The sequence below is a fragment of the Pinus tabuliformis genome, chromosome X (genome assembly GCF_031772625.1).
Source record: "Pinus tabuliformis cultivar Carrire ecotype Pingquan chromosome X, CPIR1, whole genome shotgun sequence".
In the NCBI taxonomy this organism is placed as follows: Eukaryota; Viridiplantae; Streptophyta; class Pinopsida; order Pinales; family Pinaceae; genus Pinus; species Pinus tabuliformis.
The window spans coordinates 1,402,553,826-1,402,625,914 of record NC_142308.1 but is presented as its reverse complement, the minus strand read 5'-3'; the positions used below and the strand labels follow the sequence as shown (position 1 = coordinate 1,402,625,914).

Here is a 72,089-nt window from a genome sequence, read left to right as displayed (position 1 = left end):
CTTAGTTAGTGCGTTGAAAGATTGGGCCGAGTACTACTGTTGGATCCTTATGTATATTGTGATCTATAGCAGCTGACACTCATTGATACCATAGTTCCCTCGTCTCTCTGAATATCACCCATTATCTTCTTTGCAAAATCAGATCTAGCAGTTGGGGTTCTGTCACCGCCGCAACAATCAGATCAACCAGTTCAGGGTCTACCGTCACAGTACCATTCAGACCTAGCAGCTGGCGTTCTGTCGTCGTCGCAGTCCAACTTAGATTCAGCAATTGACGGTTTCGCAGAAAGATCTGACCATTTGTGCAGGGAGGCTTGTGGCTCCTATACCTTGGGGTGATTCTCGCAGGACATTGGGCCTCTCGGGACGCTTATAAGAAACTTAGACCATAAGAATCAGGACGACGAGCTGAGCAAGATGGTACCATTCGCTTGTCAGCTTCAATTTTCGGGTGGTCCCAAATTTTTTCAAAGTGACGACAAGTGAACCAGATTTGTGTATGGTAGAAACCAGAGCTCAAGCCATGGCCAATGAGAAGATCAAGAACATTGAAAAAATTTGGCTTCTTTGATGGACCAGATAAAGACATTCACAGACACAGTCACAAAGGGCAAGTCAACGTTCCAATTTGAGGCATGTGGTTTTAATGAATACCTTTAAGGAGAATCTAGCTATCATTCTTCACTTCCATGGAAATCACCAACATCCCCTCGACCACCCAAGTTGGACATGTACAAATTTGATGGCTCTAATCCGGCAATATGGGTAGCACAAATGGACCAATATTTCACTCTGAATAACATCGTAGTTGATGACACTAAACTACGTGTGGGAGGCCTTTACTTGGACCAAGAAAAATGGTAATGGTGGCAGTGGCATCAGAAATGCTATCTAAGGAAAGTTACTTGGCAGGTGTTCGCAAAATCCATTTGTGACCGCTTTGACCGTGAATCTAATTTTTTGGGTCGTCTTACTAAGCTCAAATAGACATGCACAATAAATTACTATATTACAGCCTTTGAGACATTGGCCTTCCTCACAGCAGGTCTAGGAGATGAATTCTACTTGGAATGTTTTATAAGTAGTCTCAAAGAAGCCATCTAATCCCACGTCCAGATGCACCACCCATCCACATGGATGGAAGCTTGCACAAAGGCTATCGAAGTGGAACGTGATTTAGCGGCCCAATCGCCTCGTCCACATTTCATAGCCAAGGGACGCCCCACCCAGGCTCAAGGCACTACCCAAACACTTAAGGTTCAAAAGGTGTCCCCCGCAGAAATGGCTGAAAGAAGAAAGCAAGGATTGTGTTACTACTATGATGACAAATACTCCCCAGGGCATAAATGCAAGGAACCCAAATTCTTTCAAATTGATGCTACTGATCACAGTTCATCTGAGGAAGCCCCACCCTTTGAGGGATCAGAGGAGGAAGATGAGGACAACCAGCAGGATAATGAGCTCCCAGCTACGCCAGAAGAACCAATTATCTCGCTCCATGCTTTGGCAGGCATTTCTTCTCCCCAAACTCTCAAAATCAAAGGTTTTATTAAACATCACACTATAGTAGTATTGATCGATAATGGCAACACGCATAACTTTATCCATCCGCGAGTCACCGAAGCTGTTCATTGTTTTGTCAGAGTAGTCTCTAATTTCCAGGTCCAGATTGTTGATGGGGGGACAATGAAATGTGAAGGCCGCTGTGAAAATATCAAACTTCAGATGGGAGATTACCACCTAAAGACCCACATGTTTGCCATTAACATGGGTGGTTGTGACATTGTCTTGGGTGCTGAATGGCTCTGCACACTAGGCCCAATCACAATGGATTTCTAGGAGTTATATATGAGCTTTAAGCAGAATGAACACATGCATACCCTTCGTGGACTCCAAGCAGGTACTCCTTCTATCATTAGCTCGCATCGAATGGAAAAGTTGTTAAAAAAGGGCCATCATGGAGTTGTCGCCCAATTTAATGCCATCCAAGCCATCGAGCCCACTACTCTCCATATTCATCCTAAGATGCAACAGGTCTTAAACAACCACCCGCACGTCTCTGACAAACCTAACGAGCTTCCACCCACTAGAGGGGAACATGATCATAGCATCACTTTGGTCCCAGGGGCACAACCACCGAATTTGCGCCCATATAGATACCCTTTCGCCCAAAAGAATGAAATTGAAAAAATCATCAAGGAACTCCTAGAAGCCGGTGCCATTCGTCCTAGCATCAGTCCTTATTCATCACCTGTTGTCATGGTACTCAAGAAAGATGGGGAATGGCGCATGTGTCCAGACTTCAGGGCCCTCAACAAGCTCACAATCAAAGATAAATTCCCTATCACGGTTATTGATGATTTGCTGGATGAACTAAACGGTGCTCAATTCTTTACCAAGCTATATCTTCGCTTGGGCTATCACCAAATATGCATGAAAGAAGTAGACATTCCCAAGACTGCTTTCCGAACTCATGAAGGCCATTATGAATTCCTGGTCATGCCATTTGGTCTCTGTAATGCCCCATCCACTTTTCAGAATCTCATGAATCACCTGCTCAAGCCATATCTCATAAAATTTGTCCTCGTTTTCTTTGATGACATTCTCATCTACATCCTCACCTCAGAAAAACATCTTCGGCATGTAGACCTGCTCTTGCAACTGCTCCGGAAGCATAAATTATTTGTCAATTGTCCAAGTTCTCTTTTGGTAAGGAATAAGTCGAGTATTTGGGCCACATTGTGGGGCGTGAAGGTGTCAGGGTGGATCCCAAAAAGATCCAGGCAATGCAAGATTAGCCCCAACCAAAGACCTTGAAGAGTTTGAGAGGATTCTTGGGTCTCACCGGCTACTATCGCAAATTTGTCCGCAATTATGGTCGCATTGCTAGACCCCTCACTCACCTTCTCAAGAAAAATTCATTCCTCTGGACTGATGAAGCACAACAGGCATTTATGGCTCTCAAATAGGCCATGTGTTCCACTCCCGTATTGGCACTACCCGACTTCACCAAATTTTTTGGGATTGAATGTGATGCTTCAGGGACAGGTATTGGGGTTGTCTTAATGCAGGAAGGTCGACCCTTGGATTTCACCAGCCAAAAACTAAGTGGGAAACATCTGGGACAATCTAACTATGAGAAGGAGATGATGGCCATCTTACATGTAGTGGATACCTGACGACCATAATTATTGGGGCGGCATTTCCAAATCCGCACAGACCATCAAAGCCTCAAATATTTTTTGGAGCAACGACTATCCTCGCCACAACAAAATAAATGGCTAGCCAAAATGTTGGGATATGATTATGAGATAATTTACAAGAAAGGGCGCATAAATGTCGTAGTGAATGCTTTGTCACGCCAATTTGAGGAGGACAACACTCTGCTAGCAATCTGTCTTCCCATTCCAGATTGGATTGAAGAAGCCCGTAAGGAATGGTTTTCACATCCTTCGCTCTCCCAACTCATTAATAAATTGTGAGCAGATCCTAATTCCACAGTGGGCTACTCTTGGAAGGATGATATTCTTCGCTAAAAGGCTAGAGTAGTGATATCACTGACATCCACCCTCAAAATGCGCATTTTGGCAGAGTTTCACTCATCTCCCACTAAAGGCCATGCAGGTTTTTAGAAGACTTATGCTCGCACTCGTCGTTCCTTCTGTTGGACAGGCATGAAAACTGACATTCTTACTTTTGTAGCTGAATGTGATGTGTGTCAACGCCACAAAGGAGAAACAGTCAAGTGCCTAGGCACTCTACAACCATTGCCCATCCCTACCTCAATCTGGACGGATGTTTCTATGGATTTCATTACTGGTATTTCAAAGTCAGGCAACAAGTCAGTCATCATGGTGGTTGTGGACAGACTTTCTAAGTATGCTCATTTTTGCGCCTTACCCCACCCATTTACCTCCACTTTGGTGGCTCAATCTTTCATGGACTAGATCTTCAAACTGCATGGCATGCCCACTTCCATTGTGTCTAATCATGACCCGATATTCACCAGTAACTTTTGGCAGGAAGTTTTCAAGCTACAAGGCACCCAACTCCAACTAAGTACTTCCTATCATCCCCAAACTGATGGTCAAACTAAAGCAGTCAACAAATGTCTGGAGCCCTACCTCAGCTGCTTCACTTCAGAAAAGCAACATCAATGGGTACAATGGTTACCTCTAGCTGAATGGTGGTATAATACTAACTATCATGCCGCCACCAAGATGACTCCATATCAAGCAGTTTATGGTCAACTCCCCCCTTCACCTACTTCTTATATCCCTGGATGCTCTAAGGTGTTGTTGAAAATAGCAACAAGAAATGATAAAAATAGAATCTAGAATATTCCAATTTTAATTTGTCCTTGAATTAAAATTGTGAATTAAATGCAAATTAGTCTCGCGCGCTGCTTGAAAAATAATTAATTAATTCATCTTGAGTTAATTAGTTGGAGAAATTCAAGCTAGAAGTCTTTTTGAAGTCATGCAACAGTTATCCCTTAAATTAAGGAGATTATCCCTTAATTAAGGAGATAACGATGGGTTATATTTGAGTTGTAATTAGTTAGCTCAGTTTATTGAGTTAAGTCCAATTAAATTAGTTCCAAACTGTTTGAGGAACTAATTGTGAGTTCAGTCAGTTAATGCATGCATGCATCCAACTAGTGTACTCCAGATAACTGAAGCTTATCTCATCATTGACTCATGCATGTCTATTCTGAGAAAGACCCAGTTGATATTAAAGACATGGACAGTGTACTATCAGTTGCATGTTTTCTCCTATAAAGGAAATTCATGCATGCAGAAGGAATAAGGTTCCTTGAGGATCGCAGAGTTTTACAGGGTGTGGGATCAGTGTGAGTGATCAATCTTCCACTTGGTAACAGGAGGATCACCCAGGAGAAACTGCGCAAGGAAATAGAGGCTTGGAGGGCAGAGGAGAAGGCTTGTGAGAAGCTTTGTTTGCCTGTGAGCATCCAGGAGGATTGTACTGAGAGCTGGCTAGCTATGAGAGCTAAGGCTTTGTGTAATTCTGAGATATTTCCACCTTGTATGATAATACAGATATTGGGGTTTTTAGCTGAGACTTTCCCCTGAGTATTCTTCTATGTTTCATGTGTATTGATTCTTCTTATGGTTATATGTGTTCAGGTCTGATTCAGCTCAATCTTTAAGCTTCCACAAGTTTGATAGTAGAAGTAGATTAAAGTATTCTCCTTTGGTATATTGCATTATCGAGTTAATCTACAGTCAAATTTTCTACATAGATCTTAGAGGTAGATTTGTAGAGAATTTGCAGGAAATTCTACAAGCGCAAGCAGTGGATCAACTGCTACAGAACCGTGCAACCATGCTAGCCCGTCTTGAAGATAATCTCCATCAAGCTCAGAATCACATGAAGCAATAGGCAGACCAACATCGTTCGGAGCGCACATTTCAAGAAGGGGATTAGGTATTCTTGAGGCTGCAACCATACAAGCAAACATCACTCAAAGAAAAGGGTCATTATAAATTATCTTCAAAATTCTATGGACCTTATCCAATACTCCAGCGCATTGGAGAAGTAGCCTACAAGCTAGCCTTGCCACCCACTGCAAAAATCCATCCCGTCTTCCATGTATCATGCCTCAAGAAAGTGGTGGGGAACAATTACAGAATTAAAACCAGTCTACCTGAATTAGATGAAAACGGTTCAATCTGGCTCCAACCTAAACAGGTCCTCGACATGCGAGAACGACATCTGCGCGGCCGCACAATCAAGGAAGTCCTCGTCAAGTGGAATGACACCTCTCCAAAAGATGCGACCTGGGAACCAGCCACTATTCTTTAGCAGTTTCCACAGCTTTAGCCTTGAGGACAAGGCTGTTTTTATGGGGGAGGGCATGTTAGGGTTCAACCCTAATCCCCTTATCTATGTAATAGGGTCGAGTCATAGTTATAGTTAGTTAAAGAGTCAATAAAGCCCATATTAATAATTGTAAGTGGTTGACCCGCATTTAAAGAAAGGGACCACAGTTAGTTGCAAACGGGCCATGGTATTAGATATATGGTATTAAGAGAACCATGGTACTGACCCATGGTATTGCATGTACGAATCCTATATAACGGATAGAGACTCCCCATTGAGAGGCGTCATGTCTTATTTTGTAATCGATCCCTGCTCTATTGGAGGTTGCCCCCTCGAAGAGGCAAGTGAACATTGCTTTCATTTCTGAATAATAAAATACATGCTGTTATTTCTCATTTTGTTCTGTGTTCTGGGTTGTGTTTCTTTGTATATTTGGTATTCTGGCATCTTCTCATAGGTCAAGAGCATAACAACTTGCTGATGGTAAAAAAAATTATGATAAAGAACTAAATGAGCAGTTCCTTATTTGGGTTGATGAAGAAAAATTGAAATTTGTATAGAGTCTACTAAAAAAATCCCAACAAAGTCTCTAAATCCATCATGCCTATCTCAACCAAGTCTCTCAAACCCTTATAACAAACCTTGGCTTCACTCCTAGTACTTATTCAAGGATATTCAAACGATTTAAAAGTGGATGAGGCAATGTTTATGTTTATGAGGGAAATATTGATGAACTCTAATGAAATTACAATTAATTTCCTAAGGCTTCGCAAGGAATACATATGTCGACTTGACTACAATTCCCAATTATTATATCTTCATACATTGTACTTATTTAGTGGACTTTTTCTTATTTAATTATTTTGGGTATTTTACTAGTACCAAATTAATAGAAACACATAAGGATGAGATAGGAAAGGAAAAGGCGATAGGTCGATGGACTCAACATTGTATCCAGGAAGAATTCATTGAAGTTATTAAAAATGCATAAATTGTTTCTCCTTCTATTTACAGGTTAAAATGTTACACAAAGCTCCTGACAAGATATCAATGGAATCCAGGAGGATTTTATATTTAACAAAGGAAACCAGTATTAGTCAGTGGTTTCTTCTACTTGACTACTCTGTCATCTGGGCTTATGGTTTTGAAGGCGAGCCATACAATTTTCCCAAATTCATCCCTTCCCATATATTCTCTTTCGAACTTGCTAGACAATGAATACATCTTAATGAGTCTCTTTTGTTTCAAGAATAAAATGGATTTGATTGTGACACATTTTGTTATAGGTTTTTTAATGATCAAACATAAAAATGCCCTAGAAATTATAGAAAGGGAATTATTATATTTTGGCCTTGAAAATATATATATCTTGGCGGTTTGATCCTTTCCAGATTATATCAAATACAAGAAAGTCAACTACCCTAGGTGTATATGTACATGACTCAAAACTTGAGCTTGAGAAACTAGTTAATACTCATTGTTCTCCTCAAAGTGATGTAAATCTAGTTGAAATGCAAGTTTATTAAGTGGCCATGGCTTAGCCAGCTTGTGTTAAAGCAAGACCAATAAACTAAAGTATATCTTCATTAGTTTAGGAGGAAGCACATATAATTGATAACCCTCATGGTAATCCTTTGAAGAGAAAGGCAGATGAAATTAGTCTTGATGAAACACAATTGCTAGTTAAATTTGTAAGAGATAACAATGATGATGATAAGGAAACAATTATTTTCTAGAGGACCAATGATGAATTGTTGAAACAGATGGAGGATACATTAGAAGAAACCAAAGAAAAGGACTCTTGATAATAGGGTATATCAGTTGATAATAGTGTAACTACTGAAAAAACTTATAAAGGACAAAGGTAAAGAATTAATGTTAGCTTTTGGAGTAACTGAAGTCACAAATGATGTTGTAACGAAGTAAATGACTTCATATATAGGGCCAAGGATTTGATCAAAGATTGAATTTGATAATAATATGTTCAATTTGACTGTCTTTCAACCATGAACATATGCAAATGCATACTTACTTGGTCTTGTGGCTACTTCCATTAACATCAACCTATCCAAAGTAAATGATATTGATATAGTTGATTGGCACAAACAAACAGGTGAGGTAGTGGCCAAGAGATTACTGGAATCTATGACCAATAATAAAAAGTATTGAACTATTATCACCAAGGCCCAAGCACAACTCAACCATGCTAAGGTTGTTGTTAAAACTAGAGTTAATCAGATAAAGGATCTTGAAGACAAAATAATTAAAAAATAAGGCATGCTGAAACATGGTTCAGTAACTAATAAACTGCTGGAAGACAAAGGCAAATAAATTAAGAGTTTAAGGTTGAGTATGAAGAATCCAAATTATAATCTGACCAACCTGTTGGAGTCCTTTAAACAAAAAGAACAACAAAACAAAAAGTTGTAAGAAATGGAGAAGTCATTGACTATAAATGATGCTCAATGCAAATAATTAAAATACCGACTTTACAAGTTGGCCAAAGAATCAAAAGAGAAGGAAAAAAGATACTTCGAAAAATTAAAAAAACACTCTTGGTACAACCTTGAAGGAAGCCTCATTAGGAAATGTGGATCTTGACAAAGTTAATCTATTTTAATTCAAAATTGATGAACTAGAAAAGAAATTAAAAGAAAAGCAACTGGAAAGAGAAGAATTGGAAAAGGTTTGGAACAAAGAGATCGAGCCAAAGAATAAAGTTATTGAAGGATTATATGTTATCTCAATAAATAATGAGGAATAAATTCAATCACTACAAAAAAAGTTGTTTAGATGCTACTTTGGGGAAGGAGACCCTAATGGAATCTAAAGACAAGATTTGGGACATGATCAATGAGAAAATCCTCCAATGAAGGCCAAATGGCAATATCTTAGGGAATGTGAAAAAACAATAATTTTAATTTTGAATATAGATATCAAGAAAATGAGTCCTCCAGTCAAAGAAATATTAAAGGATATCGATTCAATCATTTATCGTTTTAACTTTCAAACAAATTTGGAGTTGCAATCACTGGATTTTTCTGACAGGGACGACTGTATCATAGTAGAAATTTTGAATAATACGACACTTATTCACAGAAATTATCCTCATTATACACTATTGCGGAATACATGCACAATACATAATCTCCTCTACATTGATCATCAATTTAGCAGCATTAAAAACAATGAAACATCAATCGCATGCACACATTAACACAGTATGTAACCTGGGGAAAGCATACAGCTGAAAACCCCACACTATATGTATATTATAATGATAGAGAACATGTAACAATACATAGTATAATACTCCTCACAAGTACTCAGTACTATCTCCACCTGTTACACACAAACTAGCTCAGATCTGATGCCTCGAATCTTCTCCACTGTTTGCCTGCCTCCACTGCGCAATCCTGCAAGATAATCAATCACTCTGTGAAATCGAATTCCCTTGGTTATACTACGCAAGCCTCATGGAAAATCTCCATCCATGCATGTGCAAATCTCATGCACAACTATAGTCACAACTGTTAGCAATCTCAACCTCTAACACCTATCTCCACTGAACTGTACATGCACTGAGTTAACTGATGTATTCTTCAGTTGCTTTATGAGTTAATAATTAGTGAATTAATTAATATTTAATTCACACAACTCATCACGAGTGTATTCTTTAGTTAGACTAAAATACAACTAGTTCAACCAAGTCAAACTGAACACAACTCCATCAACTCCACAATCAACTCACCGAAACTCAACCACATGAGTTTTAACTGAAGTCCTACATGCAATAGCTCAACTGACCCACAAGAAAAGTGTATTTCCTTCTGACAGCTGCATGTGCACATCTGTAGCTCAAACTGGAGTGCTCCAAGAGGATAAGATAATGTTTATAGTCCAAATATTAATATGAGACAATAATATTTGACTGTTCTATTTTTAGCCTGGCAGTCTAAAAATAGAAATCGCCCATATGTCTAAAAATAGAAGTCCATCTATTTTTACCGACATGACCAATCATCCACAAATAGCATCCTGCAACTCATAGACCATGATCCATATGTCTAAAAATAGACATAGTCTAAAAATAGACTTTGCGCCAAAAATAGCCTGCGGGCCCACTTAGTGGAGGTGACTCCTTTCCACTAAGCTCCATCATCTTGTTGCATTTTCAATAGCCCTCACGACAGTCAAAGAAATTAAAAAGTTGATTCAAGAAATGAATGATCATATCTCTAGAACTAGGGAAATCATTGATAAATTTAAGGTTGAATGGAACTATATATAAATATTTGGTATTTCATCCATTCCTTTACAAGAAACATTAAAAAATGTTAGACACGACTTTATAGCTTTCTTGTATAATGAGGAAGGATCTATCTCTAGCCAGACAATCGTGGATTCTTTTTTTAGAGAATTCAGTGTCCTAACACTCCCGGATAAAATGATACAACAATCGTTAACTACCAGATACCAAATCATATCAGGACTCATTGTCAATTGGTCAAAGCTAAAAAATGTGCCATGGATATCAAACCTTGATTGGGATAGTTTCATGAAGTTTAAAAGTGGATTTGAGTGACCTACTATCCTTGAAGAATCCAAATTACAATATGACCAACCTTTAGGTTAGGTCCCTATAATACTAGTATAACCCCTTATTGTTATTGTTAGTGTAGCCCCCTTATTGTTATTGTTGTGTCCATGTAGTCCCAATATGTCATTATTGTGCCCCATGGAATCCCACTATTGTTATTGTTGTTCCCTTACATTATTATTGTTATTTAGTCTCTCATTATATCGTGACCCCTTAGACTCCTATATATAGAAAGGAGGTATTTTCATTTGTACCATCCAAGAATTGTTCATTCATGTAATGTAAAGGAGGTTTCCCCCTCAAAGAGGATAAATTTTAAGTCATTGATCTATCTATTTGTGAATTGGTTGCATAACACTTGGTATTAGAGCTTTGGATTCTAGGGTTTCGCTGCTTCAAACAGGTCATTGTGGCATTTTCGCTATAACTTTTTTTCTACGAAGCTTTAGAAGCTAAAATTGCAACCAAATGGAGCCGAATCTTGGTGAACTTTGTGTACGAATTTTAGATATTGTCTCACTATATTTTCGGAGATGTGATCCCCTGAAGTTAGGGTTTTTGCAGGCTCCAGAATTCCATCTCAAACAGATGACCTAGGGAAAATCGTCATAACTTTCTCTCTGAGCATCGGATTTGAATTTTGTAAAAAGTGAAGGAAAGAGGATGGACTGTAGTGTTTTGGGTATCATTTTCAAGGCCAAAGGTCAAACAGTGACACGTGGAACTTCGTACAAGTTCGCTCTACTGAACCAGTCTATAATCAGGTCATCGTAGGAGATTGGGCATAACTCTTTCTTGAATTATCCAATATTTGTATGAATTGTTGGGTTGGGTTGTAGTGGCTACAATCACCCTCCAAAATTTTGTCCATGCTTCGTTTTTGAGCCTCCCTTATAAACCACAACATCTCATCTCGCACTAATCAAGGTACTTGTGTTTCAACTGAGCTTTATTCTTTCAATCTTGGCTTGTGTTTGCTGACTTAACTCTTTTTCTAACCTACAAGCCAATCTCTTGACTTGGTATTTTGACATTCTCGGGCTTGCCTGAGAGAACTACGCAATTCTTGAGGGTAATTGTCCTTGCTCTTGGGAATTGCACAGAACATGAGAGGCAGCCCAGAGCCACTCAACCCAAGAATTGTGTCGAACCAACTGTGCTCAGAAATTGCGCAATGCATGAGCAAGAGAGTTGCTTGGTTCTTCCCAAAACCGTGCAATCTATCTAGGTAATGCATGGCAGTTTTTCCTGAGAAAAAAAAACAATAATAATAATAATAATAAATAAATAATTAATTAATTAATTAATTAAAAATAAAATAAAATAAAAATAAAAAATAAAATAAAATAATAATAATAATAATAATAATAAATAAATAAAATAAAAATAAATAAATAAATAAAAAATGTTTTAGCAACCCGAAGGAGGCACTTGAGTTATTTTAGAAACTGTCGCCAAGTGTCACTTTTTCCTTAGAGAACTACGCAATTCTTGAGGGTAATTGTCCTTGCTCTTGGGAATTGTGTAAAACATGAGAGGCAGCCCAGAGCCACTCAACCCAAAAATTGCGCCGAACCAACTGTGCTCAGAAATTGCGCAATGCATGAGCGAGAGAGTTGCTTGGTTCTTCCCAAAACCGTAATATTTTTCCCGGGAAAATAATAATAATAATAATAAATAAATAAATGTTTTTAGCAACCCGAAGGAGGCCAAAAAATAATAATAATAATAATAATAATAATAATAATGTTTTTAGCAACCCAAAGGAGGCCAAAAAAAAAAAGAAAAAGTTTTTAGCAACCCGAAGGAGGCACTTGAGTTATTTTAGAAACTGTAGCTAAGTGTCACTTTTTCCTTGATTTGTGGCATGCACGTCATAAACCATAATTTGTTCAAAACTATTTAATCGACATTGCTAGAGCTAATTTGCACATTTGATCTTGGAGCTCTAGCATTCCCGAGGAGATTAAGGAACCTTTGGTGCGATCGTCGTCGCTTTTTGCGGTAAGTTTTTATTTTCTAGTCTTTTGTCAGTTTTTCTGTCGCTTTTTGTTGTTTAGTTTGTGAGAGTGTTGTTTCACTTGTTTCTTTGAACAAATGTTGGCGTTTTAACTTGTTTTAGCTTGTAGAAGTGTTGTTTCAAGTTTTAGATTTCCTTTCCCAAGTGTTGCATGTGTTACCCTGTTTTTGCACCAACGGTCATCATTGCAGCGACTCTCTTCACATGCTTTGTTTTCCTTCTATTTGATTGATTCATGCACTTGTTTCAATTGCATGCATCATCTCTTAGTCATATATGCACTCAACATCACACCATCCTTCAGGTATGCTTGGTTTCACACTCCCCTTAGGTAGATATGGGCTTCCTTTCCCTGATCTCACACTTCACTGCATGCACTGTGCATTATGGGAGCTCAAGGCGTCTGCCTTGGATTCTAGAATTACGTAGATGTTGTCCCAGCTTGGCTCCAACTGCACACTACGCAGTTCTAGGAGCCAACCTCCCAGCTTGGCCATTGAGATTGCGCAATGCGTAGTCTCTCCCAACCTTGGCCCAAGACTGAACTACACATTGCGCAGTTCCAGTCAGCAAGCTTCCTGACTATTGGGACTGGACAATGCGTAGTTCCCACAGGAAACAAATGACCTCTGTCAACCAGAATTGCACAATCTGTCCCATCATGAGTCAGATTTGTTGCTTGGTCTTGTCTTGAAGTTGCTTTGGTTTTTAAGTTGGCATTTTCTTTCCATGAGTGTCCTTTATGTCCCACAGGTACAACAGTTGTTGAGCATCTCTCTAGCAACTACATTAACATGGTATCCAAGAGAGTTGCATCAAAGGAAACCACCGAGAGCAGTACTGGGGAAGAAATTGAGCATATATCAATTAATCTACCAGTTTATGCAGACACTCAATTGTTCATTAAGAAGAGTACAAAATTAACATGGAAGCAAATCAAAGATACTTTTGCATAGGACTTCAAGGAATACTTAGAGGACTGATAGGTTAACCTTAGCATCCAGCGGTCAGGCTTATACAAGGTTGCATATAGGTACCCTGTCTTCCCATGTGCAAACATTATCAGCTAGATTGTCTCACACACATATGAATAGACGATGACACTTAGAAGTGCCAGCGGGATAGAGCTTTCCACCTTCAGGGCGAAGAACTTTCAGCAGATGTATCATTTACTCCAGCCGATGAAGTGCATTGACTCATTTTTCTATGCCACCCACAACTTTGTAAACATTAGAGATATTGTCAAGCGTTGGGTAAAGAAGTCATCAAAGTTTAGATAGACACCCAATCATGTTTACAAGACAAAGTCTCTCAGGATGGCTTATCAATTTTTGATCATCTTTGCCTGCAAAATATATGGTCAAGAGAACACATAAACCTTTCCTAAAGGTTGGGTAGTCATGATGGACCAGTTGGTGAATGATGGGAAGCCATTCAACTGGTCAGACTTGTGGGCTCATCAGTTGAATATCCATGTGATTGATGCTCAGAATCCACCCAATAATGAGCAAGCAAGATTTTACATGTCCACATACTTACTTGATGCAATTTGCGCCCAATGGCAGTTCCCTGGAATGAGTTGGACATGGACACCAAAGGAGATTGTCATCAACATTTATTGCAAGTTTCTTTTTTACTACAACTATCGAGGAGTGATGGAAAAGATAACTGAAGGCAATAGTAAACATTGAATATTGGTATGCCTCACTAGGTGGCACCTTCATCAGAGTGTATGGCGGAGAGAAGCCTATGCATGTTCTACCAAGGTATGCCACTGACAAGTTGATCATGCAAGAGGTCTTATATCACCTCTCCATAGGGTTTTCAGCAGGACTGCATAGGAAGAATAAAGTGCCATGGCCCACCCTTCCTTTGCGGATCGGATTGTACAAGATTAAGAGATTAAAGGATGTAGATATCAAGGCTAAAAAGATAGTGGGATTCGAGTTCAGCACCAAATATTTTAATCCGTATGATCCCCACATTATTTGCAAGGACCACTATGTGAGAGTGTACTTTCCATGGATCCACGGGACATTTCATTGGTCGAATGAGGACCCTTGGAGGTACTGTTATAATGCCTCTAGACTCAATGAATCGGTTAGTATAACAACAACTTGGAAATTTTCTTTGAAGACAACATCAACACAAGAAGCAATAACAACAAAAAAAATAGGCAACAATCCAGTGTAGGACAAGGGAAAGAAGAAGATTATTGGGAACCCAGAGGTAGAGCAATATTGCAAGATGAGGGAAGATCGTATCATGGAGAAAGCAACTTTGGCAGTGAAAGCAAAGAGGGAGCAACAGATAAAGAGAGAAGAGCGAAGGAAGAGAGAAACACAGAGGCTACAGGAAGAAGAACTGAAGTTGTAGGAGACGGAGAAGAAGTTGAAGGAAGAACAAGAGTTGAGGAGGAGAGAAAGAGAAGAGAAGCAGAAGCAGGAAGAGGAACAAAGGCAAGGCACGATGACAGAGCAAACAACGCCCATATAGGTTGATGATTCGAAACAATAAGAAGTTGAAGAAGAGGGTGAACAGATGCAGGATCGGGATCTTTCTAAGCAAATTGAGCAACTGATTAAAGTGATAGACATGGAGTTGGAGTAGGAGCCACAAAATGAATACATTGACCTTATGCCAAGAGCACCAGAGGTCATCCCTCAGTCTCTGCCACCTCCAGTGTCAGAACTAGTTTCAAGCGAGCAAGGAGAAGTTGTTCTCCATGATGATGATCCAATCATGGATGTGTACAATCTATCATTTGATGAGTTGTAGAAGATGAATGTACAAACGCGGAGGAAGCACTTTCCGTATGATCACACATCACCTGCATTCATCAAGGAAAGGGTGATAGTGGCAGACATGAGGCAACATCCAACCACCCTTTCCAAAGCTAGCTTGGCCTATGCAAGAGAAACAAACTCAAATGTTAAGTACCTAACAGTTGAGAATGAACAACTGACAAAGAACTTGCAGGATTCCAGGCAAGAGGTAGGATAACTCAAAGCATCAACGTAGAATACAGTTTCCGCAATGGGGAAGATGAAGAAAACGATATTTGTTGAAGTATCAACACTTGAGAGTACCATGCTGAAGCTCTATGACATATTTGTCACCATGCATAAAGTAGTTGTCCGTGTGCATGGCCTATGATAGTGGAGCAAAGAGTTCATTCAAACTCTCGGGGAACATACATGCTGCCATCGTCCATGTACAATAGTGGACAATGTTGTATAAAGGAGCCCCACTTCATTTAGCCAAGAAGATGAAGCCATATACAGAGCTGGAGAAAGCAAAGGTCTGGATGTTGATCCAGAACTATGAGCAACTTGCCCCATTCATCAGCAGCATACAAGCCTCATATGCATGGTTGTACAACGATTTAGATGTCATGGTGAGAATGCACAAGATCCCATCAATCAGTTCCCTCACCGAGGCTAGATCCAAGAACCACGTTCAGCTAGAGATCGATGAGTACATGGAGTAGCTAAGGCAAGAGGCCACCAGTGAAGACTTGGAGCTGAGTGCACATAACATGCAGAAGTACATTGGTGGTCCTATCATGGTAAACACCATGCTACACATGCTTCAAAATGAGTTGGATACAGGTTCCAAGACCATATACCCAGATGTAATGGATGCAAGAGTCCGCTGTCAAAAAGACACCATCAAGCAGTTTGGGGACATCATCACATAGTACTAAGCTTAACATCAATATGTGACCGAGAAGCACCAAGTGGAGGTTTCTGAGTTGGTATTTCCCAAAAATTTAGAATCATAGTGTTCTGTCTTGTTGGGCTGTCTCTAGCCTATTTTGTCTTACATGGGTATATGTGGAAATGTAATATTATTTGAAAATATGTTGTAAGTGAAATTCCAAGGGTCATTAGTGGAATGTGAAATGTCATCATGTTATGTAATGAGGTACTTGTAAATAAGTTGAAGACTCATGAGGAGAGTCAAAGAGTCACAAAGGGGAATGTCAAGGGTCACCCCACCCTTTGTTATAAATAGAACCTCATAACTCATAGAACAGGCTTTTGGGAGCCAAGCTTTTGGCTAGGCTTAGGCTTAGAAAAGGCTTGGGAGTATTGTGAAGAGCCTTGGCTTCTCCATAGCATAGAGCGAGTATACTTCTTTGGAGGAGCAGGTGTTCTTGACTGTAATGTTCCACTATTGGGGCTAGTGGTCGTCAATGGTGTATGTATGGATGGAACTTTCACTTATAATAATAATATCAGAGCCATCACACTTTCATGCATATGTTGTTATTGTAGTTGGACTATTCTAGTTGCTTTAGCAATGTATGTTGTTTAACTTACGCATTTTCTTATGAACTACTTTGTATGCAATTGTATGAATCTTGTTGAATGTGTGTTGTTGGATTAACTTGTCACTTTAATTTGTGGAATATTCTGCATTTTAGCTTGTGATGTCATTCCACTCGTGTGTCCGTTTCAAGCTGCGTACTATTACAAGCTTCTAAGGGGCGCACTTCCTTTTCCCCTCCGTGTGTTAGAACCTTCATGCATCGCACTTGACTCTCGGTAGAGTCACACACTTGCTCTCACCCAAAGTCATCTTACTTACCTCTGTGCGCTACCACAATCAAGGCATTACACTACCACCCATTGCTGGGACTCCTACTCCAAATAGTTTGAGGTTTAGTTGGGACTTCATATCGAGGAGATCCCCTGAATGTTGATGGGTCCAACGCCATCAACAAGTTGGAAAGAAGGAAAGGGCTAATACAGGATGACATTTCAGATTTTGGAGATTCGCAATTACAAAGATGCAACAATTGCAATATCTAGCTCTTAAAAAGTAAGAAAAAGGTGTGTATTTTTTAAATTTTGCATAACTTTTGTTTTAAAAACCAATTTGAAGTGATTCAAAACACATAGTGAAACATAGATATCATTGTTTGATTTCAAAATACCTCGAAATAAAAAATAAAAAAATGGACACACCTAGTAAGCAACTAGAAAGCTCTTATATGACACATGAAGAAGAGGAAGAAATGCAACATGATATATCAAAATTGCGAGATCAAGTGCAACAAATTTCACTCTCACAAAGAGTAACCAAAAAAGTGCTGGAAGCTAATATGCATGGTCTTAAATCCGACATGGAAGAAATTATAAATGTCAAAATGGAAGGTTTGAAGGATGGTTTTAAAACATATTTGAAAAGGGACTTGGAAGGTTTGAAGGAAGGTTTGACAAAATTGCTACAAGAAATGCTCCCTGGTGGAGACAAGGTACTCCACGAAAATCATGATGAGGATAAAATGAATCAAAATTATAATTTTAGAGACTCACATAGTGGGTTGAAGATTAACCACATTCCAAAGATTAATATGAGGAAGTGTGATGGCAAGCATTCACTAACATGGATACTACAGATGGAGAAATTCTTTGATCTACATGATGTGTCGAACACACAAAAGGTACACATTACATCTTTATATTTAGAACAAAATCAGTTTGTATAATATCAATGGCTTTGTTCTCATAAACCGCTTGTCATTTGGTCAATTTTTATGGAGGAAATGATAGCACATTATGAGGATACAAAACGCAACACCTTCTTTTGCCAATTGATAAATCTCAAACAAAAGGGTTCAATGGCGGAGCACATTAAGGACTTCCAAAAATTGAATATAAGGGTAAATGATATTCTAGAGGAGCATAGGATTGATGTCTTCATAGGGACTTTAAAGGATAACATTGAACATGAGGTTCACATTTGGGAACATGATTCATTGGAGAAGGCATTCAGGGTGGCAAGAAAAGTTGAAAGCAAAATGATGGCAACAAGGATGTCTACCACTTACAACTATAAAGATGTAAGTGTTGCTCCTAGCCTTCCACGACCTACAAGGTTGACACCACAAAAACTAGATGAAAAAAGAGCAAAACGACTTTGTTACAGTTGTGATAGCAAATACACTAAAGGTCATAAGTGTGTTGAGAATAAATTATTTTACATAGATTGTGAAGAGGAGGAAGAAAAGGAACAAGAAAAGTCAAAAGAAGATGACATACACCAGGAACCAACCCCAGAGAAAAGAGAAATGAATCCGACCATATCTTGAAATGCATTGGTAGGAATTACCACTCCTCAAGCTCTCAAGATAGAAGGACAAATCAAGAAGAAAAAGGTAATAGTGTTGATTAATCCTGGTAGTACCCATAATTTTATTCATTGTAAGATAATTAAGGAATTGAATTGCTTCCTATATCCAACACCAGAGTGTCAAGTAATGGTTGCAAATGGAGGAACTATAAATTATTCTGGAAAGTGCCATAATATCAAGCTAACCATGGGGGAATATGTATTGAATAGTCCAATGTTTTCCATTCCAATGGGTGGTGTTGATGTTGTACTAGAAGTCCAATGGTTACAATCTTTGGGTATAATAGCTTTTAATTTTCAAGAAATTTTCTTGAATTTTTTTGGGAAGGAAAGGAAGTTGCATTAAGAGGTATCGCAAGGAAACTAGGAAAGATAATCAGATCTAATGGAATGACAAAGCTTCTAAATAAAGAACAACAATGCGTAATTGCACAATTATGCTCACTAGAGGTTCAAACATTGAAATCATCTATTTCTCCAGATCTCCAAAAAGTCTTGGAAAATCATTCAAAGGTATTTGAGACTCCAAAAGGCCTCCCACCTATTCGTGATCATGATCATGATATTCATTTGATTCTAGGAAGTGTTCCTCCAAACATCAAGCCTTACATATATCCCTATGCCCAAAATAGTGAAATTGAACGTATGGTTGCAGAAATGTTAGAGGCCGGTATAATTCAGCCTTGTCAAAGTTCTTTCTCTGCTCCAATAGTATTGGTACACAAGTAGGATGGATCATGGCGCATGTGTCCGGATTATAGGGAGCTCAACAAGCTCACTATTAAAGATAAATTTCCCATCCCTGTCATTTATGAATTGTTGGATGAATTACATGGAGCAATTTACTTCACCAAGTTGGATCTTCATTCGGGATATCATCAAATTAGAATGAAGACTGAAGACATTCTGAAAACAACATCTAGAACTCATGAGGGTCATTATGAATTTTTGGTCATGCCTCTTGGCCTTACTAATGCACCTTCAACATTTCAAGGTTTGATGAATTCCATTTTCAAACCCTTCCTTAGAAAATTTGTCTTAGTATTTTTTGATGATATATTAATCTACAGTAAGCCTTGGAAGGATCATATTCAACATGTTGACAGGGTGCTCAAACTATTGAAGGAGAAACAATTATATGCATAAACCTCCAAATGTTTCTTTGGAGTACAGGAGGTGGAATATCTGGATCAGATTGTATCGCATGAGGGTGTTAAGGTAGACCTTAACGAAATTAAAGCCATTAAAGAATGGAAAATCGCCACAACCATAAAGAATCTTTGAGGATTCTCGGGTTGACAGGGTATAATCCAAGTTTGTTAAGGATTATGGGAGAATAACATCATCTCTAACAACATTACTAAAAAAAGATGCATTTTCTTGGACTCCAAAAGAAAATAAGGCCTTTGAACATCTTAAAGAGGCAACGTGACAAGCACTAGTCTTAGTTACACCAGACTTCACAAAAACTTTTATTGTGCAATGTGATGCCTTAGGAAATGGAATTGGTGTTGTTTTAATGCAAGAAGGAAGACCCATTTCTTTTGAAAGTCGTCCAATCAAAGGAAAGTATTTATACAAACCTATTTATGAGAAGGAAATGCTGGAAATACTACATTCACTAAAGTAATGGAGATATTACCTAATGGGAAGACACTTCAAGGTAAAAACATATTATGATAGTCCTAAATACTTTTTGGAACAAAGATTATCTTCAGAAAAGCAACAAAAATGGGTTACAAAGATATTGGATTATGACTTTGAAATCATCTATAAAAAAAGGGAAGCAAAATGTTGTTGCAGATGCACTCTCAAGAAAGGATGAGGATGTGGAAGCATTGCTTTGTGTCATTTCTATTATCCAAGCATATTGCATAATTAAAGCAAGGGATGAATGGAAGAATAATGAAGAAGTGTGGACACTCATTCAAAAGTTGCAGTAAGATCCCAATACATCTGATACATTTAGTTGGAAAAATGATTCATTATGGTACAAAGATCGCTTATATCTTTGTAATAATTCCCAACTCAAACAAAAAAATCTTTTGGAATTGCACACCTCTCCCTTAAGAGGGCACTTAGTACTTTTAAAAACTTACCATAGGGTCAAGAAGGAATTTTTTTTGGGATTGTCTTAAATCTGATATTCAAAAGTTTGTGGAAGAATGTTTGGTTTTCCAATAAAATAAAGTTGAGACAATTAAGACCCTAGGTCTGTTACAACCTTTAGCCATTCCAATTCAACGTTGGGAGGAGGTCTCAATGGATTTTATCACAAGTTTACCTAAGTCTGAAGGAAAGAGTGTCATCATGGTAGTAGTTGAGAGATTTACCAAGTATGCACACTTTTGTGCATTATCTCATCCATTTAAAGCCAATATAGTTGTTATTTCATTTATGGAAACAATTAAATAGGTACATGGAAACCCAAAGATTATTGTAAGCGACAAAGATCCCATTTTCACTAGAATTTTTTGGACGGAATTATTTTCTTGTCTGGGTACTCAATTAGCTCATAGCTCATCTTATCATCCTCAATATGATGGGAAAACTGAGATAGTGAACAAATGTTTTGAAGGATATCTTCGTTGCTTTGTATCTGATAAACAAACACAATGGGTCAAGTGGTTACCTCTAGCTGAATGGTGGTATAACACTTCTTTCCATACTGCAACAAAAATGACCCCATTTATGGAACTTTATGGATATTATCCATCGTGCATCACGTCGTCTTTAAAAGAAAATTCTAAGGTTCAAGCAGTGGAAGATCACAACGAGCATCAATAACAAGTTCTCCAACTCTTAAAGGATAATCTCATTTTGGCGAAAAATCGAATGAAACAACAGGTTGATCAACATCGCAGCGAAAGAAGTTTTGATGTAGGCGATTGATTGTTTTTACGGCTACAACCATACAAACAAATTTCCCTTAATAAAGATAATAAGGATAATAAATTATCACCAAAGTACTATGGTCCTTACATGGTGTTGCTAAAGATTGGTACTATGGCATACAAATTGGAGCTTCCTGCATCTTCTCGAGTGCACCCAGTTTTCCATGTTTCATGCTTAAAGAAGGTAATAGGTGACAAGCTCCCAATTCAAACAATATTACCAGAACTTGAAGAGGAAGGAAAAATCATATTGGAACCTGAAGCAATCATGGAAACAAGAACTCGACAGCTACGGAATCTGTCAATTTCAGAGCATCTCATAAAGTGGAAGAAATTACCCGCTGAATATTCCACATGGGAGGATGATAATTTTATACAAAAGCATCCAAAACTACTCAAGCGTTGAGGACAACACTTTTTTGAAGGAAAGGAGCATGTTAGGTCCCTATAATACTAGTATAGCCCCTTATTGTTATTGTTGTGCCCATGTAGTCGCCATATTATTATTATTGTGCCCCATTGAAGCCCACTATTTTTATTATTGTGCCTTACATTATTATTGTTATGTAGGCTCTGATTATATTGTGACCCCATAGATTCCTATATATAGAAAGGAGATATTTTCATTTGTATAATCCAAGAATTGTTCATTCATGTAATATAAAGGAGGTTTCCCCCTCGAAGAGGATAATTTTTAAGTAGTTGATCTATCTATTTGTGAGTTGGTTGCATAACACCTCTGCTTTGTAGACTATCACACCAATTCCACCTTTATAGTCTACTATTGAATAGATTGAGGATTCATATACATAAGCTCCAAGCATCTTGTTGAAAAATGTAACAAGAAATTCTCAATTTGATTTTGCCTTGATTAAATTGAGAAAATTCAAAATTCCACATTAACAAACAACTTGGATGATGTTAACTTGTGTGACATGGCTTGTGTCACCCAGTTTACTTAGTAAATTCGAGTTGGAGGAGTTAGAGTTCAGTTCAGCATGTGTGATTGCTAATTTGTAGCCATCAAGGTTAGTTATATGAAGTTGTTTTCAGTTAAACTAGTTCCAACTTTTGGAGGAAGTAGTGGAAGGTCAACTAAGCAGTGGAACTTCAGTCAAACTCAATGTTCATCCCGTAAACTGATCAATAAACCCAAAATAGCTACTGCATGTAGAGAATTCGAGCTACCCAGTTGAGGTGGAGATTATAAGGAAGTGTAACATCAATTGTAGACTAGTCTTAAGTGTACATGTGTTGCATGCAGTCAGAGGATCAACCAAAAGGAATTGCGCAATCATTTTGAGGAATTTCCTAAATAATAGGGGCCTAATATCTCAAGGAACAACGCAAGGAAATATGAGCTCAAGCAAAGGCAAAATTTGACTAATTCTGGGTTAGATCCTTTTAGTGAGAAGAGAGATTGGTTATGCACTTGCAAGGTGTGGTCAGTTGAGCAAAGCAATTGTAATACATCTCTATTCTTTTGATTTAATGCAAGTAGGCATTGGGGTTTTTAGTAGTTTGCTTTCCTCGGGAAAAATACTTGTTGCATGTTTAAATTTTTTGTTCTAGATTGTGGATTAATGTCTGCAAAGCAGTAGAGTAGGTTTGTGTCTTGTGATTTTGATTAAAACTTCATGAGCAGTTGCAATCTACATCGTATTTTATACATGGTATCAGAGCTAGATTCACATTAGAGCAAGAATTCAAAATTGTTCTCAGGAGGTTTCGTTTTGGAGCTCAGTGCAGCAGGATTTTTCAGATTTGAGAAGATGGCCTTCGATGGACTAAGGCTAGAGTATGCCTTGGAAGGCACCTCTAATTTTGTTGCATGGAAGGATCACATGGAGGCAGTATTGGATGACAATGGATTACTAGAATACATCAAGTCAGATGTTGCAAAACCACAAGCATCTGATGCCCAAAACCTTGCTCAATGGAAGAAAGATGTAGCTAAGGTGAGGAGAATAATCTTGGAGTGATTATGAGATCAAACTGCCTCAAATATCCATGGAAATGAAAATCCATTCACAATGTGGAAAGCACTGACATAATTGTTCGAGAATAATAGTGACCACAGGAAGCTGGCGCTCAAGGATAAACTTCGAAGTATCAAGATGCAGAAGAATGACACAATTTCGTAGTATTTGAGCAAGTTTACATAGTGTCATGATGAACTTGGTGGGGTTAGTGTTACTATCCCTAAGAAGACTTGGTAAGCCTATCCCTTTTGGGCCTTCCCAAGAGTTGGCATAGCTATCAAGATTCGGTGAATGGGAGGGAGAAATTGTTGAATTGGGAATGCTCATGGTCTGATTTGGTACAGGAGGAAATAAGGCAAAATACCAGAGATGGGACTTCATTCAAGGGCGAGGATGAAGAAAAAATTGCTTTGGAAGGAAAGGCAGAGAAGGGAAAAGGGAATAAATCTCAATCCAAACTAGAATCTATTCAAGGGGGCAAGAAGAAAGATTTGTCCAAAATTAAATGCTTCCATTGTGATGAATTCTGACACTATGCTATGAATTGTCCACAGAAAAAGGAAAGCAAGAAGACCTCAGGAGGAGTAGCATGTGAATCCTTGGCTTCATAGTTTGAGCTTGAATTTACTCTTATCGCATTCTTGGCCAGCATAGTGATGGGGAGCGTGTCGTACTTGGACTCAGGTGCATTGTTCCACATGACAGGGCGTATATATTTTTAAGTGACCTAAAAGAAAAATATTTGCCGATGCACATTGAGATGGTGGATGACAGAAGGTATAGCACGACCGGGATTGGTACAGTCACCTTTTAGAGGGAGTCGGGCTCCCCCCTTAGGCTCAAGGATGTCATGTTCATTCCGGGCCTAAAGAAAAATCTTATCTTTGTTATAGTTTTGGAAGGCCATGGTTATGATGTGATCTTAAACAAAGGAAAAGAATTCCTGAGAAACATATCCACGAGACATGTGAAGCGGATCGAGGTTCATGTGAAGAACCTATATAAGCTAGATGTGGAAGATTGTGTTGCATTAAGCACAAAGGCGGAGAAGGTGCAAAGCCACGATGTCGGTAAACTTTGGCACAGAAGACTTGGCCATTTGCATCATGGCACTCCTAAGATCATACAACAGATAACAATAGGCCTCCCGAAAGGAGTAGTTGAGCATCAAGATGTATGCAAAGGATGTACTTTGGGGAAGTACACAAAATCCACATTCCATGATCGGGACACAAAGTGCATGCAGTCCTTGAAAGGATCCACTTTGATGTTTGTGGACCTTTCTCGACAACCTCCACTGCCAAGCACAAATATTTTGTCATTTTTATTGATGACTTCTCATGTAAGTGCTGGATCTTCTTCACGTGGAAGAAATATGAGACATTCTCCAAGTTCGTAGAATATAAGGCATTAGTTGAGAATGAAATCGATAAGAAGGTGAAGGCTCTCATCGAAAATAATGGATGTGAGTATGTGTCAAATGAATTTAAAAATTTATGTTCAAAAGAAGGCATTCGACAAGATTTGACAGCACCCTATAACCCACAGCAAAATGGGATGGCTAAGAACCATAACATTGTTGGAGTAGTGAGGGCGATGTTGCATGACCAAGGCCTACATTTTCATTTGTGGGCTGAGGCATGCAACACAACAATCTATTTGCAGAACCAAATTCCTTATCAGATTCTCGGCATGATTACACCGGAGGAGGATTTCTCATGGAGGAATTCAGATGTGTCGCACTTTAGTATTTTTGGAGCCTCTGTTTACCACCATGTCTCCAAAGAATAAAGGAAGAATCTAGAGCTAACAACAGAATTGGGGGTATTTGTGGGTTACACAAAAACTACCCCCAACTACGTTGTGTACTTTCCATCCCTTAGAATGACAGTTGTGCGAAGGGATGTAAAATTTGACGAGGAGAAATCCATGTGGTGCTCTCTTGAGAGGGAGCTTCAGATCCCTCCAGAAGAGGACCTTTTAGTTCCAAAGGAGAAACCTCAAGAAGTTGTGGAGCAGCCACAAATTGAGGATCAGAGAATAGAGACAACCACTTAAGCATAACCATCCAGAGAAGGAAGAAAAAAGACCAGGGAGGTTGAGAGACTTGTGCATGATGTGAGGGAGAATGTGGGTGCTCCTTCAAATCAATGCAGGCAGAGAAGGTCACCAGATCGGTACACTAGCTACATGGCTCTAATGATTGGTCTTATAGAGACTGGGGCATCCTCTTTCGAGGAAGCAGTAGAGAAACCTATATGGGTTGATGCAGTGCTGGAGGAATACAAATTGATTGTAAATAACAATGTTTGGGAAGTAGTCCCAAGACCAACAAATAAATTAGTTGTGGGTTCAAGATGGCTCTTCAAGGTGAAGCACGTAGCAAATGAAAGCATAGAGAAGTAAAAGGCCATATTTGTGGCCAAGGGGTGCTCTCAAGTTAAAGGATTGACTATGAGGAGACCTTTGCTCCTGTAGCAAGGTACTCGTCCATTAGATCAATTCTTGCTTTGGCTGCACAGATGGGGTGGAAGATCCACCAGATGGATGTAAAAAAAACATTCCTCAATGGAGTTATTGAGGAGGAGGTGTACATCAAGCAACCAAAAGGCTTTGAAAGTTTTGATCGAGAGTCTCATGTGTGCAGACTCAAGAGAACATTGTACAGTCTCAAGTAAGAACCTCGTGCTTGGTACACGATGATCGATAACTATCTCACTGGCTTGGCCTTCAACAAAAGTGAAGTGGATGCAAACCTCTGTCATATTTTGGTAGAAGGTAAATTGTTGATTATTGTCTTATATGTTGATGACTTGATTTTAACTGGTGATGAGCAACTGATCAGATCTTGCAAGGAGGACCTTGCAAGGGAGTTTGAAATGAAGGACATGGATCTCATGCACTACTTCCTCGGCTTGGAAGTATGGCAAGGTGATGGGGAATTGTTTGTCTCTCAAGGAAAGTATGCAAATGAGATACTATATAGGTTCCGCATGGAGAGTTTCAAACCCATGGAGACACCTCTAGCGACCAACTGGAGGAAGGAGGATGCCACTTCAGGTGAAGAAGTGGATGCTACAATTTATCGACAACTAGTGGATTCACTGATGTACCTTGTGAACACATGACAAGATATGTGCTATGTAGTCAACCAACTGAGCCAAGTTATGGTTAGGCCAACCATTATTTTGGAGGGCAGCTGAGGATGTTCTACGGTATCTCAAAGGCACTACCTAGTTTGGACTATGGTACAAACAGATAGACGGAGTGAAGTTGTGTGTCTTCACAGATGCAGATTGGGCGGGAAGTCCATCAGATCGAAAGAGTACATCAGGTGGAATTTTTAGTGTTGGGTTTGCAACGGTTTCTTGGTACAACAGGAAGCAAAGATCTGTGGCTCTCAGCTTGGCAGAAGCATAATACATGGCTGCAAGTCAAGAAACATGTGAGACAATCTAGATGATAAATATAGTTGTTGGATTGTTTGGTCAGATGATGGATCCAACCGTGATCTACCGTGATAATCAGAGTTTCATCAAGCTCTCTGAGAATCTTGTTTTCACGATCTATCCAAGCATATATATATCTAGTATCACCATTTATGGGATTGTGTGTAGAGGTAGATAATGTTGTTGCAGTACATTTCGACATTAGAATAAGATGCTGACATTTTGACAAAGATCTCGTCAAGAGGGAAGTTCGAGTTCCAAAGGTGCAGGATAGGGGTGGTCGATAATCCCTTTCTTGCTAAGAGGGAGTGTTAAAAAATTCAACAAGAAATTCTCAATTTGATTTTGCCTTGATTAAATTGAGAAAATTTGAATTTCCACATCAACAAACAACTTGGATGATGTTAACTTGTGTGGCACGGCTCGTGTCACCAAATTTACTCTGTAAATTCGAGTTGGAGGAGTTAGAGTTCAATTTAACATGTGTGATTGCTAATTTGTAGCAATCAAGGTCAATTATCTCAGATTGTTTTCAGTTAAACTAGTTCCAACTTTTGGAGGAACTATTGGAAGGTCAGTTAAGAGTGGGACTTCAGTGAAACTCAGTGGTCGTCCAGTTAACAATTCAATTAGCCCAAAATAGCTAGTGCATTCAGAGAATTTGAGCTACCCAGTTGAGGTGGAGATTCCAAGGCAGTGTAACATTAGTTGTAGACTAGTCTTGAGTGTACATGTGTTGCATGCAGTCAGAGGATCAACCTAAAGGAATTTCACAATTATTTTGAGGAATTTCCTAAAAAATAAGGGACTAATTTCTCAATGAACAAAGCAAGGAAATAGGAATTCAAGTAGAGGAAAATTTGACTAAGTTTGGGATAGATCCTTTTAGTGAGAAGAGAGATAGGTTATGCATTTGCAGCGTGTGCTCAATTGAGAAATGCAATTGTATTCTTCTAATTTAATGCAAGCAGGTATTGGGGCTTTTAGCAGTTTGCTTTCCCCAGGAAAAATACTTGTTGCATGTCTAAATTTTTTGTTCTAGATTGTGAATTAATGTCCGCATAGTACTAGGGTAGGTTTGCGTCTTGTGATTTTTATTAAAAATTCATGAGTAGTTGCAAATATACATCGTAATTTCTACACATCTTCCCTAATCTGAAGAAGAAGAATGTGTTGATTCTAGAGAATCAAGTACCATTTGTCATTTCAAAGAATACATCAAAAGTTGTTAAAAATCCCGCAAAAAATAAGAATGTTACTCGGAATTAACTTTAGTATATTTTTTGTTTTTCTTTTGTTATTAACTTGCCAATTACAAAGATATTTTTTAAAACAATTCTCTAAATTTTGTATATAATGACCTTGTTTCTCATTTGAGGGGGTTGAATTTTTTGAGGAGAAGAAACTTATTTTTAACGACCTGAATGTATCTGATGCACCAACCGACCATGATATTTTTATGATCTTGTTTTATGCAATTTTGAATATAAAATCTTTGCAATTCTCTTTCTGTTTTGATTTTGTGATCTTACACTGATTTACGTTGTGGTTTGCATAATTGACTTGATCAATTGTTTAGATCATTTTACATTTCTTAATTTCATCTCATCTCAAATATAAATATTATCAAGGTAGATGAATTAAGATATTTACATGACTTGTTGTTAATTGAATTTTAAACGACTGACATTATCATTATGTTACGACAATTCATGCAAATATACTTTACATTAGTTACATGTTTTATTGTTTTTCTTTGTTATTAATTTTTAGGCCGATATGCCTTCCTATGCATCAACAATTGTCAACACTTTTACCCTGCTTCGTTGGATTAGGTGAGACACTTTCAACCGTTGATTTGAAGTGTGACTGCTTTTTCCAAATATCAGTTGAGTTGCTTTACTGCTTTTTTCCATTCTTTTATGTCACTCTTGAAGATATTTTTACTGCTTTTTCCCTGCCAGTTGTTCTGGCTGTCCTTCTTCCCTGGCTTTTGGCAAGCACTGTTTTTATTCCCTGGGTTTTGACAAGAATGGGACAGAGCAGTCTCCCATCGATGTGGTGAATAGCAACGCCATATTATCTCCAGACCTCGGCACGCTCCACAGAAACTATTACCCTGAAAATGCAATCCTTGTGAACAGGGGTCACGAAATCATGGTGAGTAATGCAACCTTTTTTTAAAGCTTCTGCAGAAAGGTTTCGGGTTCGATTCCCTCTTTACTCCTATGGCTGTGTTGCATCAGGTGAACTAGGCTGAAGGCGCCTGTAATCTTGAGATACAAGGGAAAAGCTTCACACTGTATCAATGCCATTGGCACCACCCGGCAGAGCACACCATAAATGGAGAGCAGTACAATCTCAAAACCCTCTTTTCCATCTTTGCTACACTAAATTATACTCTGCTATTTAGGCGTTGCTCACAGTTTTGCATTGAAATTACAGGCATCCACTAGAAATCCATCTGGTGCACCAAGCGGAGAACAACGAAATTGCCGTGATTGGAATCATTTACAGGGATGGCCCGTCTGACCCTTTCCTGTCGCAGGTATATTTGTGAAATATCATTTCACTCTCTCTCTCTATATATATAATTATGAAGCGATTATATTGTGCTGACTATGTTGGGGGTATAACGAACAGTTAATGAATGCGATCCACGCCATTGCGCATATGGAACCGCCAGTGGAACCCCTTGGTCCGTTGAATCCGAATGACATAAAATTCGATGGCAGTAGATATTACAGGTACATGGGATCTCTCACCACCCCTGCTTGCACCGAGGGAGTCATTTGGACCGTGATTGACGAGGTATTTCTATGTTTCCCCTTCTCGTTATCGCCGAAACACAAATGTGCGTTCATGGGTATCGACCCTGTGACCTGAGACTTTTTAACTAATCTATGTGCAGATAAAGACAGTGTCGGAAGACCAAGTGAGGGCCCTGCAAGCAGCTGTCCAGGATGGAAGTACTGGGTACTAGCTTCTTGTTAATTTATGGCGAAATACAATTAACTGTATAATATTATAGTTTGCGTTATCACTAAAGCTCGGATTTATTAATGTTTACACATATTTATTGTTTTAGAATAGTAAGTTTAAAATTATGCATTTATGTTATTTTAGATAAATATATTATGATGTTTAATTAAAAATATATATATTCTATAAATTGAAGTGAATTAATATTCAATTTATTGTATTTTGCAGGGTTATGATCAAAATGCTAGACCTATCCAATCCTTAAATGGAAGAGTTGTTGGCATTTACAGTCAAGAATGGATTTCTTCTTGAATTGGAAAAATGTTGTACCTTTATAGGAATAATGTTGTGCCTTATATAGCATAACTATTTCTTAAATAAAGAAAGCATGACAAAGTATAGTTAATATATAGTACATGTAATAGTTTTATTAAATAAGGTAGATTAGGTATATGGGAGGTTGTTATGATTATCATCTTCATATTACTTATAAATAAATATGAAGCTTAAGATAAGTCCTTTTTATGACGTGTGGAAGAGTATTATATTTGAAACTTGGGTTATTGAGTGGTCATTCATCTTTAAACGCCAAGTAAGTGTATTATCTTTATAAGTTAAGTGTATTTTTTACATGAAAATAGCGTTGTATGGTGTTTTACTTTAAATATTTTTATATAATCTAGTCGACCTAAATTATCTAGCAGTATTTAAATTCTAAAATATTTAACCATTGGTACGAGAGTATTTTATTTTATTTTATTTTGGTAAGAGAATGTTTTAATTTAATTTAATTTTTATTTTGCAAATTTTTAAAAGAAAAAAGAAGATGGCAACATTTATAAGTTAATATTTGAAAAGATGAATTGAAAATATGAGTTTCTCTTAAAGAAAAGTATTTATGTTAAAACAAATAACATTAAAATTCAAGATTGAAAGTGATGATATGGTTTATTTATAGTCATTGATTTTATGGCTTTCAATGAAGATATCGTGCATGTATCTTTTGGTAGAGTGCCAAGATTTATACCTAGATTAGTGCCTATAGATCTGATGGCCATGGAGTTTTATAATTGTAGTTATAATCAAAGCTTTAATAAATATTAAAAGATTTTTTTGTTATTTCAAATTTCTAGTCTCAAAACCCTATCTCTAATAATTAGAATAACTTATATTTTCTTACATGGATATATTAGCCTTTATTAGTGAGGACTATCTAGTGTTACATGTAGATTATGTGGAAGATACAAATTCTTTTTGCACATTTTCTTGAGCTTGCTATGGATTATCAAAAGAATATCAAATAATGGTTATTTAAAGCAGAAGAATTCCAACCCCACAAAAAAGTTCATATAGCACAATTCAATAGGGAGCACCAAATACACAAAATGCATGAAGCCCATGAATCAGTCCAAACTATACAAATTTGTAGTGGGGTTGAAGATGGTTTATGATGGAGCTCCTTAGACCACTTCAACATGACAACTAACCATTGTACACGTGACCCTAATTCCTAGGCTTACTTCAACATTATGATCAACATGTATTCATGGGACTTTGATTTATGGTGGTACTTCATAATAAACATTTAGGACAATTGAAGGTGTGATTTAGGGGTGTGATGGGGCAATGAAGGGCATATTATATCAATAATAGTGAATATCATTCAATGTAAGATGGACTAAGTATACTTTGCTTATTATTAATAAATAAGGCCTAACATGGTAATTGATATTGAATAATGTAATAAGACCTTATTAAAAATAGTCCACTAAGTAATTTTCCGACACCTTTCTAGTAGTATATCACACATGCTCAAATTCTTTTCGAATGAGAAGTTGTGATTTTTTAAAGTTCATGATCGGGAAAAAGGCCTAATCAGGGGGTCGAGACCCACAAACCCCAAATTCGTTGAACGCCATGCAATTTTCTGAGTGGATCAAGGTTCTTTGGTAGATCAGCAACAAACAATGCTCCAACATGCACAATGTTTATTTTGTTAAATGTCATGAAACTTTGTGTATATCTAATGGATCGCATGGTTATACGAAGGAATGAGTGGCAAATAGTGTTTCAACATGCATGATTGTTAATTAAGGGAGTGCCTTAGCACATAGGCCTACTCCAGCCAATTAAAATTCGACACATCAATAGGGTGACATGGCAGTGTCACAAGGAGAACATGTTTTTATGGAGTTATTCTTCGACCTACCACTCTTCAAGTTCTTACAAAGTATTCATCTTTGTCTAGGATTCTTTGACTGCCAGACCAAGACCCTTTCTTGGGTTTTCTTATAGTCATTAGGGTTTGAATGACTCGAGTTCCTTTAACTTGTTATTTTAAGCCTCCCTCTCAATAGGTTGTTTAACAAGTTTTTCGAATAGTTTTGAACTATATTTATTCATACATTGTATTATTAAGTGAGTATGGTTGGTCGACAGAATGAATTTTCTTTCCACGAAACCCTGAAGCTTGTCTCAACTTTTGAATTGGGGTTTCTCTTACTGTCGGAACTCTGACACTTATTATAAAATGTCTCTTTAGACTTTAATTCTAGTTCTATTTAAGGACTATCAACACACAATCTTTCCTCCATGGTGTGATGATGACATTACTGTTTATTCCCTTATGTTTATATTAATTAGTACATAATTGTTTCTTTCCTTAGAGGAATTTTCTTTCTACATTTAATATTTGATTTTGCATGGTGAGGTCGATGTATATATTCTGCAAATTAAAGAAAAAACACTTTTGCATTTATTCTTAAAGTTCTTTCAATTTTATGCATAACAACATGCCTATTTTTTTTTCATCTTTAAGCATATCAACCTACTTTTAAAGCTTTCTTGCTAGTAATAGAGATATCTAATGTATATCAATTTATTTATTTTCAAAAGGATTTGAACTCTTTCTTTCACTGTACTTTCAAATAGGTAGATGAGAATGCCCAAGTATTTTGGCAAGCACTGATTAGTATTAAGCATCTCACATAGCGCGTTCTCACTTTCATCTCATTATTTTCTTCAATACTCTGCATTGCATTGGCTTGCCTTGTTTCTTGTTCAAGTTTATTTTCTTTGTTGCATGGCCATGCATTTTGGATTTTACAGTGTTTTATTTTTGTTGTGTTTTTCTCTGTTTTGAATTTAATTTATGTTTTTTTTAAAGAGTGTTTGCATGGTTTATCCTGGCGATTCTATTTTGTTGATGTTATGTTGAGCAAAAGAATCGATAGAGATGAAATTCTTGATCCATTGGAATGAAATTCTCGAAATTTTTAATGGATAGAAGCAGGTATGCTTTTGGTTTTCAATATCTATGGGTTTTACTAATAAATTTGTATAGGGAAAAGAAACGTGGTAGATAATGGCTATGCATGGAACCTAATTTTTTCAACAGTTTCAATCCATTATTTCTTTATTACTGTGAAGCCGTGGAAAAATCGCAAGGGCTTTAACCGTAGAGATAGTGCTTTTATTTTATTTAGTAGTTTTTGCTGAATGGTTTTGCCCTGCCTATTAATTTTGCAACAGGGGAAGAGAAGAGTTCACCATGGAGGGATAATATAAGGCGAGAAGCTTAAATAAGACATTCAATGTGTTCCTTGTAATATAGATATAAACAAAACATCTAAAGAAAAGTAATTGCACAATGATCCAGTCCAAAAATACAAGGTTTTCCAGAAACCAATTAACTCTTCTTGAAAAATTCAACAATTCCAATTTAATAATCCTATCGGCCTCTCTTTGTACCTTTTGGGACAATTGCTAGTTTAATTATTTTAAATGCTTACATCTTAAATATCAGTTAACAAGGTAATACTTGACTTGATGAGTGTTGTCTTGTTGTGGTCTACAAGAGATTTGCTTGTCTACTAATATTCATATTAGTAGCAGATGATCATATTCTTGACACTTGTCTTTTGTGGGGTGAATGAGAAGTAATAATACTTGATATTATACTTTTTCTCACTTTTTCATTATGATAGGTTATCACTGATAATATATAAGCATAACTTGTTTTATCTTTATATTTTTCTCATTTAAATTAGATTGTTATGTTCGTTTTCAATTTTGTGAGATGTTATTTTTTAATTTCATAATTGAGGTTTTAATTTGAAATCAATGATTATGTGTGATGTGTGAGTTTCTTCCACGTGGAATCCTTACCACTCTACACCTCCTTCTATGATATTAATGATTTGGTCATATATATTTGTTTATTTGAATATATTTTATGAACTAGTCACACGAAATACCCCTTGAGGTGAAGGGAGACCAACCCTTTTAACCTGAAGTAGGAGGATTATTATCCTCATTTAATGTCTTTTTGAATTGTTCTTTGCCGTTGGAACAATTTGAGAACCAACATATCCATTATTATCTCGCAACAAGCACCACAATGACTCATTCACTCCTCTGAGCCTCCCACTAACCTCTCTAGCATAGACACATAGTCCAGTGCCCTCAACACAATAATGCAGGGGATAACGCCCAACTTTATGAGCACAAGGATCGTTGACAAACTCCAACATTGCTTGACTTTCTTTGAATTAGCTCTAGTATCTCCTTGAGCTCTATATCTTGCATCTAGGAGATTCACTACTCTCCTCGTCTTGTCCCCCTCCCTTGTGTGCTTTGTTGTCACTTCATATGTCTCATAAATAGACACCCTCCTCCTCTTCTCGTTCTTCTCTTTATGTCTTCAATTTGCTCTCCTACTTTTCCCGTTGACTGTCCTCTAGCCTCCATTTTCCCAGGTAGCCATCCCATAGCTTCGATCCATGAGGGAGATGGGGATGGGTGCAATACTATGCCCACACTGCCCAATCCCATCTCATAAGTTCTATTAGCATAGGTAGGTGGGTTGGTTAGCTAGAGTGTTAGGAACTTCAATGTAGATGTCTATGGCTTGTTCACAACACACAATAGGTTTCTCTCCCAATCTTATCTCACCATACCTCTATTAGGAGATTCAATTGGCCTTCAACTGGTGGCTCGACTTTCAAGGCATGCATGCAAGCAAGCAAGTAAGTTTCCCTTGGGTTGTGGATTCAAAAGGTAATCCTTCCTTTAATTGTCAGTTAATCAATTTTAAATAATTAATTTTAAAAGCTTAGTCAACGTATTAGCCAATTGTGGATTTCCACGATAACAATATAGCCATAATCTAATTTTACACAAATTGATGTCAAAGTAAGGGATGTTACACCATGATGCTCCTCTTGAACTTACTACAACACCTTCAAACCCTTTCCATTGTGTTTTATTGAGATCAAACATTCTCCTTGCTTAAATATTGGTCTCCTAGAGGAGGAGGGTAGATGGTTTTTCATATTTAATCATATCTCACATGGCTTCCTAATTAAACTCAATACTCATACCCTTGTAATTTGAGGATACAATATTCATTATTTAATGGTTGGGGGTTTATGGCCTCACAATGGATCTTTAGATTTTAGTAATTTTAGCTACTATCCCTAATGATTATTTAGTTTTTATTTGGACACCCAAAAATTTCTCCTTGTTTGTTGCTTCTTCCATTTTTTCCTTTTTTTCTTTTGTTGTCTTTATTCTTGCTTTTCTAGGTTTCCTCTGTTCTTCTTCCTCCTCCTCCATTTGTTTTCAAGATTTCGACATTGTTAAGGTACTTGAGGAAAGTCGAGGTATGTCCAAGGTAGGATCAACTTCCTCTTGTTAATTTGAAATGATGTCTTCACTGACCAATGAAGATGAGTTGGTTTGTGAATATAAAAAGATGATTGTTGCAGGTAGGAAGAGAGATGAGTGTGCTTTGATTGAGGGGACAACCACTTCCATGAATGATATGTGTTCTTCCCAAGAAATGATGTCAACATTGTTTTCCTAATGAAGATATATCTTTATATTCCATATGAGGAATATACATGTTTCGATCCTCGAGGGACTCTCAAACAATAAGGCTTGAAGGCATTACACATATATACTCATTATAAGCTCAACATGCCACATGTGAGAATTGAACCCATGTGGGGCCGATAACAACATTTTTCCTAACTACCTAAGCTACATCCAATTAGCAAAAGGATGTCAAATCTACTTTCTATTAATTTCGATTCTTCTTGAGGATTGTTCCTAGAGATAAAGGAAAACTTCAGTGGATCTGGAATTTGTGGGCAAGTTCTGGAATTTCCCATGCAACTTGATTCTCGATTACAACTTATTTTGGACCAACAGATGTTGTTTGACTAAAGATGGAGTTGATTGCGACGCACTTAAGTTTATTTGTTGATTTCAACAATTTTTTTTAACTGCTTGCCATTGATCTTCCTTGTTGGGAGGTTATTTAAGACCGTGAGATATTTTTCTTGTAATTCATTGCAAAGTGTCTGTACTTGTGCGAGGTTTTGCACATGAAAGGCAATGGTTCATTATCTCATATCGGAATATGTTTCTAATTATCGAGGATTACCTTTGATGGTCCTTCATTAATTCAACCTCAATGTAGATCTTGTCACAAGTGAACATTATCTGTGGGTCCAATTTGTCTACGCATCTCTGAAAAGTATTATCAATACTCTCAAGTGAATCTTCTTTCCAATAGTCAAGAGAAAAGCGTGGCAGATGGACCTAAACAAAATTAATAGAAGGGACAACTAGCTTTAGGTTGAAGTCAAAAGTACATCTATTCAAGTACATTCCTTTGGTGCTAAAGGAGTAGGCCCATTTATGAATATTAGGTCCTTATCCTCCTTTGTTTCACATAGAAAGCCATAAAATCCTCAATCATAGAAGTAGTGGGTGAGATTACCTTTGATTATGACCTTCTAAACCTAAATGGCCATTGATCTGGGTAAGAACCAATCTCAATGATCCACTTATCACACATCTTCGAACTAAAGTGAGAGCCATGTGTGGATGAGAGGAGACAGGGAGAGGATCCTTAGGGATATTGTCCAATTTCTTAACAAAGCATGAAGGTTTAAATTTCCTAGCTTTCCTAAGGGTAGGGACAAGGGTGCAAAATGCCAAGCCTCCAAGTTTGGAGGGGGAGGGTAGTCTTATCTAGGGTTTGAATCCATGACATGTGGTTGTCAAACATTCTCTACAAATCATTATCTAAGAACCATTGAAACCTTGGCAATATGTATTGACAATTGTTAAAGAGGTGTAAATCTACAATTTTTTCATTCCATCCTAACTAGGGGTGACAAAGGCATTATCCTTAAGCAACTTCCATTAGCTTAGCAATTGTGACCCTCATTCTCAAACTAATAGTAAGCTATAATTTTTTGTTACTTACTTATACCTCTATTAGCTTAGCAATTGTGACCCTCGTTCTCAAACTAATAGTAAGCTATAATTTTTTTGTTACTTACTTATACCTCATCACTACATGCTTAGGCACCACAACTCACAAAATGGATAAGGAAACAAAGTAATCAATTTTTGGTGATCAATTGCTAATTTGTAATGTTATGATTCCAAGATGCAAACTGATTTAAACAAATTGCATTAATTAAGTGATGCAAGTGAAAGCAAGAACATAAATGAAACGAATAATGAATACTTTATGTACACAACAAATTAGAATGTTATATTGCTTGTATTACCATATAAAAGTCATATAAAAGAGATTGCCACAAAGGAAAAGTGAATCACTAACAACTTACACATGCTTTATATCATGCACAATATACATAAGATTCCATTTTAGTTACAAGCTCAAAACTTAGTGGCTAAAGTCAATTTGGTTACGTTAGTGCTCAAGGGGTGATTATTCATCTGCTTGGTATGCTGCGTTTCACTTTTGGCACATAAAACCTCTTGGTCTTCCCTAAGGACAATGGGCATACCTAAAACATGCATGGGGCACAGTGTGTGTACATGACCCACTAAGAGTGCATGTGGCTTGTCAAGTGTGCATACAATATTTAGAACACCATACACTTAGTTATTTTTGAGCCAAACATTGTTAATGAAAGATTACTAAGTATATTATTTGCTAGCTCTTACAATAAACAATATACATTTCTATATTCAAGTGCAAATATTTACTTAATTAAAAAAGATAGATATAGTAGATAAATGTTTTTTAACCTATGTAAAATATATACACAACCATGTTGTTCCTTACACATTGTCATGAGTACTACATATGTTTTATGTTTAGGTAAAAATATAAAAAATGATTTAAATAAAAAATGCCAAAAAGGAATGAATACTTGCCAAATACATAAAAAGAGTTCATTGCAGCTAGCAAAAGGTTCTTATTGCTCAATTAAGAACCGATTCGCATCAACTTCGGTGTGAAACAAGACGGTGGAAAAAGCCTAAAAAAGGTTGGGAAGAACAAGTGTGTACATTTTGCACATCTGGGGCATTGGAATTGGAAAAAACATTTCATTTTGGAATGTGATGCATTCAAAGACATGAGAGAAAGTTATGAGAATATGTTAGTATTAGTTTCTTGGCATTGTCTTTTCAGCGAGTAGATTGTTGGAAGGTTGGGCCAACACATCATCAATTTGAATAAGAAAAATTTAAATTGTAAAAAGCGAAAATCAAGGAATTAATGATCCACAAACTATTTTAATCTCATTGACATTAAAATATCATTTCATTTCATTTCATTTAAAGCTTGTATACACTATTGAACTTTGCATAAAAAAATTAAAAATGATTTAGATAAAAAATTACCAAAGAAAGAATTAGTACATGATTATGCATAAGTTTTGACCGTTAGTAAGCCAAACGCTAATGTATAATTAACAAATCAAAATTTGGAGATGGCATGGGTGAGTAACGTACAATCACCCATCTTGGGAGTGAGGTCGTCGATGATGGTGGTTATGATAAAGCCAAGGGAATGGAAAGAAATAAAACAAAGTCCATCACATGATCGTATTTAGAGGTCGAGGGCAAAAGAAATTGAAAAACAAATTTAGAGGCGAAGAAAGAGCGGGGTTTGGTTCTGTATAGCCATAGCAACCGAGAGCGCTAAGCTATCTGTGTAAATACTTGTTCAGAGACACTCTCTCATTTAATTCGTATCAAACAGTTCCAAGAGCCAGGAAGGAGTCGAAATGGGAGGAAACCGGAGCCGAAGCAGAAGCTACAGCCCCAGGAGGAGCCGAAGCCCTCCTCGTAGAAGACGTTACGAGGATTACAGGGAGAGGGATCAATACAGGGAGCGAGATAGGTTCAGAGACAGGCGCTCCACTCTTCCCACTGGCCTTCTGGTCCGAAATATTTCCTTAGACGCGAGGTTCGTACTTTCGTGTTTTCTTCTTATTTTCTGAGGTTTCATACTCATTATTTTTAATGAAGTTATTTTGACTCTTAAGTCTGCCATTCCTGGCTATACATTTTAGTCATCGAACAATGCTTTGGGTTTTCAATATATATTTTACGGAAAAAGGCTATTCTGGAATAGATTGTGGTTTTCCATATATTTCTTCCTGGGGTTTCATATAAAAATCTTCAGGGTTTGATAAATTTAGGGTTTGCCATAATTGCAGATATTTTGTTTATTTTAAGCCTTGGCAATTACAATGCCGTTCGGTATGCGACCACGTTGAGTGGATAGTGTTGGTTAACTGCCATTTTGCAGTGGTAGTTTGATTAGATTGAATAACTTGGCAACTGGCCCCTGAACTTAGGGGTTTGCAGTGGTAGTTTAATTAGATTTAATAACTCGGCAACCGGCCCCTGAACTTGGGGGTTTGCAATTTCTTAAAGAAACTTGCGGAACTACTTCAAGGGTAATGGTTTTCTTAGAGAACCTTGGGAGCTACTTTAAGACTACTACAATTTGCAGGATTTGAACATACTTGCTTCAATTTTAACAGACGGCAATTACAGAACATCATGCAAAATGGATGGTTTATTGTAGGAAACCTATCCCATTTTACTAACTAAAATGGACCTGATTGAAATAATATCGAAATTTCCCGCGAGTGTAAAACGACCATAAGTAGCGTTTGCTATTTTTTTTATTAAGTTTTCATTTTCAGTTTTACCAGGTTCTCCTGTTTCGTTGCCAAAGTGACTTAAGAGCGCTGTCAAGACATGAATGGTCTGTACGCGCTCGGTATGGTCCAAACTCTGAATGTTTGTCAAAAATACATTAGGTTTTAGCTTTTTGTTGTCCAAAAGGCTGTCAAAAATTACGTTAGGTTTTAACTTTCTGTTGCTAGTTATCCATATGCATTTCTGAAAAGCTTTTTGTTTCCAAAGGGTTGTCAAAAAAATATGAGGTTTCAGCAAAAAGGTTGAGAAGTTTGTGTATTATTTGACACCTATGTTCCCACCGAAATCAAAGAGATCATGCTCCTCACCGAAGAATTGATTGTTATCTGCTTTCTTCAAGTGTTCCATCTTAGCAACAAAATAACGAGAAACCAAATGATAAACCAGGATGAAGGATTGCAACGGGTTTTGGATTATTTTCGAGGGTTTCCTGTCAATGTGAAAGTTAAAAAACCCATTACTACCCCAAAATAAGTCAAAATCAGAATAATTAAGGAACTGAAGGAAATCAGAATCAGGAAATGTCAAGGAATGAATTTCTGGTAATGGGTATGGTAACTGTTCAAAAATGCCAGAAACCTGGGATAGAATTTTTAGGAAACTGCGTGAAACAGGCAAATTTGAAAATGCCAAGAAATAGATTTTTGGAACAGGAGTAAAATGTTTCAATTAAAATCTTTTATCTTTTGATAAAATTCATATTTTCTTTCAAATATAAAGCAATAGAATTAATATTTTCTTTCAAATATAAAGCAATAGAATTAATATTTTCTTTCAAATATAAAGCAATAGAATTAATATTTTCTTTCAAATATAAAGCAATAAAATTATAAAACACAATTTATAAATCTCAGCGCAAATGAGAAAAAGTTATTGCTGATTAAAGATTTGAACTTAATATTTGATGTTCATAATTCATAGAACATACATTTAAGGATTCAGGAAACACTATCATAATTGTCAAATTTCCTCATGGCAGTGTCACGACTATATCATTGGCTGGATGGCTATTTAGAATTTTAGATGATGCAACAAGATCTAGATAGTCATCATCATTAGTGAAAGTTCTACCCTCAAAATCGTGAATTTTTGTAGCCATGGTCTGTCTTCATAACTAGTTCTAGCCTTCAAATAAAAGAAAATGAAAATTATAAATTGTATTTCAAGTTGCCTTAAAAAAAGGAAAAAATAAATTTTGAAACTTAAATTTTGCGTCCAAAATGTAAGGTTGGCTCCAAGCGAGCCCAGCCCAAGGAATGTGTCCATTTGGGCTCCTTTGATCACTAGAAAGGCCATTCAGCCTCCTCTGTTGGGCAAAATTCGGATCACAAAAGGATATCTTCTGAGGCTATTTGGAGGACAAATTCAAGGCTCTAGAAGGATGAATCTGAGGAAGGACGAAATCTGAGGCAGACCTAATTCTCTGGGGAAGGCTGAAATTTCTGAGGTACAATAGACCAAATTTCCGAGGCAAATTGGGGGCAGTTAGACCAGGGTTGACCTGGGTTTAGTTACTGGATAAATGTCTCTAAGAAAAGGTTGCTGGGTTTTTCCCCTGGTTTGGTGTTATCCTAGGGTTTTTCCCCTGGTTTGGTGTTGAAGCTTTTCTTGTATAATTAGTTAATTATCAGTTAAGGAAATAATTGAAAAATCAACAAAAACTATAGAAATTTTTGATATTCCTAAGGTGAATGCACAACAGTGCACTGGGTCTTGGATAGACGGTGATCGGATGTGCTGTTAAGGCACTCCTAGATGTTAAGTCACTGGTTCAGTTCCCTGACCTATTTGGGTGTTATTCATGAACATGACCATGATGTAGCTTCACCAATGCTGAACTTACAAAAAAAGGGTGAATGCACAATGGAAATTTCGCCTCTTCTAGGCAGTACAATGGATAAAAGATATCATAGTGACTTGATAAGTTTTAGCCCTCTAAGGAAATCTTATCATGCATAAACCAGATATGAAATGTCAATTTTACAGCAGTTATAATGGTAGTAAAACAGCCCTTAATTTCTTTAATATGTCAAATTGCTCAACAAGATAGTCCTTTACTTATGTCAAACCAGCAAAACAATTCTATAAATAATGGTTCATGAAGAACGTACATGACTAGAAATCAAATATGCAATTTGTATAAGTTGTAGAAAGCTGAACATTTCATTAATATGCACAAGATGTTGTACATATCGTAGCCTTATCACAAGGCTAGTATCCACTAGCTTTGCAAAACCCTAGGAAGAGAATAAATAAAAAACAGAGCTTAACCAAGAGCTCCAACATGCTTTAATTAATTAAGCAGGTCTTCCAAGCCAAGATGTATTCTCCTCTTCTTCACCAAATATATCTAGAGTTTGACCTCAATACCTTAATCTTAATTCTTCAAGGGATGAAACCCTAATCCTAGATTTCAAGATGCACCAAGAAGATCAAGAAACCTAAGAGATTCAGAGAGAGAGAGAGAATGATTGAAGATAGAAGAATTGAGTGAATCATGAATGTCTTCGTCACGAGTCAACTTTAATATCTCACTGGCCCAACAATAGAATGTAGGTCCAAGCCCTTGTAAGCAATTTGCATTAAACTCATGTAGGTCAACATAATTGAATTGCTCCACTCCAAGGATACATAGGTCATGCTCCAAGGTGATGTAAGGACTCTAAGATGATGTAGCTACAAAAGGTGTGTTAATTTTGGTATGTTCTATGCTTAAGAGCAATTTACTTCAAATTTTCTTATTAGCCCAATATCAATTTCCAGAATAGCAATGACATCAGCATGATAGTTAAATGCAGATAGAACATAAATATAACAGTAGAAGACAAGCCAAGACAAGAGGACACAAGATGTGACACCAGCCAGGGACAAACCCCAATGTGGGGAAACCCTTGATCAATTCTTCTTATATTCTTCAATAATTCAGCATAGAGAGAGAGAGAGATAGTACATTATATAAATCTGTAATTTTATGACAGCAGCAGCAAAACCCTAACCAATAAAGTCAAATTTGGTTAAACATGTTAAATTTGACCTCTAGACAACCCTGGTCAATGCTCAGTCAACTTGGCCTCCAACAGCAAGAAAAGGCAGCCCAAAACAGTCCAAAATATCCAGTGAAACTTCAGTCAATTTTGGTCAAACTAGCGGTCAGCCTTTGACAGTGAACGCTAGTCAAAGTATGGTCAAAGAGAGGTCCAAACAGTTGTTCAGAAATGTGGCCTGCCAAGGAGAGGCAGCCTAACCCATTCCGCAGTCAAAGAGGAGTCCACTCTGGTCAAAGAGACTCCCCATAGTTTTTGGTCAACCTAGGTCAACGTTGCCCTTATCAGAATTTGCGTCCTCCTCCTTCACACGTGTGAGAGATATGCTCCTCCAACACATACCCAATCAAGCTAGGAGAGAGAAGAATGTGAGATGAGATGAGTGAGATTATGCCACAAGGTCTCCTCCTTTTATATGCCACGTTGAGGATATGGTTGGGGTGAAAATCACTGTTTTGCTTGCTAGCCGACCTTGACAAATTTTCAAGAATACAAATAAATTCATATCTCCATGAATACATGTCAGAATTAGATGATCATTAGATCAATCCTACACCTCTCGGAGAGAGGAATCCAAGAAAAATATCAACTGCCATAAATGAGGTGACCCATATGGAGTTTGGCCCTAGTTGCCAATTTTAACACTCCCTCTCAACTAGGGAGAACTCCATCTGTTAATCCATTTGTCTGTTGGTACTATCTCTGCCATCAATGCAATGCTTTGCACTGCTCTGCTGAACTATGAAGAAGAAGAAGTGATCGAGAATGTATCATACCATTCTCTACTGACCCGTCCCATATAAAAGAGAGTGTCTCATACCACTCTTACTGACCTGAAGTTAGTTCCAATGAAGAGAGTGTGTCATACCACTCTTATTGATTTGAAATCAGTTCCAAAATAAAGAGTGTCTTGTACCTCCCTTACTGACTCGAAGTCAGTTCCAATTGATCCCATATCAATATCATCCTAGCGTAGGGAGTACGGTAGTACGCGATGCGTCCATCAACAGTACTATGGTCCCTATTCTCATTTCCCTATTGATTGGCCATATGAGAGGTGTTGTCGCACAAAGTGTTTAGGCAGCGCGACAATGCTCAGAGTAAGGGCTGTCACTCTAATGCTTACTTCGTTTAGACTCTCTCCTAGACAAGTCCCCAGGGGAATGGATGAGGGTAGCTTGTGGAACACGGGCTCTAGGAGATTTTAAAGATGAACAACTTGATGAATTTAAAGCAAGTCTCGGTCAATTAAGATAGATAGACTAAAAATAAGACACAATCACAAGAGATAACTAAATAAAACAAGTTATCCAGAGAAAACTTATAAATGTGGCAAAGCGACAATTATGAACAATTAATTGTAAAATGCCCAAAACTTTAGCTTGCAAGATGATCTAGTAAAATTAATCATCTTTCCAACAATCAATATGATTTACAACATTTGTTGCACCTTGACCATAAAAATCATGAAAATTTAAGATTTAGCACTTAACACTAGAAACACCAAGGAATTTTAAATTAACACTTTAATTATTCCTTAGGCAATTGCTTTAATGGTAAATGAAGAAATCAAAATCTTTTAATGTGACAGAAGTAAAACGAATCAAAGGGTTAATAAAATAAAATTTTAATGGGCCATAGGCCACATTAAAATTTTTAATGTGAAAGCGCAAATCCCTTTAATTTATTTCATTTTTTAATTTTTAGATTTTTTTAATTTTTAAAATTTTAAAATTTTAGAATTTATGATTTTCTAGTTTTAGTTAATTTTTTTTTGTTCTTTTTAAATTTGTTCTGAAATTTATATTTTTTTGAATATAAATAAAATGTCAAAATCAAAATCATAAATAAAAAATAAAAAATGAAATAAAATCAAATCAAAATATTAAAAATGAGAGTCAAAACAAAATCAAAATAAAAGAAAATGAATCTAACTAAAGTTTCCAAAGAAATGAAATTGGATTACATGTATACACTAACCTAAACCCTAACAGAACATTAAAAAATATAAACAAATAAAACCCCAAAAGAAAACGTTGAACGTGTTTCTGTTTTGTTGTGTATGCAAGTTTGTGGCAGCGGCAAGGAGAGGAACGCGATGAAGGGAGCCACGGGCAGGGCAATGGAGCTCAAGGAAGGCAGGGCTGAGGCAACATTTGGATGTGCGGATCGAATTAGGAATTGCGCAGACGTAGCTATGGCAGCGACAGAGGGAGAGTTAGCGGGTGAGGGAGCTGCAGGTTGATGGTAGGAGAGAGATCGCATGATGGAGAGGGATTCGCAGGTCGAAGAGTGAAAGGATGGCTGCGGGCTGGATGAAGGGTTAAGGAGTGAGGAGTGTGTGAAGAAGAGGGTGACGCTTGAAGGAATGACGCAGCAGGAATGTGGAAGGAGCATCAATGGGAGAAGCTGCGGATAAGGGTGAGTTGCATGCAGAAGGTTGCGGATCTGAGTGATGGGCTGGAAGAGGGTACGCAGAGATGGATATGAGGGTTTGGAGCAGCGACAGACAGATGGAGAGGAGAGAGCTCGCAGGATGGAAAGGGATTTGCAAGTTGAGGAGTAAAAGGATGGCTATCGGCTGGACAAAGGGTTAAGGAGTGAGGAGTGCATGAAAAAGAGGACGACGCTTGAAGGAATGACGCGACAAAAATGTGGAAGGAGCAGCGATGGGAGAAGCTGCGGACAGGGGTGAGCTGCACACAGAAGGTTGCGGATCTGAGTGATGGGCTGGTAGAGGGTACGCAGAGATGGATGTGAGGGTTTGGAGCAGCGACAGACAGATGGATGGAGTTGTGGGCAGCGGAAGGGGTTTGCAAGTTTTTGGAGAATGCAGGCAGGTAGGCAACAAAAGGTTGTTGGTCCTGTCGAAAATTTTTTGCAGCTGAGAAATTGAAAACCCCAAGCAGTAGACAGGTAGCCAAAGAACTGAAGAGAAATTTCCGAATTAAGATGTTATACTTCTGCTTCAGATTTATCAGTGAAACCCTTAAAAAATAAAATTATTTCCAGATCTAAAAATTTAAAAACCCTTGCACTACAAAAATCTGGATAGTATCCCTGCAAAAATGATTGAGGCCAGATCTTACCCTCTAGGGCCTATTTCTGGCTTCAAATCAAACTTCACCTTCAGATCTGCAACCTATACCTGAAAACAAAAACAACTAGAACCCAAATATACAAAAAATTAATAAAACATCAAAAAACCAAGTCAAAAAACCCATTTTTTTTTTTTACAGATCTATGTATAGGAATGGTCGATCTATTAGATCTAAGGAGTGTGAGTCCAACTCCTCTCCCAGATTTGATAGTCTAAGGCTCTCAACAGCCAGATTTATCAGTTTTGCACATAAAAAATTTAAATTTTTAAATTTTAAAGGAGGTGCTTAGCTCAAAACCTTTCATGCATCACCAGTAAAAATCATACGATAAGCCCGAGATTAAATTAAGCTAGGCTCTTCAAAAAACACTGATCGTGAGTTGGCTGGTCCAAGTGAAAACTTTCCCTAACACTTGAGGACCTAAAAATCAAGACTTTCTTGCAAATATCAATTTAGCCATCAAAATAGAGCGAGAAAATGATAATAAAATTCAGTTAAATAGAGATAGCTGCTAGTACATTCAAAATTTAAAATATCACTTAAACCCCAGTGACTGAGCAAGATACTTGTATTCAAATCATTCTTCAAAAGCTATCATCAATGGGTAAAAAAATTTACGCATGAAAAACGACACATCTTACGGTATTTCCATGAAGAGTAACACCGAAGAAGATTAACCCCAAAGTCTTTCTTTATTATTAAAAAAAGATTACACGAGAGCTTTTCGCTTAGCACATGACTCAAAGGTTGGATGAATTGACTGATGAATGACTTCCTATTTAAAGATAAATCCTCCAAAGACTAGTTTGAGTGATCCTTGTCAAAGCAATCTCGATTGTTGATGAGGCTTAAATTTTCTTTTAATCTCATCCGTCGAAATATTAAATTTTCGAGGAAATTTGAATTTTTCAATTAAATGAATTTTAATTAATTTCTTCAAAATTTTGACTTTGACTTAACTCCAGGGATCAAAGGCTTAAATTTATCAAAATAATTAATTTACCTTAGTCCTTGGACCTCTTAAAATTTAATTTTTAAGGACCGATGAATTTTGCTTTCGGAGGATTTAAATTTACCTAAGACCTAGAAATAATTAAATTTCTGGCTTAGGATTTTAATTAATTTTTGGCTAGAAAATTTAATTAATTAACTTTGAAGGGGATAAATTATTTTTCCAACCGTAAAGACACTTTACATCATAATTTTCATATTTTTTACATCGTAAGGGGGAAAACCCATTTGTAGAAGACCCTCAAAGACTACCCATTTCTGCGACACAAATATAATCCAACAACCCAAGCAATTTGTAATAAAATAACCTAACCAAATAGTTAGGATTATTCCCAAATCACTTTTACGTAGAGTTGATCTAGAACACTAGGACTCGCCTAAGATCCCAGTGACAAAATCCATTCCGGCTTTGGGGTAAGACTGAAGGAAAATTGTGCTGACCATCCGAGAATGGATCAGTGAGGCAAAAAACTTCCTGGAATGTAGATCGTCACCAGAAAAGTAGGTTTACCTAGTCAATTACATACACGACACGGATCTGCTGAGATTATTTACATTATACACATGCAGAAATGGTTTACATAACATCTTGGAAGTGAAACTGATGATGAGAGTTGTACGACACAAACACATCGATCAGGCACTATCTCTTTTGCGAAAAAAGGGGGTGTACTGCTATGGGTCGTTGACACGTAGTGGTTAACAAGAGGTTCTTCCCATGAGTCCTAGACTGCATGGGTGGGATGTCTCAGCAGGAGAAGGATGAACTACTCATCCTGCCTACATGTCGACACAAGGTATCACAGGGGAAGGTTGAACCACTCACCCTGTACACAACAAACCACTAGGGGAAGCCTGAACCACTAATCCTATGGTTGCTCATCGTTCCAAGAAGTACCCCAAGCCCCCCGGAGCTCCCAGAGCTTAATGTACATATCATCATACGGGACCCTCATAAGAGGGTTTCTCCATGACTCTTAGTTGTTTTCGGAAAGTCAAGAATTTGACCTTTCCCAGGGGCTTCTTCAGAATGTCAACGACCTGGTCATCAGTCCCAATATGATGGAGCCTTATTGCTCTTTGTTGTACCATATCTCGGATGAAGTGGCACTTGATATCGATGTGCTTGGAGCGATCATGAAATACGAGATTCTCTGATAAACGAATCCCTCTTTGGTTGTCACAGAGGATCACGGTAATATCTAATGTTTGTCCAAACAATGCATTGAAGAGCTTCCTCAACCAGACAACTTCACAGGAGGCCATACTCGCAACAATGTATTCGGTCTCACCAGTGCTCGAAGTCACCGACTTTTGCTTTATGCTCATCTAGGATATCGAAGCAGAACCCAAAGAGAAACAACACCTGAAAGTGCTCTTGCGATCCACCACACTGCCTGCCCAATCAACATCGGAATAACCATGCAACCTCACATCTCCGGCAGTGTATCTCAGTCCATGAGTGATTGTGCCCTGAAGATATCTCGGAAGATTCTTGGCATCAATCCAATGTGAGTGATGAGGCTCAACCATATATTGGTTCAACGTGTTGGCTGCAAAACATATATTCGGACGGGAGTTCACCAAGAGCATCGGTGCTCCTATGAGTTGACGATACTCAAAAGCATTTCCCAATACAGGTCCGACAACACTACCGCATAACTTCCTGAAGCTAAGCTCCATCGGGTTAGTCACATGCTTGCAGTCCACCATCCCAAATATTTCCAATATCTTCACCACGTATTTTCCTTGAGATAGGAAAATTTCTCCTACATTTTGCAAGAGCTCCAACCCTAGGAAGTAGTGCATCAGTCCTAGGTCCTTCATCTCAAATTCAGAAGCCAAATCCCTCTTACATTTGTGAATGAGAGGCTCTGTACTAGTCAAAAAGAGGTCGTCCTCATAAGGTACCAGTATGAGAGGTCTATCATCCACAACCTTAAAGTAGTGGTTTGGATCGACTTCACTCCTAGTGAATCTCAACTTCATCAAATAGCTATCAATCCTTTCACACCGAGCCCAAGGTGCTTGCTTTAAATCATAGAGTTTTCTTCAACTTGCATACATGAGATTCCCGATCATGAATCTCAAGCCCTCGAGTTGTTCCACATAGACTTCCTCTTTAATCAAACCATGCAAGAACGCGGTCTTGACATCCATCTGATGTAGGTTCCATCCTTGTGAAGCAGCAAGGGCTATGATTGAGCGGATGGTGGTGTATCAGGCAACAGGTGCAAATATCTCATCATAATCCACACCTTCCTTTTGAGAGAAGCCTCGAGCAACAAAGCGAACCTTGTACTTTTCAGCACTCCCATGAACTCCATGCTTGATTTTGTAAAGCTGTTTCGAGGTGACAATTGATTTGTCCTGGGGTCTGGGGTCTGGGGACCACATCTCAGACATCATTCTTCATGATGGACTCATATTCTTCATTCATAGCATGCTTCCATACTTGATGCTTCACGACTTCTTTGAACGATGTAGGCTCGTTTTGAATGTTGGTGTTCATAATGGTGAAGTATCTCTGATACCTGGTCGGCTTGCGTTCACGGAAAGTTCCTCTAGGTGCAATATGTCTCTCGGCATCTGCAAGAGTCTCCCTAAGCCATGAGGGTCTCTTCCTAGAGGAGGAGGGCTCTTGAGGAGGAGGATCAATAAGATCCATAGGTTCTTCAACATTCGACATCGTTTCATCTTCTTTTTCCTTCGGTTTCCTAGTGTCAGCTCTTTATCCTTCCTTGGAATAGGAAGATTGTTAACCTTGCTAAGAGCCATATCTTCGTCAAAGGTAACATCATGACTTATCTCAACTTCCCTTTGACCAGCCACATAAATTCTATAGCCCTTAGTATTTTCGCTATAGCTCACAAAGATTCCTTTGTTTCCAGATGCACCCAATTTGCTTCTCTTCTCTTTTGGACACATGAAAATATACGGGACTTCTAAAAATTCTAAAATGAGAGGCATTGGGTTTCTTACCAGTGAACATTTCTTCGGGAGTCTTGGAATCCAATGCTTGTTGAGGGATCAATTTTGAACATATACGGCGGTATTCGCAGCTTCGGTCCATAGAAACTTCGGAAGCTTTTGATCATGGAGCATGGCACATACAACTTCCACAATCGTACGATTCTTCCTTTCAGCCACACCATTTTGCTCAAGAGTGTATGATGTTGTGGTCTTCCTCTTAATGCCAACTTCTTTGCAAAAGTCACGGAACTCATTGGATTCATACTCGGTGCCATTATTAGTCCTTAATATCTTGATTCTGTTCTCGGTTTGATTTTCGATCAAGGCTTTGAAGTGACAGAACCAGGTGAACACTTCATCCTTCTTTTTCAAGAAGTAGATCCAAGTCTTGCAAGAATAATCATATGTAAAAGTGAGATAATATAGATATCCTCCCAAAGATTTTACAAGCATCATACCAAATATGTTGGAGTGGACCAATTGCAAAATATTAGAGGTTTTGCTATTACTTTAGGGGAATGATCCCCTTTTAAGCTTTCCTTCGACACATCTCGAACATACACCTTCATGCTTTACTCTGAACTCGGGCATCCTGTCACCATCTGTCTCACATCAGGTAGAGCCTTATAATGAAGGTGAGCAAACCTCTGGTGTCGTAGTTCAGATTGAAGAGATGTGTCACAAGACATGACCCCCAATGGACTTCCTCCAACTTGATATAAAGAATCAACCTAGCACCCAAGAGTAAAAGCATCTTTAAAATTCTTTTTCCAAACACCTACCTTTACGTCAATGAATGCCACCTTTGTCTTCCATTGCCGAAATAGACACCAATTTCTTCTTGAGATCAGGTACATATAAAACTTCTTGCAAATGGATTGTGTTACCCTGATTTAATTGAAGAGTAACATTCCCTACACCCTTTACGGGATAGGTGGAGTTGTCTCCAAGAATAATCTCCAAGTTTGTCTCCTTCTCTATTAGATTAGAGAGAGCTTCCTTGTAATTAGTGAAGTGCCTTGAGGCACCACAATCAATAAGCCAATTTCCCAACAAGTTGGGAGGAGTGGTAGTGGAGAGGGCCGATATAAGATAATATTCATCTTGCTTATTGTTAGCAACATTTGATTCATACATGGAGTTCCTTGTTTTCTTGGAGGGTTGACTACTTGATTTCCCGCAATCCTTTTTCCTTTGCCATTGAACCTGCCATTCATTTGATTGTTGTTGAAGTTGCCCTTGGAGTGATTTTGATCATCATCATGTGATGTGTCCTTTCTATTCGGACACTTTGTTGCATAGTGGCCAAATTTTTTGCAAACAAAAGATCTTCCCTTCCTTCCACACTTCGATTTGGGCTTTCCTTTGAAATGACCTTTAGACCCAACATTTTTTCTCCTTTTGGCATGAGAGGAGAAAGCAGTGGGGTTGCCTTTGTTTGAAGGCATTTCTTGCTCCACCATACTTGTCTCTTCTTGAATGCATCTCGACATCAATTCTTTAAACCCCAGAATCTGATCATTATTGAGAAGAGTGGTTCTAAATATATACCATTTAGATGGGAGCTCTCCAAGGGTAGTGATAGTTAGTTCCCTGTTAGGAATGACTTCTCCAATTGATAGAAGATCATTCTTGATCTCAGTGATCCTTAAGAAGTAGGATTGGATGTCCTTGTCCTTGCCCTTCTTAATATCCTTCAACTTATTTTTGAGGAACAAAACTTGATTTGCATCACTAGCTTTAAACAAGCTTACCAATCTGTTGTAGATCTCCTTGGAGGTGTTCAACTCGGAAATGTAGGCCCCACTAGATGCTTGTCAATTGAATCTCAGAGAATTTTCTTTGCTTTGACTTCACCCTTAGTGTACTTGTTCTTTGTGGCAGCCGGTGCATTTGATGGAGGCTTTGGGATTTTACCCCTCACATAGTCCTACACTTCTTGTTCTTCCAATGTCAGATCAATAGACATCTTCCATCCGTTATAGGCAGATTTCTCACGGAGCTTGTCTTTGGCTAGGAAGTGGGATGAGGAACCCATGAACCCTTTTGTCCTTTCCTTTTGTCTTCGGTGATTGCTCTTTCACTCTTGCTTGGGCTTTGTCTTCACCTCACCTCTGATACCATGTTAATTTATGGTATGTTCTATGCTTAAGAGCAATTTACTTCAATTTTTCTTATTAGCCCAATATCAATTTCCAGAATAGCAATCACATCAGCATGATAGTAAAATGCAGATAGAACATAAATATAAACAGTAGAAGACAAACCAAGACAATAGGACACAATATGTGGCACCAGCCAGGGACAAACCCCAATGCGGGGAAACCCTTGATCAATTCTTCTTATATTCTTCAATAATTCAGCAGAGAGAGAGTGAGATAGTACAATTACACAAATCTGTAATTTTATGACAGCTGCAACAAAACCCTAACCAGCAAAGACAAGGCTGGTCAAACAGGTCAGAATTGACCTTAAGTCAACCTTAGTCAACTCAGCCTTCAACAGCAAGAATAGGCAGCCCAAAACAGTCTGAAATACCCAGTCAAACTGCAGTCAATGCTGGGGCAGATCTGCGGTCAACCCTTGACAGTCAACGCTGGTCAAAGGGTGATCAAAACAGGTCAACGTTTGCTGTCCAGAAATGCGGCCTGCCTAAGAGAGGCTGCCCAACCCAATCTGCAGTCAAAGAATGCTCCTTGCTGGTCAACGCTGCCAAAACTGTTCACCTGCACCTCAGTCAACCCAAGTCAACGCTTCCCTAACCAGATTTGCATCCTCCTTCCCACGTGTGAGAGACCTGCTCCTCCTACGCATACCTGATCAAGCTAGGAGAGGGAAGAATGAGATGATGAGATGAGTGAGTTTATGCCACAAGGTCTCCTTTTATATGCCATGTTGAGGATAAGCTGGGGGTGTAAAACACTGTTTTTCTTGCTGGCTGACCTTGACAAATTGTCAAGAATACAAATAAATTCATATCTCCATGAATACATGTCGGAATTGGATGATCATTAGATCAATCCGACACGTCTCAGAGAGAGGAATCCAAGAAAAATATCAGCTGCCATAAATAAGGTGACCCACATGGAGTTTGGCCCTAGTTGCCAATTTTAACAATTCATCATGGACAATCTTTCGTGCAACTACCCATTTTAGACCATCTAGTGGCTAAACACACATCATGTTACCTTAAATCTCATGAAGCACCTGCAAACATGTTGTAAACTCTTTTAGAGTAACTTTTTGTGAAATGTTAAATTTTAAATAAGTTTGTGATAGCACCAAAAATTTCCTGGAGATATTGCTAGCCAATAGAGATGTGATCTGTTTATGCTTGCAAAACTACTTTATATTAGAGATCCAAACCACTCTCTAGAAATCGGTACCTTTATAAAATTTGACCTATATGTTTTGGTTTGCCACAATAGTTGTAGTTTCCTTTTTGTCGCTTACAATGCTTCACCTTAGGTGAAATCATGAAATGAGAAGCTTCTAGTTTATTATAGTTTCTTCTAGTTTTAATTCAACTAATCCAATGCGATTTTGAGACCATAAACACATTTCTTTTTGACTATCCTACACTAAATGGGGTTGGAAACCATCTTGAACAAATCCTGAACCCCCATCAAAGATAACATCTCTACTAAATCCAAATTTATTAAACTTAGTATCAAATAGACTTTATACCATAAATTCATTACATAGCCAATGAAAACACATTTCTTGCTTCAGTCATCTTCCTCACATCTCTCAAAGATGACATCTCTACTAAATACGAATTTGTTAAACTTAGTTGGTTGACTCTATGGACAATGAAATTTGCATAATGCCACCTAGACTTAACCAAAGGTTATATGGTTATTTATGAATTGTTATGAAAATCTATTGCCTTATATTTGAGTATAATACTTGATATAAATGTTTTTGTAGATTATTTCATCTTTTACTACTAATTTGGTTTGGGTAACAATGTTTGTTTTTGTTTCACAGGCCCGAGGATCTTCGCATCCCATTTGAAAGGTTTGGACCAGTAAAAGATGTTTATCTTCCCAAAAATTACTATACAGGGTATGGTCATCTTGTTTATTTTAGATATTAGTATTTATGCTTGATTATAACTTTTGAGGTTTTAGCTTTATGAAGGATTGACTGTGTTCATGTTATGCATTAAATGGAAATTTATATGAACATCTAATGTTATTTGTATCAGTTCTGATTTTATGTGAGAACATGTTTTTTTAGAATTATATATTGTTTTTTAGTATATTTTCATGGTTTTACTTGCCTTTGTAATAAAAAGCATATGTAGTTGCTAAAATTATAATGTTAAGAGTGTTATAATTTCTTTATGCAAAAGGGCCATAACCAGGAGATCTTTATTAGCAGGCCCGATTAGTTGGGGGTCAAATTGATTGATATGTCTACACCATTACCCTATATATGCAAAAAAATTGCCCTTGTGCAGGTGTAAGGCCCTTAGTAGACATCATTATACTTGTTGCAACCCCAATCCTCACTATCCCCTACTGCAATGGATCCTAAAATTGTAACATGCTTTTAAATACCATATTCACCATCAACATGGACATTTTCACTGGCTTTCAAGGCTGCTTCTATGGACATATCATATATGTGAAGATGCCATTGAATGCAAAAAGGAAGAAGTTGAGAATATGCAGAAGATTTGCAAGAAACCCTTCTCGAGTTGAAACAATCACAGGCTTGCAAAAACACATTCTGTACTTGCAAACCATCACTATGCACCTTCAAAATTTTACTCCTTAAACTTGCAATAACACCCTACAGGACTGTCTTCTTTAGAAGGCTGATTTTGTTGGAAAAATTGTAGCCATGGTCGGTATTTTCAACATATGAAGAAATAGAAAATTTGAATTTATACTATGCCTCCTAAATTGCTCAAGTTGGCCTCCTATTGTTCAAGTCGGATGGGCCCCTTGGAGGAACCCTTTTGACCCCTTTGGAAAACTATAAATATGAGAGACTCTCCCTCTCATTTGGTGCATTGATCATTATTGTTTTATCTCTGTTCTAGCGGAGGAAGGAGATGGAGGACACTGAATTTCATAAGGGAGGCTTGGCACTTGTGGATGCTCTTAATTTCTGGTTAGATGTTATCTTGATGTGACATGTTCCAGAAGTCGGCCCAGTATAATATTCAAACATATAAAAAAAATAATAGCCCAGTATGGATGAGATGTGTAACATTTCTTACATTTGTGGATGTCATCCCTAGTAAACCCATTTACCATAGACTGGTGCCCTTCATCTAGGGGGATTCAAATTGGGCACTTGTTGGTAATGAAAGATGTCTAAGACTCTAACATCCATGTTCATAGATCAAAATAAATAAAAATAAAATATGTATTGTAAAAAAGAAAATTGAAGGAAGGAATATCAAGCTTTAACTCAGGGTCTTTTAAGCACTGAGAGTCTCAATTATCGCTATTGGTTCTTAACAGATCAGGAGTTGAGATTGATCTACTCTATTAAATTATTTAAATTTAATGGTGAACTAAACCATGCTGATTCTTTGTTAGCACAGTTACCCGAGGTTAGGAGCTCCAATGTAACATACTTGTCTCACTGAGATTTTGTTTTTCTTCTGTTGTCTTGTGCAGTGAGCCTCGGGGTTTTGGCTTTGTGAAGTACAGGACTCATGATGATGCTGCAGAAGCTAAGCGCCATATGAACCACCAGGTAATTGGTGGACGTGAGATATCTATTGTCTTCGCAGAAGAGAACAGGAAAAATCCACAAGAGATGAGAGCAACCGCAAGAGTCAGGTAGAACTTTGTTATAGAAATGTTCTTTTTCTAAAGAGCCACGGTTCAGGAGGCTTTGACAGTTTGTTTTGATTCATTGATTCCATGTGTTTTTGCAATGTTTTATGTATGTCTATAGGTCTAGTAGATATCCTGGAGGTGGCTCCCGAAGGCGCACACCACAACGGTCTCCAAGGCATCGATATCATTGTAAGCATGCTTATGAGATTATTGTTATGCATTAATTGTGTGACCCATGGATCTAGGTTTGTGCTTTAATTCAATTCAATTTGGGAAGGGTGTTCTTTGAGAGAAGAAGTGGGAACTCAAAGTGTTCTTTGAAAGAATAATCATTTCTTGCATGTTCTAATGCACTACTCTTTTTGGACAGCCTATTCACGCTCACCGACTCCGCCCAGACGTGTCTTAAGGTGGGAGTATTTGTTACAGAGTTCATGCTAAGTTATAATTACACCCAGTTAGATGAAAATTCAGTAATTTCTTAAATTGGCATATCCAATATGTTGTTAATTTTGTGTAATTCATTTTCATGATGTAAACTGTTTCGAGGAACCTATGTAGTCATTCTTTTCTGTTAGTGGTGGCTCTTTTCTTTTATTTTTTCTGGGGTCAGCTTTTTAATCATAAAACTCTGCTGCCATGCTTGTCATTTGCATAAACTTCCCTTGGATATGTTCACCTCAAGTTGAACAAATGTTCAAGAAAATTATCTGTTGTTCCTATGTAGCACATTGTGTTTACATTATTCACGTTATTTTTACTGTTTAGTTCTTGGTTTCTTCCTGAACTTGTAGGATTTTTATGACTCGAGCTCATTTCAAAATTACATGTCATTTGGTTGTTATTTCCCATGGGGCTGGTTTTCGTCTATGAACTTGTTTTTTAATGGGGTTGGAGCCAAAATCTGTTATTGGATCCTGTTTAGCAATTTGGACTTTTTAGACATAGATCTTGTTACTGCCTACTGATTTTAAGAGCCGTCTTCATTGCATCAAAAGTTCTTAAAATATTCAGTTTTTAACCAATACCTGTCTTAGTATGTTTCATTCTATCAGGTAATTTTTAATTCTAGTCTAAGCTGATGCTTAATTTTTTATTTAATTCATTCACTCAACCTGAATACTTTTATGGTTGACACGCTTCTGGTTCTTCTTGATCCATGGAACTAACAGTTAGAAGGTTTCTCCTATATTTTGAGAAGCAACGCAAAAATGTACTAGTTGAGAATTATATCAGGATTATGCTGTCTTACTGAGTGCAAGAATCTGAAATTTCATTTGTTATTGCAAGTTCTCTTCTTTTACTCCCAGAAACAGTCTACGTGAAGACTTACATTACAGTCCATTTCCAAAAGGAGTATTTGATAGCTGCACGATGTCAAATTTGAAAATCTTGTTAAAGGTTGATCATTTTTTGATTTTATTTTTTCGTTTGAAATTTAACTATTGCAAAGGTAAGAGAGATTTCTACTTATCATTTGTTAGAGCAACTCTCAGATCAAACCTAATATATAAGTTTGCTTAAAAAATGAATTTAGAGAGCAAAATTCATTTTTTAAGCAAACTTCCTGAAAAATCTCAAACTGACTGTTGGTGCATGGTAATTCCAAGGTAAGCTTCTAGAGGCATCTCAAACTAATCACCGAACCAATCTAATCCATGCACCAAGAGTCAGTTTGAGATTTTTCAGGAAGTTTGCTTAAAAAATGAATTTTGCCTTACCCAAGATCAGCTTTGAACTTAGAATCTCCTTGAATAAATAAATACATTAACCTTGCACTCATATATGATGGCACAATGTCATGACCTTTTCATACGTACTTTGCTTATAATTTTGGACTTATGCTAGCCACAAGGAATGTTTGCATTGGTCTGTGCTCTCTGAGCATGGTCCAGTAATTGCTCCCTACAAATGTATATAAACAGGATATATTGTTTCTGTTTAATGATTCTAGGTGACTTACTATGTGAACAATGAAAATTCTGGAGTTGATTACAACTCACAGGACACTAATGGTTACTGGCTACATTGCAATTCCCAAAATTCTCTGTCTATTTGGAAATAGTTTTTAGTGATCAATATTTGCAAGGGATGTTGATCTAAACAGGGTAGTTCATTTTGTGGCATTGCCTCAGTACTTGGTCATGCTGGGAATTTTCTCACTATTCTTTCCACAATCATTAATTGGTTTAGAACTGCAATTGTTTTTATTCTTCTAGCTGGGCAGTCTGTTTTTCCCTTGATCCTTAACAAAACAAGCCTTTATCCTCAAAGTTTCTAATTCGGTGTTGATCCCAAGTCTGTTTTATTTTTCCTTTTAGTGAACTAAAACCAATATCCACAGTTTCTAATTCTTTGTGGACTCCATACATCATTTGGGAAGTGTCCATCACTACCGTCTCCATACCAATTCTTTATCCACTTGGATGAGGTGTTGCTTGAAAGTGGACGTTGTGCTTTCCTCATCAATCCTGTAGTATTTTCATTTTTACTCCCATTTCACGATGGATCATCCAATCAATCCCATCGTTTCAGACTATCTGTTGCTCATGTTCACGCCAATTCTTTTGAGTAACATATTTTCTTCTTGTTCATGCAGATTACCAAAGACAAAAGAGACATCTTGCTTAGTGAAATTCCAGATTTGTGACACTTTCTAAGAGGGCAAGCACTAGTTGTTGTTCACGCAGATTACCAGAAAGAAAAGAGCTACCCTGCTTACTGAAGTCTGAAGTTGTGAGATTTTATAAGATGGCAGTCCAAAGTTATTCGAGAAGTATTCATTAGTAATGATCTTCAACAACCGTAATCTTTTGAATTGTGAGATGGCTCCTAAAGTTTTGCATGTTGACTTCTAAGAATTTCTTGGTTATTGAGATCAGTCCTCTGTTGTAGTCCATCTTTCTACCATATGAAAGAGAGTTCAATTTTGGTTGTAAAATCTTCTCAAATAGATATTCTTCAGTCCCACACTGATCGTCATTTTTTGATAGGTAGTAGCAGCAAAGTTAGTGGGGTTTCCAATTTGTACGTTTCAGAATCTGCTTGTTCTGATAAGTTTGAATAGTCCCAACCAATAAGCTAACTAGTACATAGAATTGCCAGTGGAACCAAACAGAAAACAATTGATAGAAAGGTGAAAATACTTGATGTGGTTGCGACGAAATTGGATTCCATGCCAAATAACCTTCTCCGTTGAATTGCAATTAATTTCTTTGAACAGATTTTTGAGTTGTTTCCTACATTATGGGAAGTCACCAGCAGGTTCGTTAGTAACAGATAATATTTCTTTAATATTGATCCTATGCTCTGTTTCTTACGAATATTTTGCCCTTAACTTTTGCAGTTTTTAAATAATTCAAAAGTATGAAATCTGAAGCTGAGAATTTTTAGGAAAGATGTCCCACTGTTGTTTCCCTCTGTGCTATGTTTTTTATGGGCAATATCAACTTCAGTCTTGGACCTGCCCTCAATATCATGCACCTATGGTCACAGTTTAAGTTGTGCAGAGCCTGAGATACAGTGCCAAGGTGTGCTGGCCCATTTTTCAAAAGAAAGGATCTAATGTAAAGCTAGTATTCTCTCAGTCATTAAAGATGGTCAATCTTCTAATGGTCAGCCAACTCTAACTGGAGACAAGTTGCCAACAAACTAGTTAACTTCCAGATGCTGGTAACCCTTATTTCACTTGCCTCAAGTTCATAGAATGTGGTTGCTATGAATCACCATATAATTTTCTTCTAGGTATGGAATTAGATATGTTGGTGTATATCCACAATAAGTATTAAAGTGGAGCATTTCAATATGATGTTAGGAAACATAGCTATGGGCAGGCCCTAATTTGTAGAAATTAAAACATTTTCAAGCTAGCTTATTCAGCAATAATTGATTTGGACTTTAAGGCCCTATTACGTGAATTTAAGAGTATGATTGTTAGCATCATAAATTTGTTCATTTGTTCTGAGTTATGGTGATTGCATTTGCAGAGGTCATACGCCTCAAGAAGATGACTATTCAGAGGGAAGGTCTGTTTCACCCATTGCTCACAGTGCATCTAGGTCTCCTCAAGGCTATCGATCTAAAGCTGTGGCGACTCCACCGAGGACTTCAAGTCCAAGAGAGAATGGAAGAGGTGTATTAAGGAGGCAAAGTCCTGGTGCAGGGTCCAGGCTAACAGGTGATGTTATAAAATAAAGAATGGTCTCTTCAACTCAATTCTTGCTGTTTTGTATGTAGAACTGACTTAAACTTTTTTTTTTTTCAATTTTGATTTTGATGGTGATATGTTTATTTTTGCAGTCCATGATTATTGATTCATCATTTCCAGCTTGTTTTGTCAAAGCCTTGAACAGTTTGACAAGGCTTGTATAGTTGCTGTCCATTGATCTTGGACTATCCAAACGTTCAAGAAATTTTGGATACAAGGCGTAGCTTACACTTGATGGTGTAAAGTATTGTACTAGGATTACCAATACTGTTACTCTGCAGAGTAGGATATTTTGATATGCTTGAGTTTTTTCCCTTTGTTTTTGGGATGACATATTTGGATCTTGTAGCCTTAATTCCCAAACTAAATCAGTATATCTTATTTAATCTACCGTTTCTCTTTATGAGCCTTTGTTATGGGTCATTATGGTTATGTTATTGCGCGAAGAGCATATTTATAAATTCTGATATTGATGCAGGAGTAGCTAAAAGCTGTTAGTGTAATAATAAGTTCAATTTTTTGTTTTCAAGGTTTTTTTAATGAGTTAAATAACACCAGGTTCAATTTTTTCTTCAAGGTGTGGTTATATTTTTGTTGTCTAGTTTTTCACTTGCATTGTTAGGCTTATTATTATACAGCTTACTAGGTTTCACTTATACAGATTGAGTGGGTTTAATGGTTAAACCTGCTGTAGGCTTTAGCAGTCAAATTGCTGTATGGAGGTGAGCCCTTTGTCCCACTAACAAGGGGGTTTCATACATCAATTTAGTGTCTGGTTTGGCCATGACCTTAAAATTAGATTTTTAGGATTAATAATTTTTTATGATTAGTGGAATTGGCAACTGAGGTGATTATTGTTATTATCATCATAACATTCTTGTCTAATTCCTTGAACACCATTAATTCCATGAACACCATTGTTTTTCTTAATATGGCTCAGCATACCTCAGACTCCAGAGTAATGCTGTGGTGTGTGCAGAAGCATGGCTGTACCCTTGTTGAGATTGGGTGACCTCTACAACTGCACATTTTGGTTTTGAAATTGTGACTTCCCAGAGTCCCAAAGTACCTGAGCAGGGTTGGCTAACCAACTTTACTTTGCCAGCAGGAGGTCTTTGGGCCGGCTTACCAAGTTTGCCAATAGGAGTAAATCCAAACAGTAAATAGTGCTACATATTAGGGCCCAAAAAAGCTACGAACTAATAGTTTGTAGTCACGAAGCTCTTATAAAATGAAACTTCCAGAGAGACTAAAACCTCTCAGTATCAAAAACACAGGGATCCTAGACACAAGACTTGCAACACGACATGAGCGGGAAAAACCTGTACAAAATTCTTCCCAGTTAGCTGTCATTAACGAAAAAACCGATAAAAGGAAATTATATTCCCTTCTCTTGTCGGTATATCCTTGTATAGGAGCTGTTCTTCCCAGATAGCTGTCAATAACGAAAAAACGATAAAAGGAAATTATATAATATATTCCTTTCTCTTGTTGGGATATCCTTGTATTGGAGCTGGGTGGGGAGTAGGTCATTAAAATAGTCTGAATGTTCTTACCATTTCCCTTAATTGATGCGACCTGGTGAAAAACCTTTCGAATATCACAAAAATCTGTTACGATGCGAGAGCTGCTAATGGCAAATCTGAAAGAGGAGATTATCAGCCCTTGTGTTGTGGGAAGTGGCGAGTTGGCCATTAATGAAGCCTAAATATTTTTAACATCCCTCTTACAAATTGACCCAACCTTCTGAGAAGCTGAGATGTCGAGAGAGTACGGATATCTGAAGAGATTGAGATCAGCTTGGGAAGAGATGAGAAAGTATCTATGCTCTTGACGGCAGAAAAAATGAATATTGGAGATCTGGAGTGATATCTCCCAAAAAAGATCCTTTTATGGGGAGTCTATACCATAAGTATGGGGACCTTTCCATCCTTGATATCAATAGTAAGATGCACCCTGATCAGTGCCCTCTCTTTCTTCTAAAATCTCTGGAGCAGATTAAGGCTTTCCCAAAGATAGACCCTATATCTCCTTTGTATTAATTCTGGTAGAAAAAGACTCGGGATTTATGCAGATCAGAGGCCCGGTCCTTCCCTGCCTGGGACTGATACCCTCTTTTCTCATGGTCACCTTCTTCCCATTATCTGGATGTAATCTTTCACGGACCAGAAGGGCACTTCCATCTCTTCTATGCTATGAACTTTCTGGGATGCCCCTATGCATGTGCCCAGATCTATGGCAGAAAGGACATCCGAAAGGTTCTCGTAAAATCCATAATTATGCATATTTGGGTGGTTGCCATTAAACTTCTCAATAACAAAAGCCGTGGCACACGCAAATAAATCTCGAGACATAGTCAGCTGGAGAGGTTTTGAAAGACACGAGAGTGTTGCCCCCTCCTGAAGAATCCGTGGACTCCAAATAGGAAGAGGCAAACCTGGAAGCCTCAATCGTGCATATGCTATCTGAACTAGAATTGAAGTGCTTATTCTATGGAGAGGTCTCAAAATAGGAAGAGGAAAACCTGAAAGCCTCGTCCATATATATATAGTGTATATGCTATCTGAACTAGAATTGAAGTGCTTATTCTATGGAGAGCACCAAACCAGAATGCAACACGTACTTAACTTTATCTGAACTGTCACATGGTTCATTCGTGTGTATGTATGTTTAAGATGGCAATCTCGTAACAATTCCCTTTAGGGTCTAGCTTTCCACAGCGATCAGTGTTGAGGCTTTTAAAACGAGTATTTAATGTATTGATGGTGCAGTGTTATGATGAGAACTATAATATCTATCTTGACCTAACTTTTGTGTATGATGAGAACTATAATATCTATCCTAACTAATTACTAATTTCATTGTTATTGTAACTTGCCCGCCCTTCGAAGTATTTAAAGATTTGGAATTCATTCTTCGGGAAAATTGTCCGCAGGAAGCTTATCATCATTGTTATTGCTGTTTTGATTCATTACTGGTATTTTTTTTTAAACCCGCCTTTCCTTTCAAGTAGTTAGAGATTTGGAATTTATTCTTCTTGGAAATTGTCCGCAGGAAGCCTATTATCAATTAATTTAAATTATCCGATTACTTATTTAGAGATTTGGAACTCATTCTTCTTGGAAATTGTCCCCAGGAAGCCTATTATCAATTAATTCAAATTATTCGATTACTCATTTAGAGATTTGGAATTCATTCTTCTTGGAAATTGTCCCCAGGAAGCCTATTATCAATTAATTCAAATTATTTGATTATTTGATTATTCTTGTTTTTATAGTTAAAAAATTTGAATCTTTGTTTTATTTATTTATTTATTTTTGGGCGAAATTTTATAGAATTTTAAAATATTATCATGATTGTTCAGAAAATTAAAATTATTTTTAGATTTTTTTTGTTTAATTGGATAATTTTCATTGGGTTTAAATTATAATGCTCAGATATAAAAAAATATATTAAAAATAAAGTCTTAAAAAACTATCAATTTTATTTATTTATTTTTTGGTAAAATTTTATAGAATTTTAAAAAATTATCATGATTGTTCAAAATTATTTTTAGATTTTTTTTGGTTTAATTGGATAATTTTCATTGGGTTTAAATTATAATGCTCAGATATAAAAAAATATATTAAAAATAAAGTCTTAAAAAACTATCAATTTGACAAGTGTACTTATCTAGCTGCAGCCATTATTAAACTATACCATGAGTTAATGCAAGAGCTAGAGCTATTATTGAATTGCACCTTGAATTAATACATTGCAAGAGCTATTATTAAATTGTACCTTGAATTAATGCATTGTACTATCCAGCCAACTCCATCGTTCTGATTATTAAATTGAACCTTGAATTAATGCATTGTACCATCCAGCCAGCTCCATCGTTCTGATTGCCTGCAACCAAGGTCTCCTTGCGAACTGTCAGTCAGATGTAAATACAAAATAAAGTGATCAAAGTATGTGTAACTTTTTAACTTTTCTTTGTGATCTAGAGATCTGATTTATCGTTTACTCTTTTACATTCCATTCATTCTCATAACAGTTTTCACTTTCCTTCCTAATGTTTAGATTTGTACTATGATTATTTGACCCCATAAAACCTACGGTTAACGTTGTCTTGAATTTTAGCCATGTTCTTTATCATTGATTTCACGCTTATGAATTTTTGTTGTTAATTGTTCAGGCTTAAAAGAAGTTTTTTCCACAATGATGAGCTTTTTAATTTCTTTAATGTATCATAATAAAATGTGTTGTTCCCAATTATTATAAAATTGTAAAATAAAATTATAAAATATAATGCAGTTGTCTATAACGCGACTTTTTGAAAGCCTTTCTGGCGGGTTTTTCCGGTCGAAATCCGGTAGGAATTTATTGGAATCGCAAGTTTGATTGTTAGTTTCTGCACAATGAAAGCGTCCCAGGGTTTTCGAGGGTGCTGAATCCAAATATGCAGTTAAAAAACCATTTTAACTGCAACAAATCAAGATTTAACCTCAATTTCTTCCGCCGGATTCTGTCATCGGAATCTCCAAAAAGTCGCATTATAGACAACTCCAAATATAATTATATGAATAAATGAATTATAAAATATAATTATATGAATAAATGTTTAACTTTTTCCCTTTATTATTTTTTCTGTTGTAAAAATTAATGAATGATAAAAAAACAAATTTTTATATTATTTATTTAAAATTTAAAATTCTTCTTTGTAAAAATTAATAAGAATGATTTAAAAACTATTTTTTTATATTATTTATTTAAAATATAAAATTCTTAGTAAAATTATAAATGAATCAATTTAAAAATTCAAAATATGTTTTAAGAATTTATTTGGTTTTTATAATAGTTTATAATATTAAATTAAAATCTATTTTTTCCCATAATTCCAATTTAATTAATTATTATTTTTATTAAATTTGTTAATTTGTAATTAAAATAAATATTATGAAAATACGTTTTGAGAATTTATTTGGTTTTTATAATAACTTATAATATTAAATTAAAATCTATTTTTCCCATAATTTAAATTTAATTAATTAATTTTTTTAATTAAATTTGTTAACTTTTAATTAAAATAAATATTATGATTTCAATTAATGTTTACATTTCACACGGGTCATGATTCTGAATCGAAAGCAAGCAGCGGGTGACGGAATAAAGGTATAGGAGAAAAATAAGGAAAAGGATTCAGTCACCGCTGAACTACTCAGATAAATATTGACAATTCAGATACAGGGCTACAAAAATAACCATCGAAATAACAGTTTTCACTTTCCTTCCTAATGTTTAGATTTGTACTATGATTATTTGACCTCATAAAACCTACGGTTAACGTTGTCTTGAATTTTAGCCATGTTCTTTATCATTGATTTCACGCGTATGAATTTTTGTTGTTAATTGTTCAGGCTTAAAAGAAGTTTTTTCCACAATGATGAGCTTTTTAATTTCTTTAATGTATCATAATAAAATGTGTTGTTCCCAATTATTATAAAATTGTAAAATAAAATTATAAAATATAATGCAGTTGTCTATAATGCGACTTTTTGAAAGCCTTTCCGGCGGGTTTTTCCGGTCGAAATCCGGTAGGAATTTATTGGAATCGCAAGTTTGATTGTTAGTTTCTGCACAATGAAAGCGTCCCAGGGTTTTCGAGGGTGCTGAATCCAAATATGCAGTTAAAAAACCATTTTAACTGCAACAAATCAAGATTTAACCTCAATTTCTTCCGCCGGATTCTGTCATCGGAATCTCCAAAAAGTCGCATTATAGACAACTCCAAATATAATTATATGAATAAATGAATTATAAAATATAATTATATGAATAAATGTTTAACTTTTTCCCTTTATTATTTTTTCTGTTGTAAAAATTAATGAATGATAAAAAAACAAATTTTTATATTATTTATTTAAAATTTAAAATTCTTCTTTATATGTCTTGTAAAAATTAATAAGAATGATTTAAAAACTATTTTTTTATATTATTTATTTAAAATATAAAATTCTTAGTAAAATTATAAATGAATCAATTTAAAAATTCAAAATATGTTTTAAGAATTTATTTGGTTTTTATAATAGTTTATAATATTAAATTAAAATCTATTTTTTCCCATAATTCCAATTTAATTAATTATTATTTTTATTAAATTTGTTAATTTGTAATTAAAATAAATATTATGAAAATATGTTTTGAGAATTTATTTGGTTTTTATAATAACTTATAATATTAAATTAAAATCTATTTTTCCCATAATTTAAATTTAATTAATTAATTTTTTTAATTAAATTTGTTAACTTTTAATTAAAATAAATATTATGATTTCAATTAATGTTTACATTTCACACGGGTCATGATTCTGAATCGAAAGCAAGCAGCGGGTGACGGAACAAAGGTATAGGAGAAAAATAAGGAAAAGGATTCAGTCACCGCTGAACTACTCAGATAAATATTGACAATTCAGATACAGGGCTACAAAAATAACCATCGAAATGACTCTAAAAGAGCTGAAGTGGAGAATTGAGCAGAGGAGTGAGATGTTAGGCTCCAATGCCAAAGCGTCAACTCCAGTAATATCCTTGGATGAGGATTGATGCAATGGTCTAGTTCGAATTTGATTTTTTTTTTTTTTTTGATGAAATGCACGCACTTGTTTAATTTGTTTTATCTAAACAGTAGTATAATATAGACAGTGAAAACAATGATGCTAGATGGATAGCAATAAACTTTTTTAAATTTTGGACAGGGTTTAATGCAGATAGGTGGTTATCCCGTTTCCTTCGGACAGGGAAGCCACCTAAAACGAATGGAAGTTAACGATTTTGAAAAAATAATATAAATAGAGGAAGCACTGCCAAGTTTACAAAAAAAAATTAATATTTACATTTCTTAAAAATATGTTTTGAGAATTTATTTGGTTTTTATAATAACTTATAATTTAATAAAATCTATTTTTATTAAATTTGTTAACTTTTAATTAATATAAATATTATGATTTCAATTAATGTTTACATTCCTTAAATTATGGATTCAAGTTTTAATTGTCATATTAAGTGGTCTTTATTTATATTGGTTTATGTTTACATTCCTTAAATTATAGATTCAAGTTTTAATCGTCATATTAAGCGGTCTTTATTTAAATTGGTTAAATGATACAAGTCTATGTCACATTTTTTAATTTAAATTGGTTAAATGATATAGGTTTATGTGTCATGTTTTTGTGGGTTTCCTTTTGCTTAGGATTGGTACTAAGTGAAGTCAGGGCATATCTTACTTCAATGTGTGATAAAGTTTTACATTTATCAACATTTTCTAATATTTCTCTATCTCCAAATAAAATTTAGCTATTGATTTGCAATGTGTTTAACACATTGAATAACATAGACTTCCAAAAATAATATTTTTATAAAAGTAATATAGGAGAGTATTTGATTACATAGGAGACTAGATCTAATACTTTTATTTTTCCAAATATATATATATTATGTATTAATATTTTAATATTTATTTCTATATATTGAGATATTTTTATTATTTTAATATTTATATCTATATATTGAAAAAATATTTTGTAATTTAGGTTAAAGGTAGGCTTTTCAGGATAAGATTAAAATCCATTGCCACACTATATATATACATATTTTATGTTTTTTTTTTCCTGAATTTCAAACCATGACTTGAGGAAACACAACATACATATCAATTAAATCTATACATGTTCTACATTTTAATATGCAAATATAAAACTATAATTACATCTTAAAAATATTACTTGCATGCAATAACTTTTTACGTAAGAGGCAAGTAGTAAGCATCAACAATGCATATCACACTTGTTTATTTAGTTATTTAGAACAATGCATATAATACTTGTTTATTTAGTTATTTAGATGAATTTTCCGATTTATATATCATTTTTTTGATTTTCATGACTTCATTTTGATTTAATAGATTATTTGATTGTGGGTTCTCGTGTTTTCCAATAAATCATGTTGAAGAACGTAACTAGGTTCGGTCGACATAATTGTACTGAAGTCAAAATGTAATATATTTGTCAAAAGAAAGCAAAATGAATTTTATTATTATTGAATTGACTTGTTAAAGCATGAGTTTTATGCTTGGGTCAATTGTCTTTAGATCAAGCCTACATTTTAGGCTTTAAGTTATTGTTAAAGTCAATTTTGTTTGAAGACTCCTCCATCCATCAAAGTCTCCTTGTTGTTGGAGGACTCATCAAGTCGACTTCCATAAGTAAACTCATGTCGGCCTAACCTTAAATGAAGACACAACAATTCATGGACTCATGTTGACCAATTTTATGCACAAACCACTATATATACAAGCATAAGGTCTTCACATCACTACACTATAGAAACTCTAGTTAATTGCTGAAATAATTTTGAATAACCACATAAACAAGTTTAGATAAATCACAGTGACATTCTCGGCATACCTTTCTGAGATAGAATGCAGATTACTGTGGAAAATAAAGACACAACTTTGGTGATATATCACAATGAATGTTTTGGTCCTATTTAAGTAGAGATATCTCGGTGCTACCACAACAAATAATTTTGGTGCTACCATAAGTGAATGGTCTCGGTGCTAGTGCGAACACGGTGACGAAGTCTTGGTGCAAACACAATGATAAGGATTCAGTGGAAGCATAGTGATAAGGTTTTGGTGCTATCATAGTGGACAAATTTTAGTGCTATCTCAATATTATCACAGTAAACATGGTTCAATGCTCGATGCTATCTCTAGATACAAGTTCAGTGCTATTGCAAGGATCAAAGTGTGAAGAATGATTGCTTCAAGAGCAAAGAATGATCGAACTGGAGATGACAAGGTTGATTTGATGGATCTAGTCTCCAGTCGAAATTGTAAGGGTCTTGGTCGTCTCATCTTGAATCTAATGAAGGAAGAATTTTGGCTGGGTTTTCCCCTAGAGTGGGGTTTTGCCATGGCAACGTGCTTGCATCTTGTGTTCTCATCTATTTGTTGCTTGGCATTAGTCTTACGATAAGAAAAGATAATTCGAAAGAAAAAATAATAATAATGAAAAAACATCACAAGATAATGTCATAATAAGAGAAATCATGTAACTTCCATATTTTGGACTTCTCAACAATTCGTAGGGTCATAAGTGTTACTGGCATGTTCTGTTAAAAATCATAAAAAACTAACCATGTCAATACTTTTGTTAAAAAATTCGCTGCCCCTCTTACTATCTATATGGTGGAATATGATGAAGAGTAAAATCATTCATTTTTCTAGCCATTTTGCAGCTCTACAATATATAATTACATAATTGGATTAGAACATTCATCCAAGTCCTCATAATGAACCACACTTGTCGACCCATAAAAAATTAGAATGTGATCTACCCAAAAAATTCCTTTGAAACATTATGAATCACATAAGTTTACAATTTGAAGTACAATTATTATTTACTTGCACAATTCAGATTCCTTTTCTTTAGCTTATTTATGGTTATATAACTTTGTAAGTCATTATGGTTCAATACTTTTGTTAAAAAATTTGCTGCCCCTTTTACTATCTATATGATGGAATATGATGAAGAGTAAAATCATTCATTTTTTCTAGCTGTTTTGCATCTCTACAATATATAATTACATAATTGGATTAGAACATTCATCCAAGTCCTCATAATGAACCACACTCGTTGACCCATAAAAAATTAGAATGCAATCTACCAAAAAAATTCTTTTGAAACATTATGAATCACGTAAGTTTACATTCTGAAGTAAAATTATTATTTACTTGCACAGTTCAGATTCCTTTTATTTAGCTTATTTATGGTTATATAACTTTGTAAGTGCTGTGCTAATCTTCATTTATGTGTTGCACGATATTTTTTCGTAACTAATAATATTACAATCAACCTATGATGGTATTATTATAATTGAAAGTTTTTAGAACACGAGTCTAATGAATTAGAGATGTGAATTATTCTGTAGGTTTCTATTATTTTTGGGCCTTCTCATCATGTTTCTATTATTTCTAGGCTTTCAATAAGTAGTAAATATATATTATTTAAATTAAATGTTAAGTTAATTATCCGTAATTATTAGGTGGATGGTAGAGATTTAATTTCCATGAAATATTTTGGAATATTCAGTCATATTCACATAAGGATTAATATTTATTTTCAAATATGTTATGCTCATTTAATTAATTTATCTCAAGTTAATTAAAGAAAATGTCATAGTAACATGTAATTGGGCATGTGGTATTTATAAGCCTATGATTTTTTTTTCCAAGGAAAAAATCGGTAACTTTTTATTTAAAAAATGAAAAGTTACACTAGCAGATGCATTGAAGCATTTCCGTAAGATGCCCATTGGCTCAAGTGCTTTCGCACCCCATGCAATGCTACAAAAACTAACTTGCATTAGAAGAAGAAAAAGAGAAAGAGAGAAGAAGGGAGAAAGAGGCAGAAAAACTGGAATCCGGTAGTGAGTAAAGGACTCACCCTTCAAGTTTTTCTCCCCTTTTTCTTTTCGACCTTGCGCCACTCTCCTTGAGTGGGCTCAATCGAAGCTATGACTAACTGTGTTTCTGCTTTCTGTGAGGCTGTTTCCTTGTCTGAGTCTGAAGTGTTTGAGTGGTGATGCCTTTTGATCCCTCCCATATTCAGATCCTCGCTTGCCTTCTCTGCCTGATTTGAGTGAAATTGTGAAGCCTTGTTGTCTGATGTGGTTCCCTTCTGAGTCTCCATTTCTTGAGAAACCTCGGCATTCTCTGCGGGGGTCTCTTCTTCCTCTGCTTCTGATTCTTCGTCCTCTGAGTCTGGGGGGGGGAATTGCCATCCTTTCCTCTGTTTCCCTTTCTGCTTCTTTTTACTGTTTACTTTCTTGTCTTCTGGACATGTACTTTGCAAGTGGCCTGTCTGCCTACAGAGCCTACATCTGAAAGCGGTGTTTTCATAGTCTAGTGCTTGTAGCGAATTTTGTTGTTTGTAGATCAGCCTTATGTTGTCCGGCAGCCCTTTACTTAGATCTACTTCCACACAAATGCGTGCGAAAGTGTAGACCCTTTCATCAATCCTTTCCAGATCTGTTTTGATATATTTCCCTATGTTGTTCCCAATACCTTCCAGTACTTGTTCACTCCAAAAGTGAAGGGGAAGGTTGTATAGGCGGACCCAGACCGGCACTTTGGATACAGTCATTTTGTTTGGATCGAAATCTGGAAACCATGGAGTCATAAACAACCCCGATGTTCCCCAAAACCAAGGCCCAGCACTGATGATTGTATCTCTGACTTCCTTGGAAGCAAATCTTACTATAAAAAACCCCTTGGAGCATAGATGTATATCACATTCCATGGTCCAACTGGTGAAGATCCAGTGGAATAGATCCATTGGTTTTGGCCAAAAACTGTTAAAACGGCAGATTAGGGCCTGCGTTTCATAGGACTTAACGAAATCATCAAGTCCTGTAGAATCAAAGTTAAGGGTTGGGGTTTGCCCTAGCTGATCTACTATGTATGGCCTAGGTGTATATCCGCCTTGATCTGGAGAGGACCCTGAGTCTCTGTTGCCCTGTAAAATGTTTTTGTAGGAGGAGCCTCCCTTGGGTTGGTGCTGAGGTGCTGTCTTTTTCCCCTTGTTTCCCCCTGAGGAGCTTGGCTGTCCCTGAGGCAGAGCCCCTCCTCTCAGCCTAAGGTTTAAAGCAATGATTGTTCCTGGACTAATCTCATAGCTTTTCAGCGTTCTACTATCCTGGAGGGACCACCTACCACTGACCAAATGTTGGATCTGAACTGGGTATCCCGTCTCCGCCCATATTTGCTGTTTCAGCTGCAAGATGGTGCTTCCTGCATGAACCCACACTAAACGGGTTTTCCCCTCAGGGGATTTAATAAAAATCTGAAAACGAGTTTTTGTTACCTGCTCTGGCTGTAAACAATCTTCCATATCTGGCCTCGTATTGGGTCGTTTTTCCTTGTGCATGTCTAGATCTACAAACCCTCTGCTTGATCTATACTTGTTGCCACCGATCTACTGCCTGAGA

At 36.7% G+C, this 72,089-nt stretch overlaps 1 protein-coding gene and 1 pseudogene across 4 annotated transcripts; both read left to right on the top strand.

Moving 5' to 3' along the window:
* Positions 1–25,671: 25,671 nt before the first annotated feature.
* Positions 25,672–30,400, top strand: LOC149145269 (alpha carbonic anhydrase 7-like; annotated as a pseudogene).
* Positions 30,401–38,768: 8,368 nt separating this feature from the next.
* On the top strand, positions 38,769–60,463 carry LOC149145268 (serine/arginine-rich SC35-like splicing factor SCL28). Of its 4 annotated transcripts, none has more exons than XR_016264104.1 (8): positions 38,769–39,156; positions 54,040–54,117; positions 55,689–55,853; positions 55,972–56,042; positions 56,224–56,263; positions 58,453–58,639; positions 59,200–59,525; positions 59,840–59,936. XR_016264104.1 is itself a non-coding variant. In XM_089446780.1 (7 exons), the coding sequence occupies exons 1-7, from the start codon at positions 38,975–38,977 to the stop codon at positions 60,164–60,166; spliced, it is 741 nt and encodes a 246-aa protein (XP_089302906.1). In that variant the 5' UTR covers positions 38,772–38,974; the 3' UTR covers positions 60,167–60,463. The 4 variants fall into 4 exon arrangements, 1 of the variants encoding a protein (XP_089302906.1); XR_016264105.1 differs by having other exon boundaries at positions 58,453–58,673; XR_016264106.1 differs by lacking the exon at positions 59,200–59,525.
* The last annotated feature ends 11,626 nt before the right edge of the window (positions 60,464–72,089 follow it).

What these genes read in the sequence shown, in the direction of transcription:
- LOC149145268 (XM_089446780.1), top strand. Translation starts at nt 38,975, where the DNA reads ATGGGAGGAAACCGGAGCCGAAGCAGAAGCTACAGCCCCAGGAGGAGC. An exon ending in AGAGCAACCGCAAGAGTCAG is followed by an intron (nt 55,854 to 55,971) that starts GTAGAACTTTGT and finishes GTATGTCTATAG; the next exon opens with GTCTAGTAGATATCCTGGAG. An exon ending in CCGCCCAGACGTGTCTTAAG is followed by an intron (nt 56,264 to 59,839) that starts GTGGGAGTATTT and finishes TTGCATTTGCAG; the next exon opens with AGGTCATACGCCTCAAGAAG.